Source organism: Amblyomma mixtum, chromosome 6 (assembly GCF_055824585.1).
Source record: "Amblyomma mixtum isolate Tamu chromosome 6, ASM5582458v1, whole genome shotgun sequence".
Classification (NCBI taxonomy): domain Eukaryota; kingdom Metazoa; phylum Arthropoda; class Arachnida; order Ixodida; family Ixodidae; genus Amblyomma; species Amblyomma mixtum.
The window spans coordinates 93,558,529-93,619,476 of NC_143017.1; the positions used below are offsets into that span (position 1 = coordinate 93,558,529).

General features: G+C 46.1%; 1 protein-coding gene across 1 annotated transcript; it reads left to right on the plus strand.

Moving 5' to 3' along the window:
* Positions 1–27,566: 27,566 nt before the first annotated feature.
* Positions 27,567–57,573, plus strand: LOC149339715 (uncharacterized). The gene is made up of 3 exons (XM_089550552.1): positions 27,567–27,881; positions 54,632–54,959; positions 57,356–57,573. Exons 1-2 carry the CDS (start codon positions 27,649–27,651, stop codon positions 54,906–54,908), a joined length of 510 nt encoding a protein of 169 aa, XP_089406678.1. The 5' UTR covers positions 27,567–27,648; the 3' UTR covers positions 54,909–54,959; positions 57,356–57,573.
* The last annotated feature ends 3,375 nt before the right edge of the window (positions 57,574–60,948 follow it).

A 60,948-nucleotide genomic window follows, 5' to 3' on the forward strand; every position in this document is an offset into this window, starting at 1 on the left:
CTCTTCACCTTTTTTACTTTTGATCTCAAAGGCTAACGTTACAATAACAAATTGAAGAGTGTAAACATAGATGTCGAGTCTAGTTCTTAAATTTTCTTTATCGGCAATGTGTTTCGAAATATTTAACGTCAAAATACGCATTGTTTAGCTCGTAATCTTGGCTTCCCACCATGCGCAGTTTTAAAATGGCGCCGCTTGACGTAGTATTGTCGCTTAATATGATTTTTTTATGTTAAATATTTCGAACTGCATTGTCGATAAAGAAAATTTTAAAACAGTACTCTGCTTCTATGTTGACGGCCTTCAATTTCTTAATATAATGTTGGCCCGTGAACGTAAAGAAAAAAAGTTGAATAGTTACTTTTAGTCAATCGAGTAATCCCTGAGCTCTCTCACGTACATAATGTCCTCTTTGTTGTACAATCCACCCACACAAACCACAACGACGTATCTGTCGCAGGGTTTATATAATGAACTCTAAACTGTTGAAAAAAGAAACACCTGGAATAGAGAGCGGTTGGTTATATTCTGCGCATTTCTTTATCATCTGATTAATAGTGTAAATATGGTCCATTGTCGAGTATCTTTCACGAAAGCCTCCTGATCATTTGGTTGATTGAAGTCTAAGGTTGTCCTGATTGTATTAGCGATCACCTTAGTAGATACTTTGTAGGCAATGGACATTAAGCTGATCGGTCTTACTTTTTAAAGTCCTTGGCGTCTCCTTTATTATGAATTAAGATAATGTTAGCGGTGTTCCAAGTTTCTGCGAAAATTTCTGAGAAATTAAGATCCAGAAAAGTGGAACCCTTCGTGAGGTATGGAGTGCTTTGGCCTATTCGGTAGCTGCATAGAGTCATTGAAACCTTGGTTCTTTCAGCTTTGCGCAATCTAATTTTGACGAAAAATTATTTGCTATTTAAGATTTTGAAGAAAGTCTTATGAAGAAAATGAAGTGCATGAATTGAATATGTGAGCCGGTCTAAATACATACCAATTGAAGACAAAAATACATACGTCAAGACCGTACGGCTCAACATATCATATACGCATAACAGCCCGCCTACAGTTTCTTCCATCATTTTCTTTGTTCTTTGTTTCTATAAGATATTGTTCAAAATTTTCTTCTTCGTTCGAATAAGAATATATGACAGTTTTATTTTGATCAAAAGTTCTTCGTTCAACACTACCAAAATATGTCTACCATTGCTCCCTCAGCTTTCTCCTGCGTGTACTGAACAGCAAACAATAGGAATTTAGTAGGCGCACAATACAGGTCAGCCTCCTTGACCCCTGGCTCTCTTTAAATAGTTGGAGAAAAAAGGATCCGATCTCCCTATTCCCTTGATATTCTGCACCACGGCAATGCCGAACGGCGGCGTCTTGTATCTACCTGGTGAGCGGAATACACAAAAGCTGTGCAATCTTCTGGCGCGGTGTTCGGTCGCTGTAACAGTCTTACTTTCTACCGTCTCTTGAAACGTTCCCAAAATGTTTCAATATTTTCTCATGAAAAACTCCTTGAAAATGATATCTTTCCACTGCAATTCGAGAAGCGAGTAGGCCAGTGACCTCAAGGTTGAGAGAAAACTAAGCACAATAAAAAATAAGTATTAGTGAAAGGCCAGTTGCAGTAGCTCACAGGAATTCATCACAAATTATCGCATAAGACCACTTCCTGTGTTTGCTGATGCCGGCCACAGAAAGTGGGCTTCATTAAAATAATTTTTGTTTTTGGAGAAATGACGTTACGCTTTAGTTAAAGCATTTGGCGAGACGGCCGGAGGCTACTAGTGCTGGCGCTTCCTACACTCCCACTTTCAAGAGGGCGTGGTAAGTATGTGTTTCTGTGCGCGCATGTGAGGAAGGGGGGGGGGGGGGGGGTGTTGTAGAGTGTATGTGGGTAATGAGCAACTTCCGGGCATCTGTAAAATTCGACAGAGCATGGCTTCGCCGAGGCCCACGACGGGCTTTGTATAGCGGTTCTCGGTGCAGAACCGAATACCTTTATAGTCCGTTATTTCAGCGCTCCCTCTATAGCGCATATTTTGTGCTGCATACGCACGCGCATACATCCGCGTCTGTGAAACACCCACGCGCAGATGAAACCAACCATGCTGATTATGGCGCTACTATTGGCCAGCATTCTGTGCACTAAGTTCGACAGGAAGTTTCGATCAGGCCAGCACATGTTTCGATTAGCACTGAGGCCACGCGATGCAGTTACGATCGCTTGTTGTGTTTTGTATAGCGAATCGCTTCCTGCTCATACGTGCCATTTCGGTTCGAATTGCAAGCGGGTGTTTTAGTTCGCACTTTGCGCAGCGAAATGTCGCAGATACACAGACACAAAAAAAGAAAAGCATTGTGGCACACCTTATCGAAGGCACCGAGTCACGGAAACCATTCGAGGCGGCGCCATAGCTGTTTGCTGCTCTTGTTCGCTCTCGACAAGTTCCACTCCGAGCACGGAGGGCCCCTGGAAATGTCCTGCATCATGAATACAAAGGTACCTGCTTAAGCCCTGCTCTTACGCTTCTTTTTTTTTCTTCCTTTAGCTTCATTGGCCTCGTAGCACTGAGCACCTGCGAAACAAATACGAAGCCTGTACACTGCGTGAAATTGATCAGTAATGGTTGTCTGAATGGGCAGTTGTCCGATAACTTGGCTCACAAGGCAGTTTCCCTTAGAAGGATAGGGGCAAAAATTGGTAATATCAGTAATGTGCAACTGGTCGCAAACGTCTTTTTTGTGCTGCTGATGTGCGAGCTAATTTCTTGTGTTCTATTTGTAAGCAGTCAGATGTAACCGTCTATTGGCTTAGGTGCACAAAGACAGGAAGACACCATTTAGGAAGCACGTACCATCAGTCAGAACCATACTGTGAAGAAATAACTAAGTACATTGGTTGAGGTTCGCACAGATCTATGAACTATCGTTCACACGTGCTATTTAGATCGAAACTTTCTTTGTTCTTCGTGAAGCGTAAAATCGCCAATGATGGGCAATTCTGCACACAAAAAAAATGGAAGGTAGCTGTAGAACAATAGTGATTTAATCGTTTTAGAACAGCACATGATGCTAATGTGAAAGATTCCTGCTTTCCTTTGTTATATTTATTTTGACATGCTGCGCTCCTAGCATTGTAGGGCTCACTGAAAATGGCTAATAGAAAAATAATTATTTACAGCGCAGACTTATTAATGGTGCTTTTTTCAAGTCATATACATATACATGCCTGCATATAGCGAGTGTTTTTTGCTAGAAAGTTCAAAATTTAGAAGAATAGAGATTTTTGAGGTAGGGTGAAGGTTTTTTGCACCGTCTTAATACCAGTGTTTGCGGGCGTCGAAAAACAGGCCAATTATGTCACTAGTAAAGTGATTAACAAAATTCTAATAATTAACTTTTTAACGATAACCGATAGGCACCTTATTCCAATCAGAGATTTGTAGCTGGCCTTTACCAATCGCCATTGCACTTTTTAGAATTTCGAAAACATGATTACCCTCGCCGCTGGGGTGTGACTAAATTGGACCGTTTCTTGTGCCATTCAAAAACCGAGCGCTTGCAGGGGTAGAGGGGGGGGGGGGGGGGGCAGAGCGACATCAATCAAATCGCGACAATCCGTGACACATGCACAACATGACATTCTCTGCCCCGCCCGCGCTGGAGCAGCGAAGTGGCGAGGAGCTGGAAGCACTGCAGTAAGAGCGGGGCTGAGGTTGTCGCGTGCGTCACAGAAGGTCGCCATTTTATTGACGTCACTTTGCGCCCTCGCACAAAGGCGCGATTTTCGAATGGCGCGAGAAATCACCCAAATTTGTTGAGCCATAGCAGCGAGGGTAATCCCGTTTTCGAAATTGCAAAAACTGATATGGCTATAACTAACGGCCAGCTGTAGGTCTCTAATTGCAACCAGGTGCCTGTCAGTAAAGGTTAAAAAGTTAGCCATTAGAATTTTGTTAATCACATCATTAGTTAACGTGATTCGCCTGTTCTATAACGTTCACCAGCACTTATATTACTATGTCGCAATACACTTTTCTTTACCTCGAAAACCATATATTTTTTAAAATTTGGACCTTGTAAAGCAAGACACCTGGTGTACACATGTTTTCATATATACATATAAACTCACCCAACAACATAACCCATGTTGCGAGGTACGGGCTGTGGACTCGGTGAAGGCTGGGAAATGGGTCTTTATTCAAAGAATTTGACCCAAAAAAAAGAGGGCCCTAGTTCTAAATCATCTGGCAATACGTAGTCGCTTCAGCACTCACCCAACCAGGAGCCCTTGATGGCCACCGTGTCTTCCGAAGACAGGAACTGCCAAGTCCGTCGATCCCAGATCGTCGATGTTGCCTTTTTGCGGTTGTATCCACGCCTGGCCCTCACGCTGCACTACGACGAAGATGACTCCCTGAGCCACGTAGCGGAGCTCCGTTGATCCCAGATCCTCGAAGACGCTCTCTCGTCAGCAGCTGTCCACCAGCCCTGTCCTTATCCCGCCGCTGCCAACCAGTTTGTTGCGAGGTACGGGCTGTGGAATCGATGAAGGCTGGGAATTGGGTCTTTATTAAGAATGGGGCCCTCTTTTCTTTTGGGTTACATTCTTAATAAAGACCCAATTCCCAGCCTTCACCGAGTCCACAGCCCGTACCTCGCAACAAGGATCCCGGATCAACGGAGCTCCGCTACCTGGCTCAGGGAGTCACCTTCGTCGCAGCGCAGCATGAAGGCCAGGCGTGAAGAAAGCCGCTCAAAGGAAACCTCGACGATCTGGGATCGCCGGACTTGCTGCATGGGGTAGCTTCTTTGGCGGCGGGAGAAGGACAAGGCTGGTGGACAGCTGCTGACGAGAGAGCGTCTTCGAGGATCTGGGATCAACGGAGCTCCGCTACGTGGCTCAGGGAGTCACCTTCGTCGTAGTGCAGCGTGAGGGCCAGGCGTGGATACAACCGCAAAAAGGCAACATCGACGATCTGGGATCGACGGACTTGGCAGTTCCTGTCTTCGGAAGACACGGTGGCGATCAAGGGCTCCTGGTTGGGTGAGTGCTGAAGCGACTACGTATTGCCAGATGATTTAGAACTGGGGCCCTCTTTTCTTTTGGGTCAAATTCTGTGAATAAAGACCCAATTCCTTCACCAGTGCCTTTACCGAGTCCACAGCCCGTACCTCGCAACACCCAATATACGCACAGACGTATTCGTGGGTGGGTTGAAGACCATCAAGTACACGCGACCCATATTAATAGGACATCCGCATTCACAAGCTACATTGTCGAGTAACTAGCCATTGTTGTTTGTTCCAGTTTACTCTTTCCCAGTCTTGTCAGTCTGCATATATTGCAAAAATGTTGTAAAAAGAAGTTTTTTTGTAATTTGCGCTAGCAGCGTGTTTAACAATAGACGTTTGATTTAGCTTAGGCTTAATGACCGATAGTTAGTTTCGGTAAAAAATAAATACTACTGAAGAAACCTCAGATATGAAATTCTTGTTCCGGAGATTTAGTGCGATTGAAAGCAGTTTTGATAAAAACACTTTTTGTAATGCTTTCGTGATACTATCTCACGCAAAAAAAAGAAACTAAACCTCTGTGCCCAACCATGAATTGCACCCGACACCATATTACACTCTACCAAACGCACACAGCTAGTATTCGAACCTGCATTTGTTTCATTTTAGTGACCTCCTCCTTGGTATAGAATTGTTTATTAAGAATGATTTTTAGGATATAAATCGCAGGATGCAGCAGCAGAAATGAAATGAAAATTGGTTTTTGAGGAAAGGAAATGGCGCAGTAACTGGCGCACATATCTCGATGGGCGCCGGAACCGCGCCGTAAGAAAGGGCTAAATGAAGGAGTGAAAGAAGAAAGGATGAAAGATTGCTTTTCGGCTTCTTGCTAAGATCAAAGTGAAGCAGAGCACGAGCGCATTACAGAAAAATTGCACTGGACTAATTGCTATTATAAGCAACTAATAATTTGATGGATCACTTGCAGTACTTTCGAACTGGGCTTCTTTAATGCCGTTATTCTTGCCAAAGTGGTCATTCAAGGCCACATTTGGTTAACTGCGGAGTTTAGAACAGCGTGGCGTTAGCGCGGCTTTCATTTATTCGGTTTCTTCAAACGATCCGCCCGTAGAAATATTTCAAATTTCCCATTATTCTTCAGTAGATAACACGCCAGGAAGGCAACTTCCTCTTCAAGGTAAAGATGTCATGAATGCTTTGAATGCGTTGGGTTTCCTCTTTGTTTTTGAATGCCATACGATGTCGCTCACATTTACACGTATCTACTGTCCATCGATACGAGTTCTGCTTGATGTAACTTATATTTAACACAGCGTTGACATTTCGTCGGTAAATCGTGGTTGTCTGGAGAAAAATCTGAAAGCGGCTTTATCCACGGGTGAATCATTCTCATTTTGGTATAGAATGGACGACAGTTGTCAGTCGTTCATCGGAGCGACCCTTCGGCTACGCCGCAGCCTCACAGTGATGTCATACGCAGGTGTTCTGCCCATCTAAAGTACAACAAAACTGCGAAGAGTGAAGGGAAAAAGTTAAAGCCGATAAATTGTGAAGACTCAAGCTTATTGTACAAAAAATTTTTGTGAACCTCAAAAATATAACCAGAATACTTCATGTTCTGGAATTATTATTTAGTCATGAGTTCTCCAGTCACCGGGTGCACTGACGTAGTCGAAACCGAAACTAGCAGAAACCTATTAACCCTGGTCGCCAAATGAAGTGTGAGCGGTCACAAGGCCCCGTCGTGCGCGAAGCCGAAAACGAACATCGTAGAAGACTGCGGCCGAACCAAGCACTGGCATAAGCTGCTCACTGCAGTATGCATGTGAAGCCTCCACAAGTTCAGGCGTCATGATTTTTTTTTACCCGGTTACATCTGCAACAGCAGAAGAGTTCATTGTACGGGAGCAATGTTTCGCTGGGCCCAATCTGGCGCGATCTGTTTCGTCAGCCATGAAGTCAAGACATCTGGTGCCAATTTCTCTGAATCTGGAGAACCAAAGCGCTCACAGTCAAGAGTGAAACTATTAAAGCGACAGCTTTACTACTTGTACTTTCAAGCATTTGCCGTGCGACGGCGGTGCACATGAAATGACCTTTCGCATGACCTCTGTGTGACGTCACGCCGAAGAGCTGGGCGACCATCTCGCGCCGTCTGCGAGTAGTGGCGGTGCCACCCCGGCGGCCTTAGATTAGATTGGAATACATTGGATTACATTACATTACATTACATTACATTAGATCAATTGGATTGGATTGGATTGGATTGAATTGAATTGAATTGAATTGAATCGATTGGATTTGATTAGATTACATTAGATTAGATTACATGAGATTAGATTACATTAGATTAGATTGCATTACATTGGATTGGATTGGATTGTATAACCGATGCATCACCACAAGTCTAACCACAAGCACCACCACCAGCTGCACTACCAGCTGAGCCATGGCATAGGTACGGATATTGCTTTCGCAATTACCGGGCTTAACCAAGCTAAGCCACAGCGAATTTTTATTTGCCAAGGACATCAAGATGAACACCAAAATAAAATTTGCGGTTTCTCTTCTCTGAAGTTGAAAACTTCTACCCAAGGAGCACATTTATTCGGCCCAATATCGGAAATGGCTAATTTCACTCTGGTCCTTTGAAGGACTGGCCTTTGCCCATACATTTCGAATAATGGGTCGATTGCCTGTGCTGCTTGGCCACTCTCAGAAGATGGACCCAGCCGCCGTCGAAAGCTTAGAGCTGCACAAGTGATTTTCGAAAGGTCAGCGAGAATGATATTTCGATGTCGCTCAAGTCTTCGTTTTTACAGTCCGGCCATAAAAGCAGCAGAATGGACAGCATGCTTAAATTCTGAAAGCACTGGACGGAAAGTTCCACCCACCATCTTATTACAACTATTTACGTTCAGTGAACAGGTATATGCCGATACGAATAAATGCCTGGAAGAACAGCGTTTCCGCTAAAGGGGTAACGTTAATTTCGAGTCCGTTTTGGCGCTTGGGATCAGTAAATTCAAAAACGTCAGTTCCGATTTTGCAGAAACTTCCGAGTGTCGATTTTGTGAAGATCATCGATGGAACGTGCTTATCAAGAGTAAAGCGGATGGAAGTTTTAGTTGCGTTCCTTCCATTCGAAAACATGCTAGCAGTGGCTAATTATACGTCTCAAGTCGTAATAATGCAGGCTCTCTTTCACAGGCACCACTGTGACCGTCGTGTGAAGAGGCATTACAAGGATTTCGCATTTTTCTGGCTATCGGCCAATTTTTGGTGAACGCATGAGAGGCAGAAAGCAAAACAAAAAAAACCGCTTGCAAGGTTCTCGACTACAACCTGTGTGACTTCGAAGCCTCACCACACGTTGGGACAAGGTAAAGGCATGGATAGAGCACGCGTTGCAGTATAAAGGGTGTGAGCAAACTAACCTCTGGAGAAAATAACTATTGGTCCTTACCGTTCGAATGCTAAGGAACTGCTTCTCTTGAGGCCTGGATATACTATTTACAGGGGAAGGGTAGAGGGAATATTTGCTTCGAAGCGAAATGATAAGCAGCGCTCAAAAATGTGAGCTGCATTGTGAACTAATATAGCCAAGCGTACGAGCGAATCTGAGAGGTATTAAAACTTTGAGCTGCTCTCGATTTATTTTCCATTGTCTCTATAGATTCATGAAAAACAGTAAGAGAAAGCATTTGTTTTAAAGAAAATATAAATGCATTTTCTACGTGCTTGAAAGTGTTGATAAGCCTCATGCCTGGCAACGTGCACTAAATTTTTTGTAACACAAGAGTAGCAAAAGAAGCCATTTTCATCCGCAGCGAAAATAAATGTACAATGTAACCTCCAAAGTGTGTGTGTGTGACTACGAGTGTGAATTTTATTTTTTACTTGCCATAACAAGCAAAGTTTGGGTTACGTTACTCGGTTCTGATCCGGCAGATTGTAGTTACGCATGGGGACGTCTTCTCGGCCTAAGTTATTATAGGACTCTTTTAGTATCAATGTTGTTGGAATATGCGCCGTTGTATAAGGTACTCGATCATTGTATCCCACACGCAATGTCTTTTTAAGAGGGAAGCAGAACACTTTTGGAGTGAATTATTGCCACAGCGAAAACCTGTCAAAAAAAATTAAAGAAAGAGAGAAAATGAATGGTGGCACTTGATATCTGCGCAAACACTTTCGCGAAGATTTCAAGAGTATCCATTTGCAAATGTCTTTTGTGCCAGAAGCACAAAGCGATTCGTTCGTGGAGTGTTTTCTTTTAAATAAGAAATGAAAACGCAGAAATGCTTAGCATCCTATTACCCAACCTCTTATTCATTTTCCCTCCTTTATGCGGCGTTCTAGTTCATATATATATATAATTATAAAATAGCATTACTTAGAATATTATCCCGGATGTGTTTATTCGTTCGCATTTGGAGAGTTCGCTTCGCTGCTTCAGGTAAAATGACAGTGCCAGGAGTGAAATTTTTTGCGGCTGTGAAAGTTCACAGATACATTCAAATGGCAGTTTGTAAGTACGGCATGAGGAGGTTCCTAGTTAAAGGTGCACTGAAGAGGAATCTGAACTCGTCTTTTTGCCGTGGGAACTCGATCTACACGTTCCAAGCGTTCTTAGAAACCTCGAATTATTGCCATGTGTGGCCGATTTCCCTAATTAAATCGAATTAACGCCCGGCTCCCGCCTATTTTTTTTAATTCTCCCTCGTACCGTGGGCGGAGTCGACCAACGCGGGGAGTGCCTTTCAGCCAGCTCCGTGGAGGCTTTTCTTTCACTTCATTTTGTTTGTTAGGTTTCCGCGAATAAATAGTTTCATTTGCAGATAATATAACCGCAAAATAAGCCCGCAGAAATAAAAAACGCGCGGACTATTTGCTTCTACGGACCACTACGTTTTACTCCGCCGATGGCAGAGCGGCAAGCCGCCACGGGACTGGGTGAAAGGCACTCCCCGCGTTGGTCGACTCCGCCCACCGTACGAGGGAGAATTGAAAAAAAAAATAAAATTACGAGGAACTTTAGCGGCTAAAGTGGTGAAAGGCGAAAGCTAGAGTGCAGCATTCGGGTACGCTATTGTTCAGTGCAAATTTTGTTGGCGCATTAATTAACTGCCAATTAAGGACGCTTAAGCTTCGCATTTAGGAGTGGAACGCGACAGCGTGTTGTAGCGCTGCCACGGAGTCCAAGGAACGCCACCACCCGTTCGGCGCAATGCGTTGCCCTTTGAACGCAACGCTTTTTGAGGAAAGGAAATGGGGCTGTAATTCTCTGTCATCTCGGTGGACACCTGAGCCGCACCGTACAGAAAGGGAGGAAGTGTGAGTGAAAGAAGAAAGAGGGGCCGTAATGCAGAAAATGACAATTGTATTTGAGGAAAGGAAATTACGCATTAACTGTCTCACACATCTCTGTAGACACTAGTCGAAAATTGTATTTGAGGAAAGGAAGTTGAGCAGTAACTGTCTCACATATTTCGGTGAACACCCGTCAAAATTCGCGCGCGGTGACGTCACGACAATTTGGACCAATCTGAAACGCGGACAAATACGCCTTGCTCGTCGGTAAATTGGTTTTTGAGGAAAGGACATGTATCTGTCTCTCATATCTCGGTGGACACCTAAACCTCGCCGTAACGGGAAGGGAGGAAAATCGGAGACACCGTATTCACTAGACGCACCTTTCTTCATTCCAAACCATCGAGCTGGCATGGCCACCGGTAGTAAAGTGAATTGGTCAAAGTCCCTGGGGCTTTGGCACGGAGAATGGCCAACGAAGCCCGGCAATTTTGCAAACGTGTCCTGGGTGACGACCCCAGTAAAGTACTTAGGCGTTCCACTGGATGGTTATCGCGATAGCGATTCGTACTGGAAAGCACAGACGCAAGCCACGCGTGAAAAGGTGGAAAGGTGGAAAGGGCGACACCTTTCAATTTTCTCAAGGGCCACAGTGTGCAGTCTGTTTTTTATGTCTAGGCTGTGGTACGTGATGCAAGTGTTGCATTGTGCAAGGATGCACGTACAGAGACTGCGCCGGATCTTTGCCGTTTTTGTGTGGGCTGCGGACTGGGAACGCTGTAGCCGGACCAATTTGTTTAGGCGGGTGAAGGATGGCGGCCTGAGTCTGGGACACTTATTTCTGCGGCAGATTGTAAGCAGATTTTGTTTTGTGCGCGATGTAAGCGATCCGTTTTTGCGCACTGTGTGCCAATTAAGGCTCGGAAATGCACTGCCGGACTTTGTTGTCACAACCGAAAGTTTCTCGGGACGTATTTTTGGTTACTTTAGAGAGGTTGTCGTGAGTGTTCGATTCCTGTCTGTTCGATTTTCGTATGAATATTTATCTTCTGTTAGCAGGAAGAAGTTGTATAAAGATTTGTGCGATGTAGTTCTTCCACAACCTATGTACAGGGCCTTATACAATGGAGGCCAGGGACGCGACGTACTTAAGCGTGTGAAGGCGATGCAGGTGCCGCCAAGTGCAAAAACTTTTTTCTTTAAATTACATACCGGAACACTACCAGTAAAGGAATTCTTGGAAAGGAAGCAGTTATTTCTACCTTGGGGATCACATTGTTTAATTTGTAAACAACCAGAAACAATAGACCACGTTTTTTTGCACTGTTGGGAGGGGGTATACTTTTGGCACATTTTGCAACGGACTTTAAAAAAGGAATTTCCGCTCGACGCTCATGGTATTCGGTACTTGCCTGTAGAGAGTTAGGATGGGACACCATTCGACCTCATTATGCTAATGGGCCTCCATTGTATTTGGCGCTCCAGAATGGCAGGATATCATTGCGATCGTGATGCACGGCCAGCACGGATCTATTTTCGGGAGTGCATGCATAAATATATTGAAGTTCAGAAACTTGCTCCTGAAGCTCCCGAGTGGCTCGAAAGAGTCGAGCCTTTGGTGACGCTTAAGGAGTTTTAATATGATGAAGCCACGCACCCCCGGGCGGATAGTGTTGTTAATTATTGCTCATTGCGCTCTGTAAGTGTATTTGTGTACTGTGGTTCTTGCCGAAGTCAGGCAATAAATAAAAAAAAAAAGCTGGCATGGCGGAGTTGTAGCGTGCTCGACTTGCACTCCGGAGACCGGGGTTCGATTCCCAAGCTCGACCAATTTCTTACTCGGTTTTATTTATGTGGTCTGACTAGAAAGGTTAATTGGTTAAGTAAGCAATTAACTAAACTCAGCCAAACTTACTTGAAGCATCACTATACGATCCCTTTAATTGGTTGCATGGTTAGTAGCCAAAGTACAATTGGCCCCGTTTGAAGTTCGCGCACTGTGACGTCACGACAGTTTCGACCAATTGAAAAGCGTGACATTTCTGTCGACAACTCCTCCTTACAACGATGAGGCAGTAAAGGCCTCCGCCTTAAAAAAGGCGGGAGCCGGGCGTTAATTCGATTTAATTAGGGAAATCGGCCCCACAGGGCCATAAATCGCTGTTTCTAAGAATGCTCGGAACGTGTAGATTGAGTTCCCGCGGCAAAAAGACGAGTTCAGATTCTTCTTCAGTGCACCTTTAACTTCTATGCTGCGCGCACTCGAACAAGTGGAAAAAAAATTGCCAAGGAACTTTCTGCCATTCTTTTCGCAACTTTGCTTCGTCACACTTTAGGGTACTGGTACAACGACAAGCTCACTCTTTCATCGATTGAAGACGAGGCTAAGAATAGCGTGAGTGAAACATAATGTATTTTGTTTAAACTTCTGCGAGGTACTACAAACACGAACCTTGCATAGCCAGCATCTTTTTTCTTTGTGCGCTTTGCAGATTGCTCGGAGGGATCCCCGGAGGCTTCGAGAGTGTCGACTGTCTCCACGCATGTTTACCGCTGTGTCTGCAGCGGTTGACGCAATACCATCAGCGTCTCCATCCGTGACAGCTGAGCGGGTTCTTTAACATGTCTGCAAATACGAGAAATCTTTCGAGTTAAAAAAAAAATAAAACCCACTGCTCTGTATTTTCTTGGGACCCTATATGTGGTACGACGCAGGCTTTAATGCACACAAATTACATTGAGAAATAATAAAAGAAAGATTTATTTGCGTCTTACGGTTTCTATTTTACGACACACGCGGTACCAAGCTCTCAGTCAACTCCTGCTCGGTGGTCCATTCTCCGTATGGCCCTCGCGTTGGATGGCAGTGCACTGTGAAGAAACTTTCGCTTGGATAGGCAAGCTGAATTTGCGAATCTGAAAAGGAAGAGCTGTAATTTCTGCCTGATGCAATACTTTCCACACCGTGCCACAGTTCATCCGCGACTGTCTTAGCGCTGCTCATTCAAGCATTTCGGACGGAGGGGTTAAATCGGTTGCTTGAGGCGGCACCACCGTCCGAAGTCATTAGAGAAATCATGGCGAAAAAAGTCCGGATAGCTCTGCTGCGTTTAGCAGGAGAGGAAAAGCCCGTAAGCACTAGGACATTGGAGTTATCTCGCGCTCAGCTTTAAAGGGGAAAATCGCAGTAACGGCCACGTAAAACCCTCCTACTGCAGTTGCTTATCAGGAAAAGAAAGGCGTAGTAACCATGTCATTATTGATGTACTCCTCAACGGCGCCATGAGGGGAAGGCTCAAAGAAGGAGTGAAAAAAGGAAGACAGGAAGAAGCACCGTAGCGGACATAAAGAAATGCCCTAATCTGGCATTTGAATATGTACTCAGGGCAGAGCATTATAGAAGGCAGTTCTAAGGGGAAAATTTTTACTGCACCTATCACTGCTGAGCTGAACAAGTCAGACATTCTAAACTCTGCGTCCCTGACACGTCTCTCCCTTTTTTTCTCGTGCAGTGTACTCACAATAAATTAATATTTCGCCATAATATCGATAATAATACTGATGTGAATAGGCTGCATACATACAAAGCAAAGGCCTGAGGAAGCTGGCCCGGACCTTGATTTCGCCAGTGAAGCCAGCGCTGCGTCATTCATTTCGCCGGTGAAGCCAGCGCTGCGAATTTGTTTATTGCATGAAATGGCAATGTGGAGTTACCTAAGAAACGCCGAAATTTTTGTACTCAAAATAATTGACCGCCCGCTCTTTCACCGCCGCATTCCAGAAGGCGCGCACCCTGTAATCCCGCTATGTTTGCGCCAGCCTGCAGGCGCAGTACACTTGCTGCTAGTGCTCCCCGTTAGATCGTTCAAATGATGTAATCACTGCTGCTGAGTTATACACTGAGGCCATTTTGAAATCTACATGGATAAACAGATTACCCCCTCATAATAACCAAGAAGCAGCTTTCACTAAAAACGAAGCTTATAAAACTAGGAAAGGTTACCCTGCCACCGACCGTTTTCGCTAAAACTGCAGTGACATCATGACATGTATTTTTTTTTCTGCGGAGATCTTTGCGGCAATCTAAGCTATCGTCCACTTTCACTGTCTTGACGCCACAAATTTAAATAAAGTGGTGGGGAAAAATAAGATCAGTTATTAAATCCGCTTCAGTCAACAAGAATGCTGCTTTTTGCAGCGCATATAACGCTAGCATGCTTACGGAAAGCCATAGAATTACTCCTTACTAACAACATAGACTGATGATGATGATGACGACTTAAGTTGAGTGACTCAAGGTCAGATTTGGGCAAAGAACAGCATGGCACAATGTGTATTTCGTTAACTGAAAGCCGGATCAACTAAACAACAATATGTGTCAGTGCAACCCTTAACCTCTTTGAAAATCGGTAACTGCTGTGAGCTAGCAGTGCTTTCTCTGCCATCCGATCGTCATATTCGGGGCCGCGATCTAATAAAAGTTCAACTTACATGAGTGAAGTAGAAAACGATCGCTTTGAAAGTGCCCCTTGATCCCCTTCTCTAATCTCAGTGGTCCTCAAAGAATTTCATTTCATGCAAAGCAAAGTTTGGTCACGAATTCTGTTTTTAAACTGTTGTTACTGTTGGTTTTTGCGTTTTTATTTTGAGTATTTATTGTATACAAGGCTTCTGCAAGTAATTAAGAAAAAGTAAAACAAATTGTATCTCACACGCACACACATATGCGCACATTCTTTCTACTGCTCCGGTTCGTTTCAAAGGTCCAAAGGTACAGCCTTTGTCAAAAGTAGCCAGGCTGCATGGTTTGCTTCTAGCTTGTATTGTGGAGCCCTTGTGGCTTTTCTAAAGATCGAAAGGTGTTGGAATGTAAGAGGACCACCAGTCCTTACCTTTAACGACCATTTCAGCTTAGGGAAGCTGTAAGGGCTCCACTGTACGAGCTAGAAGCAAACCATGCAGCCTGGCTACTTTTGACGAAGACTGTATGTCTCTCGGCACAGTTTCGCGATGCATATGCACTGCTCCAGGCAGTTCTCCTTTCGTTGGAACCATTCATTTCAGGTGATAGAAACGGGCTCCGGGTGGCCAGAGCTACAGGGTCGTTCAGAAATGTGTTTTGCACAGCCCTATATTTCAGTGTTGCGCTAAAGTGATCTACCTTTCCTCTCTTCTATTTCTATGTCTCTCTCCGTTCCCCTTCCAAAGGGCAGGGCAGAATACAAAGCGTCGCCTAGCTACCCTCACTGCCTTTCCGTTTATCTTTCTCTCTCTCTCTCTTTCCTGTGTTGGGGTCACGTGTGCGTGCTAACTGGAACAGACGTGAAGAGGTGCGGCAAGTTTCTCTCTTGACTGCGGGACCCGTTCACCTCGATCGGAGTGTGCAGAGCAGGTTCAGAGCTCTGAATTCAATCGAATTCCGTGCGGCTCGCAAATTGTGAAAACAAAGCGGCCCACACCGTATGAACGCAGCTGCTGGCAGAAGCTCCGCAAAAGATAAGTTAACATAGGGAAAAGTAATCAGGAGCCCACTGTGCTGGTTCTATTTCTGCTGTAATTAAATGCTTTTAGATATGCTGTTTTCCTTACAGATCATCCAAAAAGGCAAGAGAGAGAGAGAGAGAAAAACTTTATTATGGCAGGTGTGTTTAGACCCTCCTTGGGTCCCTGGACCACCGCACGGTCTCACTCTACGTCGGAACGTTCATGTGGTGTTTGGTCATGACGTCGGCACCCCGAAGCACCGCAGCAAGCTGCGATGGCGGGTCCGGAGACGAGAGCACGACCTCCCAGTCCTCCCAACTTGATAACGCGGGCTGTCCCTGCAAATATATCGTAACTACTGGTGTTTTCATTAGCACAGCGCTGTTGGGCGCCAGGCTAGCATTAGGAGCGTATTCAGGATTCCTGAGTGTCAACGGCTTCACTGGGCATGAATGGAAGCTTCAATGGGTTTCACGGCTCTTCAACAGGCGACAGCGTTCCACACTTTTCGCCCGTGCGGGCACGGTAGAGCAGTTGCACGTGTGACTGCCTGAAAGAAGGACCTCCACGCGAGCACTGATGGATAGGCAGGAAAAAGAGAGGCCCGCAGGTCAAGTGAATGTCACGTGATAACGGAGAGAGTAAATTCAAAGGGAGCAGAGGATGGTTGGGTTTAGTTCAATAATGGTTCTGAGTTTGAGCATGAATTATAGAAAGTATGAGCCGAACGTGGGTTTAAGAGGAAGTAGAAGAATTCGCTTCTGAGGTAGTGGTGGCACATGACCAGAAATGCAGCCGACAAATAAACACCACTCAAGACGAAAGGACGTACACGAGGTTTACGTACACATACACGCCATATACGACGAGGTTTCGCAGCTCCTATAATTAACAGTGGAACCAACTTAGGGCTGTTGAGAGTCGCGTGGCCTGGTCTGGAGTACTTTTTCGTAGTCCATAGTTAACTAAATAGAAAAGATCAATTTGCTTTATTAATTATTGCCTTCAGGAATAAAGTGTGAATTAAAAAATTGTAGGTAGTCTTCAAAAACAGCGATCTGAAATGTTTAACCTAAGTACAACTTGCCAAAGTAGCTGTTTTTACCGGTCTCACAAGATAACTCGCAGAATGCAAAAGCTTCCACTTCACAGCTGGGCTGGTTCAGCGTTCTAAGACGCATGCAGGAGAAAAAAATCCGCTATTTTCTGGAGCGCCATCCCCGTCGGGCTTTCCGTGGGAACTGAGCGAGAGATATATGCGCCAGCAGTTGTCGCATAGTAGCTTTATTTTAAGGGCAGTAAATTTTTAACTTTCTTGCAGACCACAGTTACGTTACAGCGAGGCTTCTGTTTGCCTACGCAGTTAACCACTTGCACGAGCCCTTAAACGCTAACCACATCAGGCGATAATTCACGGCTACAATGCTACGCGATGGCATCAAACGATAGGGTGACAGCTCCCGAACCACTGTCACTGGCCGTGTAACTAGGGTTCTGAGTTTGCAGAAACTTTCGCCTATCGCCCGGAAGCACCTGGCGAGTTAGCCAGTCATTATCATCATCATCAGCCTTACTATTCCCACTGCAGGACGAAGGCCTCTCCCATGTCTCTCCAATTAAACCTGTCCTTTGCGAGCTGTGCCCACCGTGTCCCCACAAACTTCGTAATATCATCTATCTACCTAACTTTCTGCCGCCCCCTGCAAAGCTTGCCTTCTCTGGGAATCAACTCCGTTATTCTTAAGAACCAGCGGTTATTTTGCCGTCGTATTACATGCCCTATCCAGCTAGGCCCACTTCATCGTCCTGATTTCGACTAGGATGTCATTAACCCGCGTCTGTTCTCTAACCAACTCTGCACGCTTCGGGTCTCCTAACGTTGCACCTATCATTCTTCTTTCCATAGCTCACTGCATAGACCTTTACTTAAGCTTAACCCTTTTCGTTAGCCTCCACCAACCGCCAATAGCAGAAGGCTTTTCGCGCCACTTTCGATCTGGATGTTTTGCGAGCGAAGTTTGCTTTTCTAATGCTGTTTAAGCGATGAAGCTACCGACACTCGCTTCGTCACGAGCCATGTATCGAAACAGTTGTATGAAAGCCCGTTAGGATTGCACACTGACCTCCAATAGGTGTCTGGATGCCGCATTCCCGCTTTCCGAGACGAGCGCGAGTGAAGCCACCGGAAGTTGGACGGATAGTCCCGGAAGTCGGGTATCTCCTGTGTATTTCAATACAGAAAGTCGCATCTTTCGCACTTTCATTTTCAGTTTTTGTTGCGAAAGCAACACTCCGACAGCCAAAGCGAGACCTCGGGTGGCCGCCGTAGCTACGCTTACCTTGTTTCAATTGGTCGAAATGGTGGTGACGTCGCAGAGCGCGAATTTCAAACAGGACCAATTGTACTTTGGCTGGTTACCAAGCAACGAATTAAAGGGATCGTACAGTGATGATCCAAGTAAGTGGGACTAAGTTTAGTTAATTGATAAATTAACAAATGAGCCTAATTAACCTTTCTAGTCATACTAGATAAATAAATAAAACCGAGTAGAAAATTGACCGAGTTGAGGAATCGAACAAGGGTCTCCGGAGCGCGAGACGAGCAAGCTAACCACTCCGCCTTGCCAGCTCGATGGTTTGGAATGAACAAAGGTGCGTCTAGTGAATGCAGTGTCTTCGTTCACTCCCATCTTCCACCCTTCCCGTACGCCGAGGTTCAGGTGTCCACCGAGATATGCGAGACAGATACATTTGTAAGCTATCGGTAGTGCACGCGGGACATTAGGGCCGGTCATTCTTTCTCAGCACCCCGCCGCTGCCGTCTTCAATGGACCCCCCCCCCCCCCCCCCCCGGCGGAGGGGGCAATAAAAATGACGAATAGCCGGCGACAGCGAAGGCCTGAGTTGAATGAGGCGACTGACCGATTGTCGGTGAGGCGCCGGCTAGTAAGCCTGGGGAAAGCTGTCGCCAAAGAACGCGGGTCCGAGCTCGCAGTGGCTTACAGCGGTAACTGCCCGTTTAATCCCGATAATCTCGAATTCCGAGACGACGCCAAGGTCGAGGGTCATCGGGGAAACCGATGGCACGTCCTGACACGAGTGGGTGTTTGCATTTGTTTTTGCTTTTATTTTGCTAGGGAGAGAATGCTTTACCTTGCATGTGGTGGCACGGCTGTGTGTGTGTATTTTATTTTGCTTTTATTTTGCAATGGAGAGGGTGATGGACCCTACGGAAGTTGGAGAGCCGGCCATGCTCTCGATAAATCAATCATATGAAGAGTGTAACATGATTGGTTGCTACCAAATGTGGGCCGGGCCTTTAGGTCTTTAAAACCGAGCCCCGGAGACGGAAAAAGGGTTCTGGGCTAAGGTCAGATGTAATGCATCTTCGGCTATGCCGAGTAGGGGCCTCCCTAGTGTTAGCTAGTTCCACCTTTTTGTTGTGTTGTTTTTTGTTCTTAATATGTCTCTAGTGGGCCTAAACTTCTATGTGAGGTAAATATACCTGTAAAAGTGCAAGTACTCCCTTTATCCGCGTATTCGAACTCATCGCAAGACGCTTTCTGACGGGGCATCCCTGGTGCGGAGATAACGCTTCAGTTTTCCAGTGAAACAACCGTTTCTGACAGGCCACCCTTGGAGCAAGAAAGGAAGAGAACCTCAACTTTACTCATTTCTTTTCCTCAGAAACGAATGTACCGACGAGCAAGGCGTAGAGCCGAACGGGCGATGGCGTTCTGTGGACTCCCTAGTGGCGTTCTTTGGACTCCCTGGGAGCGTAGCAAGACGCTGTCGCGTTCCACTCTTGGAGGCGAAGCTTAACATGTTAACCACACATCAGTGACCAAGCAGCAAAACCGCGCTTTAGGCTTTCGCCTCACCGCACTTTAGGTCAACAAAGTAAAACTTCTCTTGCGGTACTAGTTTGTGGTTTCCTCTGCGCCAAATATGCAATTTTCGACAGTAGCTTATCTAGCAAAAGGAAACGCAGCGTAGACATTGTGTGCGGGCCAGTGTTCCTTCAGAAGTGAAAACATTATCCAGTGCCCCTTAGCGTGTTTTATGAGACAGCATTGCTTTAGCAGAACGGCGAGAAATGGCTTCAGCATTCGTGAACTGATCGGAAAGCATAGTCACGGGTACATCATTTGGTGACCGAATATTGTAGCTTTGTTTTGATTAGAAGAACGATGTGTGAAAAACTGCCGGAGATTACGATATTCCTAATACGAAATTTGAGCACAGCTCACCAGCTGTTCCAGCTTTTTGTTGCGAAAGCAACACTACGCCCACCGTTTTGCCTCTTCAGCGTGGCCGCACTTTCGCCGTGGCGGCGACTCCACGAATGACCTTGAGCCGCCCCTTAGCAACCGCAGCAGCTGCCGCCGCCGCGCTTCGCCAGTTGGCGCCGCCGCCGCCTTTGCTCGCTTCGCCACTTGTGCGTAGTAGAGTGGGAGGAGGTGTCGGCTCATGAGCATATATACGGTTTGCCTCAGTGGAGGTTAGTCGTTATGGAGAGCATGGAGTTAGATGAAGACAGTCGAAAACGATGGAACGGATCAAAGAGGAGGCAACGCGCTTAAGAGGCAGCAGAAGAGCGCGCTGCACGACTCGGAACGAAGACAGAGCTGGAAGAAGTCATTCAGTTTCTCAAAGCGACACTACTACAACTGTGGGAGAGGCCGGTTAGAGTTCTGCTTCTTCTCGACGAGCTGAAAGGCAGCGTTGGAAGGAGACAAAGTGTAGACGATGTGCTGAAGAAACGGTACAAGAATGTGCTAAAAGACTCGAGGAACGGTGACTCGCCGATGCAGCTAAACGTTCTCGCTTGCACTTGATAGCGGGGCATCCGAAGAAAATGCCTCAAGTTCGGCATCCTTGCGAGAAGCCAGACTTGTGAGACGAAACGAAACCAAGAGGAGGAAGCATGCAGAAGAGACGGACGAAGAGCGTGCCGAGCGATTCGAAAAGAGGCGAAGGAACGACGTGGCTAGACGGCTACGCTTAACCGATGCCGACGAAACTCGAGTGGGGGTCGAAGAACGAAAGGCGGACTTTGTGAATCCTAAGCGTAGCCAGGCAGCCGTTGCTTTCGCAACATAACCAGGTTTAACCAGAGCTAAACCACTGCCATTTTTCAATAGACTGAGGCAAAGAATTCGAGCAAGACCTGTACGTACAATTACAGACAACTTATTATTTTTGCGTTGTTCTCGTGTAATGTCTGCTGTTGTATGAAAGGAACAAGCAAAAATGTGAGCATTGTGCGTAGAACCCTGCCATTTCAGAAAAACTGAAGAAAACAGGCATCCAGGTCTCACCATGCCGCGGCATAGGGGCACATGCATTAAACACTATGTTCTTATCTGGTTCTTGTCTTCCGAGCGATTTTTTCGGCACAGTATTGTCAGCGGTGTATTGCAGTACACCGGAATACATCTATGAAGAGCTGAGTATCGGGCTGGTTAAGTAATAATGAATAGTTAACTTTCTAGCTTTTAATGTGAGCCTCCTTAATTATTGAGTGGCGTGCAGCCCACCGTAAATAATATCCATATCTGCTTTGAGAATTGCGAAAACGCGGTGACTCTCAGAATTGTGGCCCAGCAAATCCTGGCTACATCGCGCCAAAGTACGTACGCTTGCGAGAAGTTTGCAGGCAAAGAAACCTCTCCAGTGCACGTTACTCGTCGAAAGAGACAAAATTTGTTGTGGCACATAGCAGAAAGCAATCGCATTTTCGCATTTTTTTTTACAGAAACTAATATCGATATTACTTACGGTGGGCTACATGCCTCTCAGTAATTAATGAACCTAATAGTAATAGGTAAAAGTTAACTACTCAATTTTAGTCAACCGGCCTGCTAGTTAGCTCGTCTTAGGTGTTTTCTGACCTACTACGTTGCTTAGAATGTTACGCCGAAAAAATTCCACTTAAAACTCGAAAAGGCGATGTTTCAAAATTTTCTAAAGTCTTAGGTGAAACATTCTGTGTATCGTCTAAGACTAAACGTCAGGTCAAACCTGGTGCGAGTTTTTCCGCGCGAATAAGCAGAGTTGAACGACTGGGCGGAAACTCTCCGGAATCGTGTATAATGCGACAGTGCGGATGAGTTTCAAGGGCGCATTTCAAGAACGTTATCGCATGCTGCTTCATTTACAATCACTAGCAGGATGAAGGGAAGAAATTCTCTCCGAACAGTTCGAAATCGAGGCAGCATGCAGTGTCTCCACATGCACACATCACCTCACGATAGTAGAATAAAAAGGTGTCCTTCTTCGATAATGTTTCATTCGTATATTAACCATAAGTCGCAACACTCTTTACTGAGTGCAGAGTTTTCTGCCAGTTTCTCTGAGCCCTTTTTTGCGAGTCCATTAGAGCGTAACATGTCAGCCTAATATTGCTCCTCCAGAAAAACAAAAACAAAACAGATTGCCGATATTTCTTCAGAATTCCTTCGCAACTGCCTGTTATTAACACAGATGCGTGAATCTTCACTAGCAACCTATATTACAGCGAAAGGCGTTTCTGCGACAATTACTACCCAGACGTACGCGTGGCACCGTAGAAAGGTTTCGTGGAGCACTAGTACAGGGTGTGGCATTGTGGAAGCTACGGGAGGCTTCCTTTCTCCCCACCCGTCTCCGGGCGGGGAGAAAGGAGGGTTAACAGGATATAGCATAGAGGATATAGCATCCATCGTCGTGATTGGGTTAATACGCGCGGTCATAAGAAGCAACCAAGCGATTCGAAACGCCTCTCGGACGCCCGTGTACGGGTTGTAAGCGTAGAAATCTGGACAAGTTGCTACCGATGTATACAGCGTGTTGGATGAACACGGACTTGAATGAAGATTGCGTGTACACTATCGCAATAAGAAAGAAACATACAACGTAAGGCGCGGTCGTAGTCTTACAGTGCACTCTAAACAGAAAGCAAGTTAGTAGACTGTCCTCTACCACACTACTTTTTGTATAGCAGAGTGCGCTAGAGGACAGAGCTGTCCTCCAATAGTAAAAACGGAGTACGCCCTTTTTACACCCCTACAGGTGTATTCGTGTTTGAAGCGTAGATGTACACCTGGACCTTATCGCTAAGGTATTAATAAAGGGGTGAAAGGCGCGAAATCTTCATAATCAGACAAGCTTCCACTCGCTCTTGGTAATTTCCCCGATTTAAGCCGGGCAGTTTTAGCTTAGTCAATTTTAGTACCTTATCATACGTATGCTACCGGCGATAAACCAGCATGAAACAATCGATTTGTGCATCCTTAGTACAGTATGTACGAATGGTTGCTATTAATAAAAAGGACCGGAAGTCACTGTGTCCGTATCGAGCAGGCCTCTATCCTCAGCTTAACGAGTCTCGAAAAATTCTCACCTGATGTCAAAAGGTCAAGGGCGCAATGAATGATCTCCTAACAAAATTGCTCCACGGATTTGTTGCGCTAGTTGACACTTCGAATCTGTCGCACGACACATTTTCTCGACGCGCGCTTCGCTTTGCCAGACAGATAAGGTGCTTCTCATATTACAACAAGTTCCGATAGCGGCGCGGTAAAAAAGTGCATTTTTCCTCTTATACCAAAGGCGTCCCAGTAAGTTTCAATTATAGTATTCGCTTTCACGTTTTATGGGATGGCACATTCAACTCTGCCGCGACCTTTGCCTCGTAGCACAGAGGGACCACGCTCTTCTCCACTAAAGAGACTTTGCCTCTAGAAACGACCCATAAGGGACGGCTAAATGGGCATGCCGATCTTGAGCCGAGTCTCATTTTAAATGCGCAGAAATTGCTGCAGGGTTGGATTTACGCCCCTACATCTTCCCCGTTCATTCTTGTCTCCTCTAAGGGCTTCTTTTTATTTTTTTAAGCGTGGATGAATCTTGTTGTGTTCTGCTGTTTTACTTACGATCAAAAGATTCACTGAATGCCTCCAGAAAGTGTGTCCCGATTTCCCAGATGGTTAAATTTAGAGACTATACTGTTTCAAATGATTGCGCATGTTTTCTAGGGTTAGCATGTCGAGCATTCTTGGACAAAAAGTTTTAATATTGGAATATTGTAACGTACTGTTATAAAAATACTGAAGGTAATGGTCTATTCTTTGATGCTTTACAAATTATTTCTTTTAAAGTTTTTCCATCGCTCGGATCGAACAGGTAAGACTGCCATAGAAAACCAATAGTGAACAGTTTTGAGTATAGCAAAAACGTTATTAGAAAAAAAAATGAAGTTTACCAAATCTTACAATGCACGAAAAAATTGCTGTCATAAGCTCTTTATCGTTGAAAAATGCTTTTGTTCAGAATTGTTGGGTACGCAGCAAGGAACATACGCTGTTCGAGACGGAGGGGTCCTTGAGTTGACTGACTCGTTCAGCCCCGCAGGTCCTGGCCCCGAAGGACGGTGTCGAACTCCGTTATGGAGAAAACTGTACAGCAGGTTTGTTTTACATATTTACAACCGAGAAAGGAGTGCTCCGGTCACAGAACAAGATCCCTTTAAATAGGCTTCGTATTCCCCAGATCCGTGACTGGGGAATAAAGTTCGGAAAACGATGTCCAATCAGGTGGGTAGATGGGGACACTGGTGGTACCACCTACGGCGGGGTCGGTGCTGGGCTCTCTCGCTCTCTCGAAGCTCGGTCGATGGGAAGAAAAGAGACTGAGTGATCAAACACTGATGTGTCACTTTGACCACTGCGGAAAGTCTTCTGTTCATTACATCCGTGGGAAAGAAATTCACCGCAGTATCCAAGGAGATGAATGAACGTCCTCGTACACCCCCGCCGGATGCCCGAAACACAAGACCTCTGTCGAGGACACAGCCGTCTTTTAATTAGCAGCAACAGCTTGACCTTTCGCAGCACCACTCTGTCCGGCGATCCAAGGGCAGACCTGGCCACTTAACGCCGTCGCGCTGCTTCCGTCGCTGCCGCCGCCTCTTTCCTTCACGATGACTCATGTCTGGTAGTAATCCCTCCCTGTGTTCTCCGATCTTAACAGCGCCAAAGGAAGTACTTGTCGTAGCTGAAAACCAGGTCTGAGACATGTATCCCACACTCTATACGTGTAGTACTGCAGGAACAACTGTCAGAAATGAATTTCGAAACTCGGATGTCAATCGTACCTTCGAAGAGCGAAGGAAACTACTGTGTAATGCTCGGTAGAGCAGACGTAAAATGTGCCACCGTTATTTTTTTCTGCGCTTTAATAGGAAGCTTATCGCTGTTCAGCTGAGTCCAAACCATGGCCTCCATCAAATATAGTAGACGTAAAAACTGAACAGAAAAAACCTGCCCACAGTTCGCTTCTTTCATCCCCAATCACACATCTAATTATTAGCCTTGCTGAAGAAAGTTGCGTGATGCAATAAACTCATACAGTTTGTCATACAAATTTCAATCAATTATCATACAAATAATAAAAACTATCATAAAATTGTCATTAATTTTTCCAAAATCATACATTTGTCATACAGATGCCACACAATATCATTCAAATTGTATGACATCTGTATGCCAAAGCCTGTATGAGATTATTTAATCATGTAGGTTTTTCAGCAGATGCGTTTGTTATTAGTGCTAGAACAACTTATTTTTTCGGCGTTACTAGAATCGCAATGTTACCTTGTTTGCTTGATCCTTGGTTCAAATAGGACAGCGATGTTTGCTCTGTTTGCATCCATTCATATCGTATCCAGCCGTGACAACGTAAATTATTGTACAGGAGCCACCAGTAGCATTCATGCCCATTTTCTCATCAAAGTATCATCTGCTGTTCGTGAAGTTTTAATTTTTTTTTTTCATTTCAACCTCTTAATCGTAATTGCTTAGTGTCTGTTCCTCGTTCGTGTACATATCGACCACTGACAAATGTTTCCAATCCACCCCTCCCCTGCAAATCTCAAATGCAAGAGTAATTCCCGTTTTAGATACACAGAACCTAACAAAAATCTTAACAGGGAGCAAGGGATCATCCTAACGAAATTCCTATCAAATACTTATATCCAGCCAGCGAAATTCGGCTATATGTTCACAAACTTGTGCGAGAGGCATTGCGCCTTCTCCGGTGAATTAGCTATTTTACATGACATAGCATGGGCATGCCAGAAAAATTCAACTATTGCGAGAATCAATGACCCGGCAACTGAGGACTGAGTGGCGGCGCTGTCCAGATGTCACCCGGAAGACAATCTTTGGCTGCTTAACCGGGCAAGAGCGGCGGCTAAACCCAACGGGCTCCTGAAATGAGGCCCGCCTAACTAACCTTGATTTATTCTATTCATTAAATGTTTTTCTCACTCGCTCTCACTCGATCAATCCCCGCCCCTCCTAATGGACTTCCAGATACCCCCTTCCGAAACCCCTAACTTAGGGGCTTTTAAAGGCTGTTATAAGATTAGTATAATGATGACAGCTGTACTTCCGCACTATGTACGGCGATAATAGTTAACCTGTCTTGAAAGCTGACGTAATTCAAGGCTAATAAGGCTGACGTCAACTTTCACTGCATATTCTGCAATTTCATCTCGAAACTATCAGGTTGCTGAATTTTTATTTTACTGTTTTTTTTCGGTAGCATTGAGGCCTTTGTATAAACGTCTGGAAATTTGGCCACCTGACCAGAATAACCTACGTAACACGAGTAATTCAGGTCAATATTTGGATGAATTTGAAGTAAATACCTCAGATCAAACACAGCCTAAGTTTTCCTTCCTAAGACACTGCTTAACTTGCAGCTCATGAAAGAAAAAAAATGACCGGCAGCTAGTTCAGAAAATCTTTCGCGGTTCCTTTTGTTGAGCGCTGTAGAGAGCAAAGCATATGGTCACAGCATTCACAGTAGCGCATCAAAAGAGCGACCACATTGCGTCACGGCATCAGAATTGATATTCACTCATTGCCTTGAGTGGAGAACAAGCCGGGAAGCCCCGAAAACAGTGTAGCGACGCTCGGTACCCAGCGTGCAAAACTTCAATGGAAATTATTTCCGCGCTCGCAAAGCGTCCCGTAGAAGGATCACCCTTCGCCAGCTCTGGCGCACGTCACTGTTGTTGAAAACGTTTTCTTGTTTGCTGTAACTGCCAAAGGGTACACGAAGACAAAAAAAAAAAAAACAGCGACTTTCATACGACCGCTCCCAGGCGTTCAAAATATAGCAACAGGTGGGCGATGCCCTTATACGTTGTGTCTAATAGTCGGCAGTGCAGCAACATCGGGGTATTTAACTTGTTCATCCTCACAAATTCTATAATAACATTTAAAAAAATAAAGAAAAATCAACAACCTAAAAGTTAGAAGTCGCATGCGTCAAAGCCAGTTTTCACGCCTGCGAAAGCACTCCCACACCGCCCTCGCACGCAAGAAATGCACCAACCCCGCTGCTAAACGGCTCTTCGGGACGCTCGTTCGCCTTGTAGCCCCGTAATGGATTATGTATTCTCGCACGCACGCACCGTCAGTCAGCCCGTGCTTAGGCAGGAAACGAGCATATCAGCAACAGCAGCAGCAGCGGCATGTGCGGCAAGCGACGCGTGCCGCGCGCGTCACGCGTCGCCGGACCAGCCAGGGGCCGAAGCCCCTCTGCCTCGGGCCGCGGCCAATCGACGGGCCCCGGTGCGGGCGGCGGGGCGGAGTCGGGCCCGCGGCCGGCCTCTTCGGCGGCGCGCTCTTAAGGCGGCCCGGGCCCCCGAGTCTCCTCGACCGGTGGCGCACGAGGTTCCAGAGACCCCACGCCGCGACCGCGAGCCGAGGAGGCCACGTGCGATCGCCCACACTCTCTCAGTCCAGGACGACGATGGCGAGCCGTGCCTGGCCGGGGGGCCCGGGGGGTTCCTCGTCGGCCGCGTGCCCAGCGGCGGCGGGCTGCCTGCTGCTCGCGCTGCTCCTGCTCCTGCTGCCCCCCGCCGCGGAGCCGGCCAAGCGACTGGACTGCCGGGCCTTCTGCCGGCTCACGGGATTCCGCTTCAACGCGGGACTCTGCAAGTGCGGCTACATGCTGTTCGCCAGCAAGCGGTCGCAGCCGCCGCTGTAAGTCCGCCCGCACCTCCACATTCTTCCTTCTTTTTCAGCGTCTATTTTGCTAGTCTATTGCAGTTCTAAACCGATCGCCGTTCTTCTTATGAAGTTGTCGGTACATTGCACTTCGTCAGCATGGCGCTTATTAGTGGGGATTAGAAAAACGCATTAAAACGTGCTCGCCTTTGCTTTGTAGTTACTTCATGCCGTGCGTGGTTCCTAGTACTCACAAGATATACCGGACAAAGGGAAAATTTGTCCTTCCATGCCTTATCATGCAGCAAGTTTCCTTAACGTCTTGAATCAGAAGTTAATGCCCTGCAATGCTGTGCCTCTACGTTCGACGATGAAGGTATCATGCCTTCATGGCATTCATTTGTGCCATATGCAAGGCGTGCAAAAGGAAAGGGTTAATGAGAAATGTTTGCGTGAAAGGAATAGGCCCGGTGACCACAGCCAGGTGAGAAATTACGCGGCCACAAGGAAGCATAGCAACGTGTTATGCGCACCCAAAAGACCTTGTGACGAACGACACGAGTAAGTGTTCCGTGAATGACAGCGGTGCGTCTTGGTGAACGTACACACTTTGTAATAGTTTATACAAGACCCGTTTGCATGGCCGCCGACGAGAGGCACAAGACGCAATGTCGGTACGTTTAAATAAAAACAAGGCGGTTGCTTTTTGCACTACGGTTTTGCCGCCATTCAGTACATTTTGTTTCATTTTACGAACTCTTGTCTTTAGATCCCCTTTCACTATATTCCTCTATCTTGCTGCAAAACAGTCCAGCAACTTTGAACTTTTGAGTCTGCTTTTCTTTCAAATTCTCGATGTCAAGAAGGAAACAAAATTTTACATTGCCCTCAAAGGCATTAGTGTTAATTTCTGTAGGATCTGTGTATCGCTGTCTTGTTTTTTTAAGCCCCCTTCAATATCTTTTGCCGATTAGTTCCTCTTTCCTATGCGCGTATCGTACAAATGTTGCCATAAGTTCCGGACTTCCACTTCTCACATTTTAGGTAAAAATGCATGATTCATTTTTTTAAACAGTAAGTCAATAAATGTCTGCGACGAACACTTTTCCTTTCCTGCAGACTAAAATATTTGCTTCTGTGTGGATTAAAATTTTGTAGATATTATGTAGTCCATCCAAACTTAAGTGCAGATCACAATACCGCGTGTAAAACCAGCCTGAACTATCTGCAGTGAATGTTTCCTTGGATATGGATGTTTCCTTATGCTTTCTTTCTTTAGCTTCGTTTGCTTCCTAAGAAACAATATCCTGCTGCGTATCGATGAAGACGATGCCTGAGGACCTCACAACACCCAATATCTTTCAGAGAGTTCCTTCGTATTGGACGGGCGGAAATCATGATGTATATCGGGCTTGTGATGGATTATTCTGTGTATTCGTGAGGCCTCATAGGAGCGAACGCAGGCTTATGAAATAGGCGCTGCAGTACCTGCTAGCTTCTGTTTTCATCCTCGTCCTTTCGCGCTGCTCCCTGTAGCCATGCTAAAGAACAGGTTGATACACTCGATGCTGGTTGCGTTTATAGAGAACAAAATTTGATGCTATGTAAAAAAAAAAACTGGATTTGGCATGATGGGTTATGTAACACCCAAGAAGCATACAGCACACCTGAAGGAAGTGCATCAGAGAAAATTCATTAGTTCTGCCGAGCTCCTTGCATCAACTAACATTTTCAGCTGGTAGCTTGTGTGTGGCCATCAGTCGAGCCTGCAAAGCGGTTGCAATCGCGGCGTCGTGGAGTCGGGTTTTTTACTGATGCATGGTTTGTTACTCAAGCATGGTTCTTCACTCAGCCTTGGCAGAAATTACGCGATGAAGTTGCGTAGAAACGCGGAACCACATCAGTGGCTAATAGCACATCAACACAACTCATAGTCATCATCATCAGCCTAACAACGTCCGTTGCAGGACAAAGGCCACTGCAGTTGACATCCAATTAACCCTGTTGGAGAGGAGGAATAACCGCGAACTTGGACGAGACTTAAGAATGAGAAGAGGACAAGACGAGCGGTAACTAGCAACTGAAGTTTATTTGGAAAAAGACATGTTGCAGCAAAGGTTGCATCTGCGCATAGCGTACGTAACACCTGCTAGTTGCTAGTTACTAGTTGCCAGTTGCCAGTTGCTAGTTACCGCTCGTCCTGCCTTCTTCTCGTTCTTAAGTCTCGTCCAAGTTCGCGGTTATTCCTCCTCTTCAACATGTCAGACCAACTTGGCCTAAAGCTTCCCCTTGTTGAATTAACCCTGTCTTGCGCCAGCTGGGGCACACTTATCCTCACCTACTTTTAATCTCGACCCGGACTCTCCGCCACTCCCTGCTACGTTTGTCTTTCTTGGGGTCAACCTCCTTACCCAAGGGACCAAAGGGTATTAATGCTTCATTGGCCCTGCAGTGGTCATGCCCATTTATTTTCCTTAAGTTCAGCCAGCGTATCATAAAATGTCGTTGATTTTCTGACCGAATCTGCCCCCCGCCGCAGTGGCTCAGTGGTTACGGCGCTCGGCTGCTGACCCGAAAGACGCGGGTTCGATCCCGGCCGCGGCGGCTGAATTTCTTTAAGGTGAAATTCTAGAGGCCCGTGTGCTGTGCGATGTCAGTGCACGTTAAAGAACCTCTGGCGGTCGAAATTTCCGGAGCCCTTCACTATGGCGTCTCTCATAGCCTCAGTCGCTTTGGGACGTTAAACCACAATAAACCAAACCAAACCAAACCGAATCTGTCATTTTCCTGGCTCCTAACGTTACACCCATAATCCTCTTTTCCATATCTCGATGCGTGTCCTCAGCTTAATTTCTACCCTTATGACTGGCCTCCAAATTTCCAAAGCGCAAAAAAAAGTTAAGAGGGAAGGCACATCTCTTTGAAGTAGAGGTTTTAGCATATTAGTCACCAAGTTATGAAAAAGCGCGTCTTCATAGGCTGGCACCGACCGTAAAAGGGCACTGAAAACAACTCCATTTCATTTTTCTTCTCATTAATAATAAATTGCACGGCTGTAATTGGCCAAGCTGATGGTTTTTCGGGAGCAGAATGCGCATTTATTGCCGAAAAAATTGCACATGAAGTGTGAAAAGTTTTTCCGCAACTCGATTCAAACTCGTGACGTCAAGATCGAAAATGCCTCCGTTATCACCGTTTCCAAGTGAATGGCGGTGATGCCTAGCCTCCGAGATTAGCGCAAAAAAAATGTTGCATTGACGCCCCTCGCAACTTGTAAAAACGACCGTTCGTGGCAAAGCGCGCCTTCCATTTTTTTTATTCTTTTCTGTAGTGTATAGAAGCTTCACTTTCGGTGAAGGCATCCTTTTGTTATTTTAATGTGATAATTTACCAAGAAATCCGAACTACATTTTTTTTCACTGTCTGCTTAACTTTCCATGGAGACTAAAGGGGGCAAGTTTAAACGGAAGCCTTTAACACGGGGCCTCGTGTACAAATACCAGAATACTTAGATTGTTTTTGATGGATTGTCCCGTGATCGACGTTGATCATGCTTACTGTATTAAGAAGCGCTAGCTGGGGCTAGAAATGTTGACAAAAGGATGTCAAATTATTAAATTTTGACATCCACCGAGGCCAAGAGGTGACAACAGTTGCATGGAGCTAGAGCTTTCCATCGCTGCTAGAATACGAAACCACCGCTGTAAGAATTTCAAAAGTCCGCTCCCCGCGGCACACGAGCTTACTCTAGTAAGCTCTAGTTGTCTCTTCCACTCTACCACTCTACTCTACTCTACTCTACTCTACTCTACTCTTCCACTCTACCACTCTAGTTGTCTACTGGGAAGACACTGGAGTTTCGCTGACAATGTACTACGCTTACAATGCAACCCATGCGAAATCCCATGTGAAGGTATGCCGACAGCATAAACAGCAGGATTGGTCTTCTGCACAATGAAACAGTTTTCGCTGCGTTCAAAAATTAGCAGCTTTGAGCGCCAATGCCTAACCGAATTTCTATTTGCCGTACACAGACGGCAATAAAAAAAAAAGTTAAAAATAAGCTTGCATTAGGCTAACGTCAGTTAATAACTGCCAGACCCTTTCAATGACATATCAGGTCGCAGCCACTTACTACGCACAGCAAAGAGATTGGGCCACGCATGTGTTTCTTGAACAATTGCCCTCCGCAGAATCGCAGCATGTGGAGATAAAGCAACATAGTTTAAAAGTGGGCAGCAGGAATATGAAAAATTTTCGGATGCGCAATGAACTGTAGGTGTTTTGAATTGGCGCCATTTTTTCCACAAAGGGTACTTACTGTCTTCAACGCAGGAAAGCCAACTTCTTGTGGAAAAGGGAAGTCCTATTGTCGATGCTTTGGTACGTTAGCTGAGCCATTATTTTTCCTGTTCTTAATTTAGGAAGAGCGCAATAGAGGATGTTGTACGAAGCACCGGTAATGGTTACAAGTTTTTAACTACACACTGCCTGGAAAGAATAATTATTTATCAGGGCTAACTTGCATGAAAACGGCAGTAACGCACAGCAATTGGACATCCCTCCTGTAACGAAGGAGGAAGTAAAGAAAGCCTTAGGAGCAATGCAAAAGGCTGAAAGCAGCTGGTGAGGATCAGGTAACAGCAGATCTGTTAAAGGATGGAGGGGACATTGTGCTTGAAAAACTAGCCACCCTTTTCACGCAATGCCTTGTGATATCGAGCGCACCTGAAGCTTGGAGGTACGTTAATGTCATCATAATCCGTAAGAAAAGAGACGTCAAGGACTTGGAAAAATTACAGACCGATCAGTTTACTGTCTGTTGCCTATGTGGTATTTACTAAGGTAATCGCTAATAGTCAGGGCTACCTTAGACTTCAATAAACCAAGTGATCAGGCATACTTTCGCAGATGTTACTCGACAATAGACCATATTCACGCTCTCAATTAGGCGATAGAGAAATGCGCAGAATATAGCCAACTCCTATATAGCCTTCATTCATTACTAGAAAGCATTTGATTCATATAAAACCGCACGCAGGCATTGCGGAAGGATGTACAAGTACCTTATGTGAAAATACTGGATGATATCTACAATGACTGCACAGCTACCATTGTCCGCCATAAAACCAATGATAAAATTACAATGATGAAGGGTGTCAGGCAGGGAGACACGATTTAGCCAATGCTATTCGCCACCTGTTCACTCACCTATGGGGCAGAAACCTGGAAGCTAAAGAAAAGGGTTCAGCTTTAGTATTGGACAACGCAGTGAGCTATGGAGAAAAAAAAAATATAGGTGTAACATTAAGAGACCGGAAGTGGGCAGAGAGGGTGAGGGAACAAACGCGGGTTAACGACATCCCAGTCGAAATCAAGGGGAAGAAATGGCTTGGGCAAGGATTCTAATGCGAAGGCAAGATTCCTGTTGGTCCTTTACGGCAACGGAGCGGATTCCAAGAGAAGGCAAGCGTAGCAGGGAGCGGTGGAAATTTAGGTCGGCTGATGAGATTAAGGTTTGCGGGGATATGGTGGCCGCAGCTGGCAAAATACAGGATACAGGGTTAATTAGAGAAACATTGGAGAGGCCTTTTCCCTGCAGTGGGCGTAGTCAGGCTAATGATGATGAACTTGCACTTTGTATGAACATACGGTGCAGAAAAGAGTCGTTGCCACCGAAAAATAATTAGTGATTCGGTACAACTTGCGACGCAAAAGAAATGTGTCTACTATCCTATGAACCCAAATTTTCTTGTGTTCCCTCCCCTTTGAAGCTTCGCGACATAACTTTTGACAGATCTTTAAGTTCTGGCTGGTGCAAATGCTAAGAATTTCCCCTTTCTAGGGGCTACGCTGCAGATTTTGACTTTTTTTTGAAAATTTATGTTTCCCTAAACGCTTTTAGTATCCACCCAAAATTCATGATACGACCTCTTTTGCATGTTGCCTCCTCGACATTCGGCTGTGAGCCCTTGCTGCGACTGGCAGGCATGTAAGCCAATCATAAACACATTTTCGGAAGATCGACACTGCGGCCGCTGAGACGTCGCCGTGGTAAAACGAGATTTTTCATATCTCTGTAGTTTCGATAGACAACCATTTTATTCTTCCAATTTTGTTTAATGCTTTGAGGTGAATACACTGAGAAATCAGCTCATACTTGCTGAGGCGCCGCGAGATTTCTTCGATTAAAGGCAGTAGATGCTTCATCTTGCTGTTGTAGTAAAGTTTCGTAAATGTAGTAATAATTACTAAATTTTTGTCCTGCGGAAGCAGAGAAAGAAATTACGGCGAACCTATTAGATGGGGACTTTAACATTCTTGCCTATCCTATCGACTAAACATGCGTGGTTTACTTTGTTGCTTATTGAGGGAAGTGCAAAAAAGAAGGGAACATAGTCTCCCAGTGGAAGAAAGAAAATTTTTCATTTTTCCGATATTCTCTTCAGGCTGTTGGGCTCCAAGGCGTCTTTCGCTGTTTTCGCGCACCCAGCTCGAGTTTCGTCTCCATACTCGGCCCAATCAATTAGTTCGTATTATCTCTCTAACCATAACGTATTCGTATCGGTGACAAAGAAAACACATCGCTTAATAACCGCGTCAATATGCTCCTATTCTACACCAAATCTTGAATTGTTTAATCCAGCTGCTAAAGAAACAACACAAAAAAAAAATGCACGAGTTTTCGGTATACAGATAAGCTTCGTGAAATGAAACAGCTGAGTCTAATAGTAATAGCTGCACAGTTTCTATAAATTAAGAAATGACCGCTCATGTTGCCGTAATCATGGAGAGCCAGGACCTAAGGACTAACAGGGATTAAGGCACTCGCCTTTGATTGCAAGACAAAAAAAAATGGAGCCGCCGCGACATAAAGCCCAACGAGCGCTTCATTTGAATATTCAGCAGCACAGACAGAATGCTCTCGAGCGGCCACAAAGGACACCTTTTGACATCACGTATTTTTTTTCTCATCGCCACGTAGTATACGTTGCGAAAGCCTCCTCCAAAGTTACTGGGTTACCACCCTGTGTCTCTTCAACACTCTGTTGTGGTGGAAAAACAAATTCATCAAAAACATATTGCATCCTTTCAACGGCTGCTCCCTCAGGATTCCAGCATAAGCGTTTGCTTGACAATGAAAGAAAGCCAGGGTTATCGCCCGCGATGCAGACACGCGATGATTTGAGCTTCCCAAGAAAGTATGATCGCGGTAAGGCAAGAGCCAGGCAGTATTTATTTTGTTGCTGCACAATACATTCCAGGAAGTTTGCAACATGATTATCCACACTTGTGCTTAAGAAGCTGCGTACTGCACAACGGGTTCAAAGTGTGCAGGAACTGAGTTGCCAATCACCGCATGTATAGGGGCATGTGAGTGAAAAAAAAAAATATCACAGCACTGTTGAGAGTTTGGAACGCAAATCATCCAGTGGTAGCTTCCTTGCGATAGTGAAGAAAGGGAGTCGTATTATACTTCATGTATTAGAGTGGGTGGTCGATATGTGCTCTACACCAGGTGTTTCAGGGAAGTGCGCCGGTAATTATTAAAATCGTTTTATAGGAAAAAAGAAACTTTGTGCGGCATAATAATACCAGTGTTGGCGGACATCAAAAAACAAGCGAATCATGTTAACTAGTCAACTGATTAACGAAATTGTAATAGTTATCTTTTTAACTATTGCAGATAGGCACCTGATTGCAATTAGTGACTTGTAGCATGCCGTAAGTAATAGTCATAAAAGTTTTTAAAATTAAGAAAACGCGATCACCCTCGCTGCTGTGGCTGAACTATTTTGCGTTATTTCTCGCACCATTGAGAAACCGCGCCTGCGGGGAGCGCGAAGCGACGTCCATCAAATTTCGACACTTCTTGACGCATGTGTCACGTGACATTCTCTGCCCCGCCCACGCTGGAGCAGCAAAGTGGTCAGGAGCGGGAAGCGCCGCAGCGTAGGCGGGGCAGAGAATGTCACGTGACACATGCGTCAAGAAGTGACACGATTTCATTGTAAATAACACAAGCGCTACAAACACAGACAACAAGAGGAACACAGCGCTTACTCACAACTGAAAGGGTTATTAAGACGCTCCAATATACCGGGTGTCCCAGCTAAATGTAACCAAACTCAAGTCAATAATTAAAAGTCAGTTAATTAAGCTTGACTAATTACTCAACCTTGAAGCACGAAAAAAATACTGTAGACTAGGTCACGCGACTCTGAACAACCCTCATTTGGTTTCAGACGGCTAGGACATCCCGTGGTTTTTAAAAGCTTGGTTACATTTAGCTGGGACACCTGGTATACGCACACACCCCTTACCCACAACACCCACGTGTCAACCAATGAGCGGGAAACTGTTACCTTGCACTCATTATCCGCGCACCTAAAAAATCTTTCTCTCTTACGGAAAGGCTTACCGATGTATCGCTAACAGAACTTAGGAGGGTAGATGTGTAGGCCAGTTGGTGAGACATTAAGGAGCTAGACACCGCAGCGGACACGGGACAGAGAAAGAAGGACATTGGAAAAGAGTTTCGAAAATCCTAAAAGCAGAATGCTGGAGGCAAGTGGGATTCTTTAACGCTTGGCTTCGAAGTGTGTGCTTTGAAAGCTTTGGTATTGGATCGTCTGGTTGGAGGCGATGGCAGGACTTTCGGCGCACAACGCAGCAGTCGACAGAATTCCTTTGGAACCGCTTGCGCCACCAGCTCCCAAGGAAAGGCAAAGGGAGAGAAGTGGACGTTGTTCGAGTTACCTTCCTCGGCAACGCGAATGTTCCTGCAGAAGTGGAGGCCGTATTACAGCATGGTCCCAAGTACAGCTTGAAACCATCGGTGGACAAGTATGACCTTCTAGCGTCCGTGCACAGAGTGGCCAACAAGGCTCCGGCTGAGGAGAGGACATCCTGCCTTTTAGAAAGTGTAGAAAGCTTGCGAAAGAATTTCACCAAGAAATCTGGTAGCGCAAAAACTCTACGTACCGCCCTGTGTCGTCTTCTTTCTCTGTCCTGTGTCCGCTGCGGTGTCTAGCTCCTTCAGGCTAACAGAAGCCTTCCCGTATTTTGATATAAAAAAACGCTTCCACTTTCTGCCGTGTTAGTCGATATCGGGGACAGAAAAGAACGCTCGTCTTCGAAAGCAACGGAGAGCATTCCTTTTTTGTTGCTGCACTTTAGACAGCGTGCCACCAACCGCTTGACCTATCACGCCTATTTTAGAAATTCCGGCAGAAAATCCCGTGTCGGCATTGTCAGCGAGAAAGCCGGTGGCCCACCTGCCTCCTAGCACAAGTAACCTTGTGACGTCATCACAACCTGCCCACTGCGCTGTGAGCAAGCTGTTCACTGTGGCACGTGGCAGTAAAATTAATGATTGGTCGCGAAAATTTGCTCGGGGAGAGCAACAGTCTGGAGCTGTGACGTATCGCTTGACCGCTGCTCCACTGGAATAGGAGTGGTCCCAGAGATATATAAATGTAAAGTATACAATGCCCAATTCCGCATATATGGGTATTTGGGTGTACTTGCGTGAGAGGTATCTCTAATGCTACAGCATTGCACTCTTAAGGGCAGGTTAAGAGTTATATGATGGTGAAAGGAAGAGTATCTGTGCCTGCGATGTAATAAGCAAAGAGGACCCAAGGCCACCATCGTATCATACTCTTAAGGCGGAGCTAAAGTGTCCACTAAAGTTTTTTTTTTTCTACTCGCTCTCGTTCTGACTAAAACTTCAGAAAGATTCGAATACGTTCGCTGAGATTACGCTGAGATTACGTGAGAATACGTGCACGTTCGCCTGAATCAGCCGAGAATAGGAGTTGTGAGAACATTTGATGCTTAAAACACCTGAATAAAAATATGCAAAGACATGTCACTCTTTCAAGCGCAAAAAGGAAAAAAATCGAGGGGTGGCAGTTTGCGCATATTGTCATTCCCATTCTGGAAAAGCGTACTAAAGAGCAGAGGCAGCCGGAAATACACTATGGTTGCTATTGCTTTGTCAACGTCCCCTGGACTGCCGAAGAATCAAGGTAGAGAGGAATGTGGCCACTGAAATTCTCCAGAATGAGTTGTCTAGCTTTTCTCAGCTTTTCGGTATTTCAACTCTGGACCTCGCCAACCGTGCTAGCACAGCGACAGTGGCGTGCATTTATTTAGAAATATTTTTTAACTTTGCAGCTCGGTGTGACGAACGTGAACAGCAATTTCATTACCTCTTGATGCCTTGCTCAGTGACCGCAAGAAAACAATCTGGCTCGCTTACTATTTGTTCTTGACACAGATATATTTATAGTACCCAGCCAATCGCCAGTTTAATTTTGGCACAAAATTATTTACCACGAACGGAAAAAAACTGCGCTCAAACTAATCTTTCATACCCAGATATTCTGGGCAAGTGTATTTCTTTCAACGGGATGTTCTTTATGGGTGCAATTTTTACGCATATCGCAAGATTTCACCATATAAATCAATATATCTGCAGATCCCTCCTCGGAGTGCTTGTAGTTTTCTACCGTTTACATTTAAAAAAAACGCATCCCATTTTTTTTATGATATTCTCAACAACTCGGTGTGGGCGATGGACGAACTTCAAAAGCAATACTTCACTACTCATCGGAACATTATCCCATTTACGTGAATATGTCCATTATAGTGTCTAACAATATTCCACAGTTGGCTCACTATTCAATGTCCAAGAAAGCTGGACTTGGTTCATTGTATTTGAAGCTACGAAATTTCACTTGTGTTAGCGAGCGAGCTTGTCATTCCCAGAGCAAATTTTATGAATAGTAACTAGCGCGGCCAAAAAAAAAAACGAAACTCAGTTTGCTTAGACATGGATTTGTTGTATGGGCAGCGGAAACGCATTATTGTTGTTTTAGCGTAACAAAGCGCTGTGGCGCCTTTCTTTTAATTTATTTTTATTTTATTTTCACACACTAATAACGTGTATCGTAGTTTTTTTTTTTAACCCCGACAATACTGCTCCTAATCGTCACATCAGCTGTGACGGCTCAAGGCCGCGAGGTCTTTCGTTACACGTTCAGGAACTTTATGTGCTCTGAAACATTAATCAGAGTTGACACAATATGTCGCACTCAATTCAAAAATAACTGACGGGACGTTTCACCATGTTCAAGCGTTAGGAAGTTCACGTGATGGGTGTTTAAAAGTATTCGTACACCACTCTCCGAACCACTATGGCCTGCATCGCCGTGGACGGATGTAGTGCGATCCTTGAGACATTTGGCCAGTTCTAATTTTCACATAAAATATCCATATCTCCTGCCCTTCCAAGCCTTTTGCAAGCTTTATGCAGTTCTGAATACCAATCTTTTGCCAAACCTCGTTAAGAAACTACCGCTAATAAGACCCTTACAACCACTGTCCCCTGATCGCACTTAACAGCGCTTGCGGCGATCATTTTTTTCTCTTAATTAGGTCAGGTTGCGTTTGTTTGTTGAGAGATAAATTCAACAATTATGAGAGTTCTCCTGAACCAGAACAATACAAGTGTCAAAAAATAGGATGCGGCCCATTCACTGGTATGAGCGCTTCAGAAATATGATATTAGACGCGTCAGAAAGCGGCGACTTCAATTTTCGTTCTCCCAACGTCAGAGATCGTGGCTTGAGAACTAACTGAATCCGCGCCGACGCGAACGACTTGCAATGAAAGCCGTCAACCTAATTAGCTGCAGGCGGGACTGTTCACCATCCCATTTAAATGCGCACTATCGCGACAGTGAAGACGCCGTGGCCGTCAGTCATATATCTCGCGACCAAACTGCGCAGCTCGTCACGTTCAAGCAATTCAGCTACTGTAAACAGCATTTCGACGACTTGGCGATGCGCTGGCATGACGACACAGCTCTCTTAGAGACCATCCTTCCGAGCAAGGTGCGAGGTATAAATGGCTCGAGTCGAGTGGCTGCCTTCTCATGCATGGACCATCCGGTGGTGCCATAACACCGCTTCCGAAAAAGAAAACAAAAGAATGAAAAAAAAATGAAGCGAGGCGTCGTTGGCACTGGAGCTGCTGCATATTGGATGAGGCGAGGACTTGTGATGGGCCGCGGCCCGGACCCCGCAAGCTTTATGGTCGATAGACTCCTCATCCTCGGCCTCCCCTGCCTCCTCTCCCGCCTTCTTTACCCACGGCGTGCTTCCACACTCGAAGGTTAATTGTCTGCGAAGACTGGCTAATTTTGGCGCTTTAGCGCGTCGCCTGGCACTTCAGCGAGTTCCTGCCAGTGGAGCGTGCGTGTTATCGCCCCGTTCGAGTAAGCGTCGTTGGAGGGCGAACCATAGCAGTCATGCATGCTGCTCTGTGGGACAGGTAGGTATGTCATAATAAAAGGGAAGGGGCAGGGGGGAGGGTCGTGGAGGGTCTGAAAGGTTGAACAGATATGGAGCAAATCCCCGGAAGGATGCCTTAAGACGGAAAGAGTGCTGACTTCGCATCTAAGAGCCAGTGGGTAGCATAACGCTCAGGAAAAAAAAGGGAAAAGTAAGACAACAAATAACTAAGAAAGAAAGCAGCTCGTTTGTGTATGTGGTGCTGTGCAGACGCGGTTCTGCAGGAATAAGCAAAGTTCGCTATTTGAGGATGGCTGCTCATGTCCTGAGAACTCCGGATGATGTTTTGGAGAAAGCCCTTCAGCGATGGCACGTGGACACCAAGCTCGCGGATTAAGCACGCATTTAAAGGGTATGCGCGTTCTAGAGCAAGCATGAAAGGGGAAGTTTCCGCTACTCGACTTCTTCGAGGCCTAGTAGCCCAACTAGAAAAGAAGACGGAGGAAACAGACAGACGGGACACGTCATGTTTTTATTATTTTTTTACAGGAGTGTACTTGCTATATGGCATTAGTTCAGGCTGGATATATGCTAGAGATAGTCTTGGACGTTATTCTTTAGCAAGAACCTGAGCAGGCATGCGCTTTTATTTATGTTGTTCCTGTCTTTTGCGCTGTTGGGTTTCGAAGAAATTATTAACGACTAGCTAATATTTTTATGACCTAATCTTCCGGCTCACAACTTCGCTCAGCCGGCTTTCTCGACCATCTCAACGTTCCACAGTTTTCCAGTGCTTACCAAGGTCGCCGCGTTTCCTCAAAAATGCTTTCGGTTGGAAACAAGATCGTTTCTCAACCACATGGGAAACCAAACCACAAACTTGAAACTGCATCGCTTCTATACCTGTTAAAGAATTGTTCCACGACAAGCTGTTAGACCGTTTCAAACATCACTGTGTGGACGTTCGCATTTTCGATTTTTTCGTTCTTGTTTATCTGCGGTGTATTGCTGCTTTTTGTTCCAGGTTCGATGACAGCCTGGATTTTTTATTGCTTAGCGTTGTTTGTCGTTGTAAGGTTGCATAGCATTGTAAAACGACTCCTCTTGTTTACAATTCATATTTTCTTTAAACCTGTTGATATCCTCCTCAAATGTGGCATTATTGTTAACGTGAAACCTTCTTAATGAATGTCCTAACTGGCCTGTAAGCTGTAGTAATATTAATAAACTTTATTTTTGCCGATCTTTACATATTATTTTCTTACAGATATTGAAAACGTTTCATCAAGCATTGATCTATGTCTAGAGTTAATCGCGAGTTTATAGCGAATTCGTCATGTACTGTGAATGAGCGAGCAAGTTCCATAAGACGAATATGGCATCCTTAACTACCCACCATATGCTCTTCTTATTAGTTTACGCATTTCAGCATAGTCTCATGTGTTCAGCAAATCAGCAGCATTTCTGAGGACAGGCCCGACAAAAATTTCGGGTATTTGAAAACCGCGAATCAACCAAAATTGGTTCACCTCATTAAGGTTGGTAAAAAGGCATTTCATAACACGCATTAGCTGCAATGAAGAGCCGGAATAGGGGGTATGAAATCATATAGAGGATTCACAATGCGCGCTACCATAGACCAGAAACCGAAACCTTATCACCATTACTCCCTCACCCGGAGGTCATGAGGACCTGTCTAGCATACTCCTTGGCTGCCGCGCCGGTCATCGTTTTTTTTATTGTTATCCTTCTGCATCCGTCATTTTGCTATGGCTGAATTTTAGCTAATTGATTGATATATGTTGTTTTATATGTCCCTGTAATTGCTGTGGTCCAGTTGAGATTATAAAACATAAATGCTTAGCGTCGAAATATAGAGAATAGAACTCATAAGAATAAAATATTGAGCGTAGCTCCTCACGCGCACGATATGAAAACTAACGTAGCATTGCTGTCCAAATTATGCCAAAAAATTTCTACAACAGCACTACATCGTTACCTTATCTAAGCACGGCTTTCGAATAGAACTTCTTACTACAACGCAATTCCTCCCTCCTTGTCATGCGTTTCCTTCGGTTCCTATCAAACTGGAAGCTTTGGTGTTATATCTACAAATTCTGTTCGAAAACACCTGTTCATAAAGTCACTAATTTCTTTTTTACAACACCGCTGAGCGTCTTAGGCTTTCCCTCTATTCTAAAGAAGTCGGTCCAAGCGTAATTACGAAAATTGAAGGAAAGTATTGGGGCTGGCACCGGGATCACGAAATAAGATAAATGAGTTGCCTAAAATAAGCTTACACATTACTTACGAAATATGTACTTCTGAGTGTTATACTTAGTATTACTTTATTGAGTACCGTAGCCGTGGCCTAGTTGTTTGGTCGTTCGCCTCGGCTGCGGGAGGTGGCAGGTTCGAAACCCACCGTCGGATACCCACCGTACGAGTATAGGCCCCCAAACCTGGCGACCGGTTTGTTCAGTGGGTGCAGACCTTGGAGAGGCTCCGTAGATCCCGCTATGCCCTTCGGGGACGTATCCTGTTTCGAACAGCCACCTGAAAAGGTTGTTCGATATATGTCCGATATAAAACTGAAACTGAGAATTCACTATGCCTTGGTGTAAGAAATACAAGACCGATTTGGGATTCTCAATATGTTGACAACATCTGTCCTGTGGAATGTACAGCAAATTACAACTGGTAGGATCACGGCTGAGCGCTATTACTGTGTTCTTAAACGTTAAGTGAGAACTGAGCATTAAGATCACTGCTTGAGCATGCATCTCCGTGCATTTACAATAGCGTGCCGGAGAAGCAACCCCACGTGGTAAAAAGAAAATTCGTAACTGTGTGTTACGACCTGCCTCATCACCCTGGTATATCCTTCACATATAAAAACGTAAATATTAAACCAAGCGTCTGTCGCCTTAAGCCTGTTTTATGTGATAGCTCTCAATAAACAGTTCGCGCCATGCGCGATCGTTGAAACCATCAAGACTTTGCAAGGGCATTAGCGAGGCACAACACCAATACACTCAAACCGAAAACGAGCAGCAATATTTAAAATTTTTTTTAAGTGTGTAGTCAAAACTGTTGACTGTCTCTATGATTACTTTGTTTAGGAGGGATCACCCACAGCAAGAAACGAACTATGCAACCGTACTAATGCATTTAAACATTCTTGTTTTGTCAAATAATCACAGAGTAAACGGCCCTTCGTTTTAAGTATATCCATATTCGGAAATATGCCTCAGGCGGAAAACAACTTCATGGAGAACAGGCAATGCTTAAAATTGGGTTTCACCTGCATCCGAAGCTCAGTTTCTTGCTTCCCTGTTTTAAGGAATTAATGAACTAATTTAAAAGGAGGAATTAAAGGTCATTAAAGGATTATAGAGAGCAAGTTATTGCTTGTGTGTTTTCATTTTTCAAGTGATGCGTTAGACATTAGTATACATGGATCACCGCGTGGTATCCGCCTGCTACCGCTAAATAACTTAAAATTGAATTCCTTCTTTATGCTGTTTCGGTTTAATTTTCGTCAGCCGAACGATGTCTGCGGCGCGTAGTTGATGTTTAGGTCACGCGAGGCATGAAAAGAAACGACAGTATAATTGCTAATGCGTCGTTTATTGTCATTCCAGCTCAGGAAGGAGGCTGGTTTAAGTGTTATAGAAATTAAAACTACGAATCAGGTACTATATGTTAGGTTTTTTCGTGGCTTACGTGACCTGAACATCAACTGCACGTCACAGCTATCTTTCGGTTGATGAAACCGAAACCGAAAAAAGCATCAGGAAGAAACTGAATTTTAAATTCTCGAATAGCGCATGGTGAACCCTTTATTTTATTGGCTAACACATCATTTTAAAGAAGACAACATGCAACTAAAGTTAGTGTCAATGGTCGTGTAGTGCCTCATTTACGAAGTTCGAAATACGCCGCTTCTCGCAGAGTCAATTTCTCTCTCAACGGTTGGAAAAAAAGACGGATTCTAAGCTTACATGCAGGCGTCATTATGTGTTGGCCTAGATAACGTTTTGAGAGTCTCAGGAGCTGTTTTAGTGCACGAAAAATACTTCATGATGCTCCACGTGAGAGCGTCTTCAAACCAAAGAAATTCCGCAGATGCACCAGCCTCGCAAGCGCTCATCTAGCCTCTATTGTCAGAAATTCCGACACTCCAGACATCTTCTTTGAGGTTGCGCATTGCATTCAAAAGCGAAATTAAGTGATCTCAACTTGTAAAAAGAAAGAATATTCTATGTTATGCTGCGAAATCTCGGTATGTGAGGTAATCAAGCCCTCTTAAGCAGGCTAGGGTAGCCTAGGCCACAGCATTATCTGTGCTCAGGACACAGTGTCTCTGTGCGAAGTGTCGCCGCACATGCAGGACATTTGAGCGCTTGAGCTCTGCCAGGGTCGAGATGTTAAGCCGCATATTCGTTCTGCCAATTCTACTCGTCGCAATGATGATTTCCCTAAAAAAAAAGAATGAAAAAGAAAGTAGACCCCTTTATATTAGAACAACAGACTAAACGCTCAAAGGATATTGGGCATGAAGCACCAGACCACGCTCGTGCTCCAGTTGGTCAGACGCCTACTTTTGATACTCCTGATAGGAGGCAATTTGAAGGGCTGCTAGTAAATTGAAGAGGTAATGCCACAGATTGGAACATGGTGTGGGCCAGTTGGGGTAAGACGGGCAAGACCGCATGCGGAGATTAATATAGCACCAGCCTTGATAAAACGTACTGCATTGAAGACCAGGCGAACGAAGAGAGAGAAAAAGACAGGCTCTAACTCTTAACTGAAGTTTATTGCATGAATCACACATTTAAAAACCCCACCTTGACAAGAAAGACAAACAAGTAATCCTCGGAAATAGCAACCGAAAGGCAAAGTTCACCACTACACAGCACATCTCACTCATAGCGCAATTAAAGAGACTGCAAACAAAAAAGACACGTTTATCTTCGGCCTCGATAGTCGATGACAGGAGAATTAAATTGATTAGTCTTCTCTCAGACATAGCTGCAGCGTGAACAAGGCAACCACATAGGGAAAGAACACACTCAAGACACGGACAAACGGTGCCCCCCCAACTGATTTATTGCACCAAGCAAAGCAACCAACTTGCCCAAATATTCGTTTTGCTGATTAGTTTCCCATGCCTGGAATTAGCTGCACGCTGGCAACCAGCAAGAATGCAACACTTCATAAGACGCCTAAAGTCTGGTTTTGTTGCACTATGAACAGTGGCTTCGTAATAAACCCCAAAACAACGCGAAATGATCTATGGCGCATTTAATTTTTCGGAGTGAACGCAAGCTCGAACTGCAATAGGCATGCTGCTGTGCAGAACTTCATTACCCTCGTCACACCAAAGCAAAATTCAGTGGCTGAGTGTTAATAAAAAAAATATATTTCTCAAGTCTGGATGTTCCCATGGACGAACAAAAAAATTTGTAGCCGCAGCAATAAGTCCAAAAGTTAATTTTCTAAGAACATTCTTGGTACTGTGTGCTACAGGTCTGTGTGCTACAGTTTTTAAATATTGTTCCTGCTTAGCATTGGCACAAGCACTATTGATTCTCGTTATAATATTCAAAGCAGTGTATTCAGAGCAATGCTTGGTGCTCGGAATTCAGGAGCCAAATTCTCTAAACTCTTCCTATTTACCAGCAGTTTTTCACTTATTCACGCGCTTGCATCCTCAGCAGTCTTAACTAAGCATATTATAGTGCAGGCGTCGTCGGCGGAAGCTGGCTGTTATGACGTCGGGACGGTTTCCAGAATTGATGCGCTCCTTACGTGGCAATTCTGTTAAATTTTTTACACAGACATCGCGGTGTCATGCTTCGCATAGCGCAAAAAAAAAAAACTAAAATGTGCTTGCGCCACTGACTTGAAATTCTGCAGCAGTAATTGATAACGAAGCTTTTGTCCACTCATTCCTATACCTGTTTGCTATTGAAGAGCGCATCCTGTGATACCAGAACCGGGTCATTTCTAATCTTAGCCGTGATGGCAGTGGCGCGACCAATGAAGGAGGAATCAAGGAATGAATAGGAAAAAGAACAGTTTCGAATTATGACCCGTAGACTGCCTAAATGTCTTGCCTGTTCAGCCTACATGAACCGCCCTTAGCGGTCAGTCCAGCGTTCATGTTCTAGCAGCGGCTCACGTCACCAGTACTCAAACTCACAGCTTTTCTTAAATTTCAGGAAGACCCTATATGGCCCTAAATCTGACATCTTACTTCTACTTCGAACTCCTTGACGCAGAAGATAAATTCAGGGCTAAAATCTGCTTTTCTTAAAGTTTTCACGAAGACCAGATATGGCGCTAAATCTAAAACCTTACTTTCGCCGTTACGACTCAGATCTACTTCAAACTCCTTGAGTCAGAAGATAAACTACAGGACTACAGCTACCCTATTACGTTCCTGCGTACCCGTTGTTCCAAACATACTGAACACGACAGCTACGCTGCGCTTGTAGTCTCATGCTTCTAAGCTGCCTTTGTGTAATTCCACTCATGCCACTTGCTTTCCCGTGTCGACAGCTTGTTTACGCAGACCAATCCGATTTAGCTTAGGTGTTTATATTAAATGCAGCATGTGCCTTTCGTGACAAGTGAAATGGAATCAGGCGTCGGGCGTTATGGGAGCACGAGGTGACAGGCATCCTGCCTCTTTAAGAACACGCACGGGATCCTGCAGACAGTTAACGGAGCGTGCGCGTAGGGGGCTGGTAACGCAAAACGCCTCTGACAGTTATCCAGGAGCGAACTGCCGCCCAGCCCGCCTCTCTTAACACCCGCAGAGCGATAGCAAGGCTTGTTGTTTACGTCATGAGTCTATGTCCCCTGCTATTCTTTCCTTTTATAGCTCGGTCGTCTTTTCAAAACACTTTACAGCGCATGGAGGCGTTCTGTGAATATTTTAAGACTGAGTGCTCCGAAAAACTGGGTCTCGGCGCGCGTAACGAGGCCCCTGTCAGGTCACACGAACGCAGACAGATGTAACGAGATAGAATAAAAGATTTTTCGCTGCACAAATGCCCTTAACAAAAGTGAACACGCTGTGCTTTTTTTTTTCTCTAGGGCAATTGGCGCAGCTGCAGCTTACACTAGTTTACTGTCAACGTGTAAAATTTCTGGTAATCTGGGCGCTAATGCTGCTTCAAACTGTGTAGCGCAAAATAAGAAAGGAAGCAGGCAAGTGTGAAAAGGAGGGTATAAAGATGAAACTTATTTTATCAGGAAGAATGCCAGCGCCACTTTGAATTCTATTATTTTCTTAACAGAACTCAACTGACTTTTTCAGTCATCTCTTCCATCGTGCCCAAAACGAAAATTACATTGAGCGCGACAGCCGTTTCTGCGCAATTCATTTTTATGCGTATTTTTTGTGCATATACTTTTTCACTTGTAATCGAAATATATTTCAATTTTTGTACTTTCCACTCCCTTGATGAAGCGTGTATTGCCTCAGCTCGGTGGAGTTTGCTAATAACAAATATCGAAGATGCGTTCTCTCCGGCCCGTCGCAAGGTTCATTTCATGACTGCAGCTTATATTTAGCTCTCACGCTACCCTCTTGCAGCCACTCTACCCTAAATAGTAGCAATGCATTCGACAGCAATCAATGGTCATAAATATCTCATGTAAGTTAGGCCTATAAGTTGATCTTCTTTTACAATAAAAATTAAAGTGGCCTGAACTTAACACGCAACACGAGGCCGGTAGAATTTGATGACTTCACCCTGCAGTTTCTAGTTAGAATTATTTTACTAGTTAAAGCTGCACTGAAGAGGAATCTGAATTCGTCTTTTTGCCGCGGGAACACGATCTACACGTTCCTAGCATTCTTAGAAACGGGGACTTATTGCCCTGTGTGGCCGATTTCCCTAATTAAATCGAATTAACGCCCGGCTCCCGCCTTTTTTTTTTATCCTCCCTCGTACGGTGGGCGGAGTCGACCAACGCGTGGAGTGCCTTTCAGCCAGCTCCGTGGAGGCTTTGCTTTCGCTTCATTTTGTTTTTTAGGTTTCCGCGAATAAATAGTTTCATTTGCAGATAATATAACCGCAAAATACGCCCGCAGAAATAAAAATACGCGCGGACTATTTGCTTCTACGGACTACTACGCATAACTCCGCCGATGGCAGAGCGGCAAGCCGCCACGGGACTGGGTGAAAGGCACTCCACGCGTTGGTCGACTCCGCCCACCGTACGGGGGAGAATTTAAAAAAAAAAGGCGGGAGCCGGGCGTTAACTTGATTTAATTAGAGAAATCGGCCACACAGGCCAATAAATCGAAGTCTCTAAGAATGCTCGGAATGTGTAGATTGAGTTCCCGCGGCAAAAAGACGAGTTCAGATTCCTCTTCAGTGCACCTTTAAGTTAATGGAGTGATCTGCTACCTCCAGTTTTTGAAGCATAAAAAACCCAAGGGAAGACAGCAATAGCAACAAAGAACCTTGAGGAAATATTTTAACCCCGAAAGAAAAAAGCCGCAAACTTGTCTAACGTACTTTCTAAAACGTTCTACGAGTAAGTGTTCGAAACAAGCGACCCTTTCACCTGCGGGAATTGCGGACCTGTCACCACACTTCTGCGCACAAATTTAGTTTGTTGTGAAACGCGAAGATTATGTCTATTTCATGGAGCTTTTTCTGCGAACCTTCCCTCAATAAAGCCGATTTTTTCCTTGTCTTTTTCTCCAAAACTCTACAATTAGCACTAGACGTTCTCATATAGTAATCGTACAGTCTTGCGCATACTCAACCCCCTACTTGCACCTGCGCAAACATGATGATGACCAACTGGAGGTCATCCACCGGAAAGTCATCAAGCGGGCTCTCGCCCTCCCGGTCACCACGTCCAACCAGCGACTTCTGGCCTTGGGCATGGTAAACACATTCCGGGAGCTTCGAGAAGCCCACTTAGTCAACCAATACACGCGTCTTGCACAGACCACGTCCGGTCGCCGCCTCTTGGTTACCGGCTACACATCAAACATGACTACCATATTGAGGAAAGGGAGAGAGTGCCAGAACCCTGGAGACGCGCCCTCCGGGTCCGACCCCTTCCCCGCAACATGTCCAGAGAAGACCATAGCGGTCGTCGCCAGGCGCGCGCGGAAGCGTTGGCGCGATACTATGGTAACCAACAACATGTGTATTACGTGGACGTTGCCGGCCCATACCACGGGGTGTGGTACACGGCCGCAGTCGTACACAACACAAAAACAGTCAACGGGCTCACTTTCAAAGCCTACAGCGCAACACAAGCGGAGGAGATTGCCATTGCTCTTGCTCTCACTACTCCCAAGTCGAAACACATCATCAGCGACTCGCGAGGGGCCTGTCGGGACTATGAGTTGGGCTGGGCTCCCCCGCTTGCCTGGCGCATATTGGAATATAGCTGCCGATGCGAAGATCCAACTCCACGCAACCTGATTTGGGCCCCCGGTCACCAGGGCCTCCAGGGAAACGAACAGGCCGATCAGGCCGCCTGCGCACTCTCTCCCCGGGCTATCTCCCTGTCCTTGGGCGCCTACTCCCAATCAGACAATCTGGCCCCTACATTCAAACACATCACCGATTACTACAAGGAGGAGCACCGGCGCTACCCGGCCCCTTGTAAGGGACTGGATCGCGCTGACGAGCGCCTCCTCATCAAAATTCTTACTAACACTGTACTGTGCCCGGCGGTACTTAAACATTTCAACAAATCCTTTGATGGCACGTGCCAGTTCTGTGGGGGGGTGGCTGACACCTTCCACATGGTTTGGGCGTGTCAATCAAACCCATCTATCCCCCCCAACCCCAACCCCACCAGAGAGGACTGGGAGGCGGCCCTGCTCGGCTATCAGGACCTAAAGACCCAAAAGGCCTTGGTTCACCGGACGCGGGCGGCGTTGCTTGCCAATGGGGCCCCGGAATAGGGGCTCCACCTAGTATTGTTAGGGGAAAGGGCCAATAGGGCCTACCCCAATCACCTCTCTGTAAATATTTATTGCATTATAAATGGTTTTCACCACCACCATCCCTTAGATCATCCTCAGCAGCCGATGCAGGACAAAAACCTCCGCTTGTCTCCTAAGTTATCGTTTTAACTCGGAAACCATAGGCTCCTACTATCTCCCAGGTCCCTATAACCTCTGTGACCCACATAATGGCCGCCGCCGCGGTGGCTCAGTGGTTATGGTGCTCGGCTGCCGACCCGAAAGACGCGGGTTCGATCCCGGCCGCGGCAGCTGAATTTCGATGAAGGCGAAATTAGAGGCCCGTGTGCTGTGCGATGCCAGTGCGTGTTAAAGAACCCCAGGTGGTCGAAATTTCCGGAACCCTCCACTACAGCGTCCCTCATAGCCTCAATCGCTTTGGGACGTTAAACCCCATAAACCAACCAACCAACCAACCACATGATGGCCATTTAGAATACCTGCTTCGAGTGAACTGAATGTACACGAGATTATTCGGTGTTATGCAAAGAACTTGTCATAAAAAGAAGGAGAACATGACAATTATAATTTCTCCATCCTACTCGCAGGATAAGAAGAACAGGCTTGCAATTTTAATTATGGTATCGTCAACTCGACCTGGTTCTCAAACCAATTTTAGTCTCGCAGCCTAAGGTTGCACCTCTCAACCCCTGTTACAGAATCCGTTTTAGCGTTGCCCTTATTTTCACTGCTTGAATGTTTCCTCAAGAAAAATCCGTGCGGACAGACGGAGGGGCAGATACGACACCCGCGTTTATTGCCTCATTTCAGTCGCACATTTACCCTATTAGAAAATGGGCTTGAGCAGGGCACATAATGCGAAGGCAAGATAACCGATGGTCCTTAAAGGTAAGGCAGTGGATTCGAAGAGAAGACAAGCGCAGCAGTGGGTGCCAGAAAGTTGAGTGGGCGGTTGAGATTAAGAAGCTTACGGGGATACAGTGGCTGCAGTTTGCAGGGTTCATTGAAGAGACATGGAAGAGGCCCTGCAGTGGGCGCAGTCAGGCTGATTATGATGATGATGATGATGATTTGTGCGTGTTTCCTGATGCGCTTGATCAACCACAGGGTACCACAGGGTGCTGCATTTAGAGGAGGTGGTGACGAAGCGCGGCTACGGCCGTTTATCTGTTTTTTCAGCCAGCGTCCGCTTCGGCGGACGCGGTTGTTGCTGCGACGCGCGTCTTTTCTTTCCTTTTTCTCTTTCCTCTGATCTTTTAACTCTTTTCTATCTGCACGTGGCAGCGGTGGTGGCTCGGCTGGAGTTAGTTGGCAGGCCCATGCACTTTCCTTTTCATTCTTCTCTCAGTCGCAACAACACCAACATTTCAGCATGCTATGCGAACTCAATAAATAAACATCAATGATTGCGCACCCGTCGTCGCCCCATATGGATAGGGCGGAGACATGGCATCGCGCACAACGCTATCGTCGCAGCATACTCCAGCACTTGGGCAACCCTGAGCAACTATATCGCCGTCCACATAGCGCACTCCTGAGAGTGGAGGCAGTGCTCCTTCGCCGAGCCCAGACCGGCCAGCTTCTATCACCAGCGAAGTTGCACCTCATAAACCCGCGCTCATATCCGACTCCTCAGTGCCCGAAGTGTCCTGCCAGAGGCACGGCCGAACATCTCCTGTGGAGCTGCCCTACCTTTGACGCAGTACGGGAGAGAGCACTCAAGTCCCTGGGCGGGCTTCGACCTGGAACCCTGCAGGAATGGGTCGATCCGCCATCGCACATCGGGCCATCAGACGCACTCCGGCTCTGGCGAACTTTTCTTTCCTACTTCAAGGAAGATGAAGGGCCAGGCCATCACTTCGCGGAGCCGACCCCGGGACGACACTACCTCGAGGAAGAAGCGGACACCGGTCCCCCACCCGCACTCCGACCTTCACCCACACCCCCATCCTCACCCCCACCCTTAACCACTCCCCCACCCCAACCTCCATGAAGCACCTTATGGCCGAGTCACACTGGGGAAACAGTCCGCCAACCCGTCCGACAAAACAGTGTTTTCGTCGGGTTGGCGATCCTGTCACACCGCGTCAACACGAACAGAGGGTAAACATGTCGCTGTCTCCCGCCAGCCTGTGTTGGCCACATGTGCGCCGCTTGTTCACAAACTCTCTGTCACACCGGAAAAACCACCTCAATCGCGTTCCCCGGCGCTTCTCTGCCTTTGCTCGCGCGCTCTCCTCCGTGCGTGTGCACAACCGCGGAAACTGGAGACACTTTGCGCTGTCGTAGCTACTGGCGGTTTTGCAGAATATCGGACGAACTATGATCGTGCGCGGCGGCTGAGGTGCAGCCTTGCTCGATTCTGACTCGGACGACCAGCCGCCACCGCAGAGAAACCGCGCTGGATGATCGACTGGCTGAGAAGGGCGCCTGAGAAAGGCGTTTTCGAAAACTTCATGCGAAAGAATTAAACACGGACTACATGCGTCTACTTTCTGTGCCCTGTGTCTACTTCTACACATTTTGTGTTTTGCGCTGCTGTTCCACAATGCATTATCAACCCGGCCGGTCACTACAAATCACGCCACAATTTCGGCAGATTCATCGAGTTTGTTCCACGCTCTGAGAGTACTAAAAAAAAGATATAATTGTACGCATCATTCTTGCAATCAAATGGGAACCCAATAAAGTTATTCTGATTGCTATCTCAAAGAAAAAAATGCAGCACTGCTTTCTTCTTCATCTCAAGTTCAAAAATAGCAGGACAGGTAACTGGTAACTCGCGCTCACCTGTGAAATACAGTCCCAACTAGCGATCTCTTGAAACACAGATTCCTTCAGATCACACCGTTGATATTTTGGGTCTGTTATATCCCATGGAAAACGCCTCTCTTCAATCATCGCGGTCAGGTCACTTTCCTGGCGGCACGAGTACGACGGCAGCATGTTCACGCGAGCAACTGGCACGCTCGTATGCCGGCTCCTGCTCGGGTGGTTCTAGCGCACAAACCCGTCAAGAAACTTCTGGAACCCGCAGCCGAGGCAGTCCCTGGAACAGGACATTCCTTTTGGCTCCCTACAGAACCGCGTTCGTCAGAAGTGTACGCTTGCTCACAAGAATGCGACGGGGAGAGAACGTGCTTCTCCACGGCGGCCGCACCTGCCAGCCGACGGTGGCCAGGGCAGCCTTCCCGTCTGTATGCACCCGCCTGCAAGACGCCGTACCGCAGCAGACAGCATTGCCACGAAAGGAAGCGCTCTTTTTTGCACTTTGCAAACGAAGTTTCCAAGCACGAAAGGCACAAAAGCGGTGAATCACCGCAAAGGGCTTGGTTTGTTCGTGTGGTGTCGCCAGGAAATTCGCCCGGCCGGCGAACAGCGCCAACCGTGTCCACGAACGCTGTTTGTTTGTTGTTCCGGTTCCCGGAAGCTGTCATACCGAGGGAACACCCCAGAAACCTGTCTCGTTTCCCTGCCGTTCGTGCAGTGTGACAAGAAGTTGTGGGACAAGTTGGTTGGGCGACTTGTTGACGGCTCGCTTGCGAACATGTTTGGTTCATGTCGCTGTTGTGTTCCCGCAGTGTGACTCGGGCTTTAGTTCTGCCGCAAGGTATCGGCCTACTAAATGCAGAAATAAAGACGTTAAAAAAAACATCAATGATCTAACAGTAAATCAATCCATGAATTAATGAATCCGCATCCATCCATCCATCCATCCATCCATCCATCCATCCATCCATCCATCCATCCATCCATCCATCCATCCATCCATCCATCCATCCATCCATCCATCCATCCATCCATCCATCCGTCCGTCCATCCATCCGTCCATCCGTCCATCCGTCCATCCGTCCATCCGTCCATCCGTCCGTCCGTCCGTCCGTCCGTCCGTCCATCCATCCATGCATCCATCCGTCCGTCCGTCCGTCCGTCCGTCCGTCCGTCCGTCCGTCCGTCCGTCCGTCCGTCCGTCCGTCCATCCATCCATCCATCCATCCATCCATCCATCCATCTGTCCGTCCGTCCGTCCGTCCGTCCGTCCGTCCGTCCGTCCGTCCGTCCATCCATCCATCCATCCATCCATCCATCCGTCCGTCCGTCCGTCCGTCCAAACTTGCATTCCTTCATCCGTCCGTTATTGACTACACTCACTCACTGACTGACTGACTGACTCACTCACTCACTCACTCACTCACTCACTCACTCACTCACTCACTCACTCAATCAATCAATCAATCAATCAATCAATCAATCAATCAATCAATCAATCAATCAATCAATCAATCAATCAATCAATCAATCAATCAATCAATCAATCAATCAATCAATCAATCAATTAATCAATCAATCAATCGGACCAGTCATTCAATAAACTGATTAAATGTGTCAGTTAGACCACTAATCATTCAATCAAGTGATTAAATGCGCCAGTCGGAAGGTCATGCGAGCTGTCAATAGGGCATTTTTTCCTGAGCGACCCTTTGAGCTCTTGCCCCTTTCCTCTGCAGGTCCGCTGCTTACCTGAGCGGCCAGGACCCGAGCGAGGGCGGCTACAGGAGTCTGGCGCCCTCGGAGCGATTCCAGCTGGAGGTTGCGGCGCCCTCTCCCTTGGTGCGGCACTCGGCCGTCGACGGTGCTCCGAGGGTGTTCGACGGCCATTCGGCAGCGCAGGGCACCGATTCGGTCGACCCGCCGCATGCGACCGCAGCTCGGGCTGCGGCTGCGGCGCTGCTGGGCCACAAGCCTGATGCCGGACCCGACGCCGAGGACTCGTTCTACCGCTGACTCCCACCCAGCAGAGACACCGGAAAATGACGGGGGACCGCAGGTGCCGAGGTGAGTAGTTACTCTTGCACCACATACACCCCGCAATATACCCAAACACATGCCCCCTCTGCGGAGAACACCCCCCCCCCCTCTCACCTCCTCCTCCCCCCCCCCCCCCCTAATGACACCGCATGGGCTTGCGAAAACGTGGAGGCCGCACCGAAAATCCCAAACCCATAACTTGAGTAATAGGAGACCGTGCTTTCCAGCTAAAGCCTAAAGGAACAATAACAGCTGGTTCAGCGGGCTCAGCAAACAGCTGAGGCCGTAGGATCCCTGGACTAAGGGTCCTTCACAGTTCAGGTGGCGCAAAGCTCTTTATTGAATAAAGTGTTTACCCACTACCACCTACGCTGTGCGCATACAAAATTGTCGAAAACAATGCATTACTGTTCATAATAATTAAAACGAAGGAAGCACGCCTAGGCGGTGCTAATTAGCAAAGCCTGAAATTAAGGCTCTGACTTATTGTCGTTTACTGTACTTTTCATTAGCTTTGATGGAGCGATCATAACGGGTAAGCAATAGCTAGAGTTTACTTTTTTAGCCCCGTTAAACTATGGCACATTCATCATGATCATCTCCACTGTAATCAGCACTATTGCAATTATCATCATCATCGGTGTCGCCCAAACACAATGAAACGTTCGCCGCATCCGACCTAATCTGCGGGAGTGATTCAGACGTAGATGAGCTCCTTCCTGCCTTTAGAACTAAAGCGCCGTTTTCCCGTTGCTTAAGCTTGCTTTTCGTGGTTTTATCGGCACGTCGAGTCGAAGCTAAGTTTTTCGAGATATTTCGTCACTTCGAACCCTCGCTACCAGTGGGAAGAGCTCCCCCTTAGGTAGCCGTTATTGTTCTTCTGCAAAGTTCCAATAAATATCACTATGGTGCAGTTTATCGCTGGTTGCACCTAAATTAACTTCACGGCTATTCAGCAGTAGAAAAGGTGCGGCGCACTCAATTTTTACTCTCGTTTCCTCCTCTCATTCACTTCGTCGTTGCTCGGCGTTCCTTGGAGCGACCGCTTAGGGGACGCTAAGGGTTCGTTGCGTCGTAGACCACACACGCAGTGTTATCATCTTCGACCAGGCAAAAATAGCACGTACTGAGTGCAACTGTTCATGTTGTTAAATTTATGAACACAACTAAAAATTCTGTTACGATAACTGAACCTCTAAACTAGAATAACTGAATCACTAGCGAAGGATAAGCAGATAAATTTTCCCTTGGAGCAGATTTTGAAGCAGTGTTACGTCTCAGCTTCGTTCCGCAATAAAAAACTTACCCTCCCAACTGCCCTTAGATCGAGGCAGATACAGAAAATGCACTAGAACAGTAACGAGTAGCTCTACCTCTACTTCTTTCACCCTTCCTGTTCCATCAGGAATGCTTCACTTAGCTTTAACCTGGAGAACATCTAACGGTATCTTGTGAATGAACCTCTACTTTGCACGAGGATCTAGTTTGGGTGTCGAAGAGAGGTGTTCTCCGCCTCATCCTGTTTCTTTTGCAACGTATTGTTTCCTTAACACAATTGGTGAACATTCAGGAGCTGCAGGGTTAATTGGACAATATTTGGTAGCGATTTCTTTCTTTATTCGTTCGTTTTCCACGCTATTCCTAACACCCTACTACAGCCTGTGACGTCGTGGTTTAATGCAACAAAATAATTTCATTCGTCAGCTCCGTTATTAAGGCTGGACTGAGCATGCGCAAAACAGCAAGAAAATGAAAAGTAACTGTTACGATTTAAAGAAAGTTGTAAGGATCGGAAAAAATTTTCTTATCACATAGGACACCAGTTTTCTTTGTTTTTCTCAAACAGAAACAGCTTCCCTGTTACAAAATTGGTTGTAATTGAAAATTGGTTTTCTCGGCAAAGGAAACGACGCAGTATTGTCTCACATCTCGGTGGACACCCAAACAGCGCCGTAAGGGAAAGGAGGAAGGGGGGAGTGAAAGAAGAGAGAAACCGGTGCCGTAGTGGAGGGCGCTGAATAATTTAGACCAACTGGGCATCTTTCACGTGGAGTGATATCACACAGCACACGGGCGCCTTTGCGTTTTTGCCTTCATCGAAACGTGGCCACGTGGCCGGATTCGAACCCAGGAACCACGGCTCAGCATCCGAGCGCCCTAATCACTGAGCCACCTGGACGGGGTGATTGCAAAACGTCTTCACACCATTAAGGCAGATGGCGGAACTTGCGAAGATAGTAGGTATGGTTCTTTTGTAAGCTGAGATTAGCCCTGATCACTGATATGCCCGTGGTTCACCCTAGTGTCTGCGAAGGCGAAACTGGGCCGCCGCCGTCCCTGCGCACGATTCGTTGCTGAAAATCAAGAGCACCTTAATACACTGTACTGAGCCACTAATTCCTGCTGCTTTGCCTTCTGTCCAGGACATCTACCGAGGGGCGAGCTTTCTGCGCTTCATTGCCCTGAAACCAGCGAGCGGCGAATTTCGATCGTGAGAGACCACCATGGACACTGGGAAAAACCCTTCCTAGTCTCCCAGTCGGTAGCAACCCTGCTGTCGACCAGTGCTTACACCTGGTCTGAAGACCGAATGTTGACTCCTAGTGTGATATGCGAAATAAAACAATCCTTGCAGAGTCAAGTATCAAATATGCTTTCACTGCCTCTGGTATGAGGGATACGCCGGTGGTATAATGACAGAGTGCGTAGTGTCCTCATGTAGTGATGGCATCCAACTAAGGACAGTAGAAGTGCAAGGTAGGACCGCTAGTCGTTACTAACGCCCAGGTAGGCTGCAGTACACTCCTGGAAAGGCAAATGAGAGCTCTTGTCCTGAGGCGACTTGACGGAACCATTTATAACTCAGTTGCGAAAAAATAGACTGAAGCCACTTCCTCGTAATCAGTAATTGCATTACGATTGCATACCAGTGCGAGAAGTCTTACAGTAGTGACAAAACGACAAGCTTTTGTTAGCGCCATTTTACATGGTTTTTGTTTTCTTTTTTTCTGCGTGGAAATAATCCACCAACAAACCTGTATTAGAATGATGTCCGAGTTCAAACAAAGAACCACTGGCACTTGGGCTGCGACTGGTCACAGAGCGGTTTTTGCCAATTGTATTTAGACTGTGTGCGGCATACACGACGTGCAGCCGTAATTTGGTTCAGTCGTTGTTGACGAAGAAGGCGTCCACGTCCTTGTCGAAGAAGCGGTCGGGGCCGCCATTCTTCTTGACGCGCAGGGAATCCTTGAAGGGACGTTGCTTGACGTAGGCAGTCTCGGGAAGGGGCGACACGGCGCGGAATGCTACCCTTCCTCCGGTGGGGGGTTTCAGCAGGGGCTCCTGGGCAAAGGTCATTTTATTCACTCCGGGGTTTGCCACTAATTGAGAACATAATGCGACGACACTAAGCATTAAATTCTTTCGGCTCGGTGCTTTCGTAAAGCACTGCTTCATGCTTGCCTGCAGCTAACAGAGGACTGGATAGTCGCTGCCGTGTACTGAGCACCTGTTCATTGTCAGAAGATACTATCCGTATCAGAAAGAGAGAGGGTAATGCTATAAAAAGGGGAAAGGCTTAACAGATGACAATCCGGTTGACCTCACAGACTTTATTTTGTAACAATGTTTCCTGCTCTTTTCATTTGGCCCTGACGTGAATCGTAACAGCTATAAGAGGTGAAGGAAGCAAACGACCAATCAAATGCACGACCAACTTATTTGCGGCACTGTTGCTAGACACCCTACGACTGCATCGAGTCTGGTCGAGTCACACGGATTATGTTCCGCCAATTTCTCGCACACTAACCGCGCAGTTTATTTCCCGAGGTGAGATTAGCGCTGATGAAGCTCGCCGGGCGTGTCAAACGCGTCGTGGTCCTCCGTAATTTTTCAACCAAAGCACACGCTCGCCAGGATGATATGTGCGTGGGGCACATTATGCAAGTAAGTGGCATTAAGGCCATGCTCCTACAACGGCCAGCAAGACGTCAGGCCTCACGGCTTGTGTCACTGCGAGCAGCAATCATTATTATATGATCCATGGAAATCCCGGTGAAATTACTAATTAAAAAATATAGCCACTTATTAGGATGTCTTCAACATCGAGAAGGTGGGGAGGATAGCAAGAAAAAAAAACAGGAAGAACTCGAAGCGTACAGAGGTACGAACAGTGCCAAACTTAACAATCGCGTCGTTGAAGCATGTAGCCTGCATTGCAAGGCGCACAGAGCGGCCGTACTGAGACCATGGGTGATGTCCCCGATAAAGAAGCTTTCTGCTCATTCTTTTTGCCTCGTCCTCAATGACCAGCACCGGATTTTATATCTTAGCCGTCGAACATAAACAACATGCATTAACACCAATTCTGGAGACATGCAGCGCTTGCTTGCTATGGGCCTTAAGCCCCATAGCACCATAAACGGTGCAAAAGGAGAAACTGTAGGTAGAATCCTTGTAAAATGCAGTTTCATCTCTGTGCGACGAGCTGTGTAGACATGGGAAAATCAGCCTGCTCAATCAGCTTCGAAAAATTCGTTCCTGGTGGGACGTAGGTGCGTCAGTTATGTGTATAATTGAAACTAAAGCGCAAAAAAGTCTATACCAACATTCCTAACATTTTGCTCCTCTGCGTCAGTTACGATCAAGGCAAAAATGAGTGAAAGACGCAGTAAACAAAGCGCAGTGACACGAACCACTAGCGAATATGGCTCCCAAGGTTGGCCTTACAACTGCAACGTTAATTTTTCTGCTGGCTGAATACCCACAACAGCCGCTTTCGTGCAGCAATCTTAAGCCGTGATGTCTATCTACCTGTTTAAACTTAGAAGATAGGGCGATTAGAGCTGTAGCGATTTGTGCGACCCACGTGTTCGTGGCGTTTATACCTCTGCATTTCGCTTTCTCTTTCTTTACGTGTTTTTTTTTTTACTGGGAAGTCATTGGAAATGAAATATAATCTTGAGTGAGCGTGTAATTCGATGACATTCTCTTCCTATGAGGTATGTACATGTATTGAACAGCCCCGCCGCGGTGGCTCAGGGGTTACGGAGCTCGGCTGCTGACCCGAAAGACGCGGGTTCGATCCCGGCCGCGGCGAGATCGAATTTCTTGAAGCCGAAATTCTAGAGGCCCGTGTGCTGTGCGATGTCAGTGCACGTTAAAGAACCCCAGGTGGTCGAAATTTCCGGAGCCCTTCACTACGGCGTCTCTCATAGCCTCAGTCGCTTTGGGACGTTAAACCCCAATAAACCAAACTAAACCAAACATGTATTGAACAGGGCCTAACAAAGGTTCAGTAGGGGAGGCTAAGAAGAAGAAAAAAATAATTCCCTGCCTGCACCGCAGATGGTACAACGGCTGGGCTATACCAAAAGCTGCCACTGAGAATACGTAACGCGAAGGTTCTCTGCATGATAAAATACATAGCGCAAAGTAGAAAAGCAAACATTCGGGCAACGAAATGTAAGATCTGTCAGTGATAGTCGAGATGAGTATTTGTAATCCAGGGTTTGACGGAACGCCGTCTGTTCAGGTAGTAGCATGGTTGAACAAGTCTTGGGTGTCTGACCAATTGTAACAATATAGTTAGTTGACGTTTCGGAACCCCTACGGGTTCCTTGTTCACAAGAATCCTCGGCAGGTCCTTCATTGAGAACGAGGAACCCGTAGGGGTTCCGAAACGTCAACTAACTGTTTTTTTACGACTGCTCAGTGACGGAAGACTTCTTTAATGAGCGGAACATTTGCCAAAAGTACGTTGCTTTTGCTGCTCGCTAATGACTTCGTGGAGGCTGTTAACGGAGCAAAAAAAAAGACACGAAAACTTGACCAAGCACTGATATGCCTTAGGCAAAATACATATATACAAAAAGTCGTTAACCAACGAACAGCGGACCTTCCGTGTGGCGGGTCGTATCTAGCGACGGATTGTTTATTTCACAGAAAGCGTGGCCATAGAGCCTTTTGACTGCAGCCTAAAAGTCTTTAGGTCAGCTTCGTCTTGCAACTATCA

Coding starts and splice junctions, on each gene's coding strand:
- LOC149339715 (XM_089550552.1), top strand. CDS start 27,649: ATGGCGAGCCGTGCCTGGCCGGGGGGCCCGGGGGGTTCCTCGTCGGCC. Junction 27,882..54,631: donor AAGCGGTCGCAGCCGCCGCT/GTAAGTCCGCCC, acceptor TTTCCTCTGCAG/GTCCGCTGCTTACCTGAGCG.